A 63,622-nucleotide genomic window follows, 5' to 3' on the forward strand; every position below is an offset into this window, starting at 1 on the left:
AATCTGACAGTCACTTATGTAAATTTGGTAAGAATTACCTACAGTAATGCTACTGGATCATATTTATATAACTATTTTGACTGAAAGATATGACAGAGAAATTAATACTTGGTTTTTAAACTGTGTACAATTATAAAATGGTTATTTAAAACATGTAGATCTATGTATATGTTTGAACAATTATATGTATGTTTACACAATAATAGGTACATGTTTTATACAATATAAATGTTTATAATTTTGATATGCTTTTCGTATGCATAGTTCAATTAGTCACAGCTTTAGTAACCATACACCTCTAATAATTAAACGACTATTTGTGCTTTTTTTTTCTTTTCTCATATTCATGAACAATTTGTGAATATGGTATATATGTACTCCATAGAACTTATCTCAAAAAGGTACCTTACCAAAATGAAAAATTTATTTGTCTATTTAAAAATACTTGTTACAATAATAACATGTTAATTTAACGTTACACATTTATTTTTAAGTTAACATGAATAGTTTGTTAACACAACAGTGTCTACTCCTATGTCATATATGTATACTGTACTTGTTTTAAACAGGACAACAGTTATTTAGAAATCTGAAGGAAGTACAGTAGATTCCAACTCTAAATTTTAGTATTTAGCTAAAAGTTATTTCCCAAAAAGACCTCTTTCCCTATTTATTCATTGACTACTATGTATTGCTACTGTTGATACTGATTGTCAGTTTACAACTATAAATATTTATTTGAATTCTTCTTAGAACAGAAGAATTTTCATAACATCTGGTAATTCTACCGACAAATCAAGTCAGATTTGCCCTTGTGGTTTCGTTTTCGGTCAAGGGTAGATCATCTGTACTTGACATCAGAATAGATAGATTTTCTATATTTTTTTACTAGCATGCAACTGCCAACTTAGATAAAGTACGTCACTTACCCCTTCTTGATAGTTAAATCGCAAGCTGACGGCAAAATTCCAACTGCGAAATTGAGACTGCTGTCCTTTTCAAGATTTTAAATTTAAACTCCACAAAATGACACAATTGCTGAGAATTCTATTTATTGATATCTCTATCCACATTAACACCATTTTGTGACACTGAATTTGGCCCCTCTTAATCACGGAACACTGTTTTACTGGTAGACCACGTGTGAGGGACTTTAAAAGTAAATAAAGCATGCTTTTCTCAAAAATCACACGGTCAATGATTACGACACATTAATTTATATGTCTGACCTAGTAACATATTTACGGTCATTATAATTCTACACAGAAGCGCGTGCAAATATCCTAACCAATCAAAAACTTAGATACTGAGTGAGGTAATAAAATTTTCTAATTATAGACTAGGTTACGATGAATAGATTCTGAACCAGATGAAACTTAAACGCCGATTCCTTCACCTATTTAAATAAAAGTTGTCCTCTACTGATCACGTGTTTTTATTATTATTATTATTATTATTGAAATGTGAATCTCATGTTTATGTTACATTATGTACATACTGAGAATTTAATAATAAACTAAACTAGAAAACTAGACTTTATTATAAACATAGGAGATAGAGTTTGACAAAGAAATTCACAATTCGCATATGTTTATTAAATGTAATTTTTGCAGCTTTACTTAATACATTGATAAAACAAGTGAACATATTGCATCGCATATTGTGTTATATATGGAGCTATATAATTTGTATTGAATGTTCATTTGTAATTGTTCTTCTTGTATGTGATATACCAAACTCACGAGATTTGCTAAGCAATGAACAGATTAACTCTGAATTATTTATTCAACTTATATACTCGTCTATTATGGTCAAAGTAACTCTTCTGCTGTCTAGTGATATAGAAGAAAATCCTGGACCAGATACTATAGAATGCCTCACAATCTTCCATTTAAATATACGCAGTATTCGAAATAAAATGAACTACGTTAAGGATACTTTTTCAGACTTTAGCAACAGTATTTTATGTTTTACAGAAACCCATTTATCTTTTGATGTAGATGACGATACCTTAAACATTGATGGTTTCGATACGGTTTTTCGAAAAGACGAAAGTGCGCACTCCGGAGGCCTTTTAATGTACACTTCGTCTTCACTGCGTCCAAAACGTTTATTAGAATTGGAAAGTTTCTTACCGGAATCAATGTGGATAAATGTCAAAGACCACAAGAAATCCTTTTTAATTTGCACGCTATACAGACCACCGAACTCACTTATTGATTTTTGGGATAGAATTAATACTTGTCTTGAAAAAGCGGCCGAAATAAATAATAACATTATAATGGTCGGAGATGTAAATGAAGACCAACTCAATGCAGCAAACCATAAATTTCGTGACATTCTTACATTGAATAACATGAAAAACATTATAAATGAACCAACAAGAGTAACAAGCCATTCTAGCACACTTATCGATCCGATTGCAATAACGAAAGATATTCATTACTTTGACGCAGGAACTTTTGAAACAGACAGAGATATAAGTGATCATTTTGGTATCTATGTTCACATTAAGATTGATCTACAATTAAATTCATCTTACAAAAGACAAGTATGGAATTACAAAAATGCAAATTTTGAGCTATTTAATACTCTTATAAGTAATACTGACTGGTCATTTTTAAATCATAGTAGTTTAGATAGTGCGGCTGATTCTTTTGTTGAAAGATACATAGATCTTGCAAAACTTTGTATTCCAACAAGTCTAGTAACAGTCCGTCCCTATGACAAACCTTGGTATTCTTCTGAAATACGAAAAACTTCACGACAGCGTGATCGACAAAAACGTATAGCAATAAATTCTAACAAAGTATCTGACTGGAAAATTTCTAAAAATCTCAGGAACAATTCAATAATATGAAAAAATATGCAAAAGAACAATTTTATAACTCTGTAGAATTTTCACTGAATGATTTAAGTTCTTCAAATCCTCGCCAGTATTGGAAACTTGTTAAAACCCTAATGAAAGAAAATTCGGTAAAAAGTGAAATCATTCCACCGTTATTAAACAACGATAATACTTATTCAACGTCAGAATTTGATAAGGCGAATACGCTTAATGACTTTTTTGTCGCTGTTTATAATGTTGATGATTCTAATACAGATCTTCCAGACTTCAGATTAAAAACTGACTCTACATTAGATAATCTTGTTATTACAGAACAAGATGTGATAGACGTACTATCAAACTTAATGGTTAATAAAGCAAGTGGCCCAGATCAAATTAGCCATCGCATGTTAAAAGGAACAGCGTCAACTATTTGCAAACCTCTGTGTATCCTCTTTAATAGATCAGCTAGAGAACACTCTTATCCAACTTCTTGGAAAAAAGCTCATGTTATGCCTCTGTTTAAAAAAGGTTCAAAGGATATGGCTTCCAATTACAGACCTATCTCATTAATAAGTTGCGTAGGAAAGGTCATGGAACGTATAGTGTTTAAATATTTATATAACTACCTTAATTGTGAAAACCAGTTCATATACAAAAACCAGTCAGGATTTTTATCAGGACATTCTACAATATACCAACTTATCGATATATATAACCAAATATTAAATCTTTCGACGATAAACAATCTATGTGTATGGTTTTCTGTGACATTTCGAAAGCTTTCGACAGGTTGGCACAAAGGACTTTTATTCAAACTTCGCCAATACGGTATTTCTGGAAATATCATTAAATGGATCTCAAGCTATCTTAGTAACCGCACTCAAAAAGAATTTGTCGGCTCTACTTTTTCTAATGAAAAAGTTTTAGAATCAGGCGTTCCACAGGGATCGGTGCTCGGGCCGTTACTTTTTCTCATCTACGTTAATGATATTGCAGAGCCCCCTTACTAGTGTTACACGTCTTTTCGCAGACGATAGTTCTCTCGCGGTTTCATCTTCAAATACACAATACATGGAATCAATTTTGAATGCAGACCTAGAAACAATTAATAAATGGTCCAAACAATGGTTAGTCAACTTCAATCCTTCGAAAACGGAAGTCTTATTTTTCTCCCTTTCAGATACGGCTAGACCTAAATTAACTTTCCAAAACTCACAGTTAAACTTTGTTGAAAATCATAAACACTTAGGTCTAACTTTTAGCCAGGACGGCTCTTGGCATACCCATATTTCTAACATCGTAGCATCAGCTTCTAAAGTACTTGGTTCTATGAGAAATAAAGCGAAAATCACTCAATCAAATTTATATTACATACTTAAGACCGTATTTGGAATATGCGTCTATAGTTTGGGATAATTGTACTTCTTACGAAAAGATTATTATTGAAAAATTACAATATGAGGCAGCGAGAATAGTAAGCGGTCTTACTAGGTCAGTCTCAATAGAAAATCTCTTACGCGAAATAGGTTGGGTATCACTTGCAGACAGAAGAAAAATGCAAAAATTGATTCTAATTCATAAATATAAATATGGTCAACTTCCCGACTACTTAAATATACTATTTCCGCCAACTGTTTTAGACTCTAACTCGTACTTCTTAAGAAATAACTCGGACTTTGTAACGCTACCTAGACGCATAGAAATATATTCAAAATCTGTAATACCATCAGCGATAAAACTGTGGGACGAACAAGATCAAAATATCCGCGAAATAGATACACTCGCAAAATTCAAACAAAAATTGAAAGAAGTATACAAACCCCCTATTGTACCAACGTTCTTCCTTAGTGGAAATCGAGCTGAACAGGTCCATCACGCCCGTATTAGAAATAATTGTAGTAACTTACATGCAGACTTATTCAATAATCATCTAAAAGACACTCCAAAATGTAACTGTGGTCATAATTTCGAAAATGCTGAACATTATTTTTTCCGATGTCGCTTATTTGCTGACCAAAGAATAATATTATTTCGTAATACACGACCGTTTCATCCGATAAGTACGAACAAACTATTATTTGGAATAAGTAGTCGTACTGATGAAGAAAATGTTAGACTATTTGCAGAAGTTCAAAAATTTATAAAGAATACAAAACGTTTTTACTAATGTTTTACTATTGCAGCCCCTATGTTATTTCCGATGTGGATGATGGGCCCACGGGGTGGTTGGGTTGGTGCGGGTGCAGGCTGTCGAACAATTCAGAGGAATCGTCCCTCCTTTTTTCTCTAATTTGATTTCTGATTATTTTTCAATTATTAAAATATTTTTTTCTTTGTGAAACAATGATGTTAGATCTATCTAATCTCAGTTCAAAGTTATTTTTTCATCTTCTTTACAGTCATTTTCTCCTCCGTTTTTCTCACTTCTTTGATCAGAAATTAATAAGTTTTAAGCATTTTCTTCTTTTTTCATTCATAATTAGAAAGTTATTATAGACATATAATCTATCACTTTGTTTACAGAGCTGTTAATTTGACTTCATGTGGAACGGGCCGTTTGCTGATGTTGATATAACTCGTGGCCCAATCCATTTGTATATGTTACTTTTGTGTTCATTCTTTTGTACATATGCCAAATAACAAATACAATAAAATATTATTAAACTAAACTAGAAATTGTCGCGACTTTGCTGTATAAAAATCATTACTTTTTGATAGGTATCTATAGCAGTGTGCCCATACCACGTGACTTTGACGTCATTTTATAGCTAAGACGGCAAGCCGAATTCCGTCGATTCGATTCTTCAAAGTAGCGTAAGTTCTTTATTTCTTGATCAAATATGACCAAATAAAGCGCAGGCTAAGGAAAAAAGTGAGTACTTCACTCACAAGTAAACGGTTTTATCAACAGATGAACAGTTTTGGCCTGAAAACGGGAAAACTGTTTTGTTTAGAGAAAATGAGCATGGTAAGACGGCAAGCAAGAGCCCTTTTTGACAGAAAAACGGATGATTGTACACATCAGAGGTGTCGCACGTATTACCGATTCACAGGAATTTAATGCCGGCTCTGTGGGAGGCCTGTATTGACAAAACTGTAGCAGAATTATTTAAAAACTTTTTAAAAATCCAAAATATGCTAAGACGGCAAGTCCGCTAAGACGGCAAGTCATTTTTTATAGTAATATCGTCTATGGAGTCGCACTTCTCTACAAGCGGCCATTGGATGTTTACCAATAGTAGATCATTTTACTTCTTGTCAAAACTTTAGGAAAACATCAAAGAACCGTTATATAAGTGAAGTCATATGATGTTTTAAACTACGTTATATGCTTTTTTTTTGGTACAGTTGCTAAATTGTGAGGCTTAATAGATAAATTAAACGAGAATTATGATTTGTTCTAGCAGGATTGGCATATAAGTGAGAACTGTTCTAGAAAGGTTAAGAATTCAAAAGCTACACATGTATACCATCTTGGATGTACCTCTGCGTGTCGGTCTTTGGATTAAAGTATGTTATAGCGTTTCGAAAACTAAAGAACAAATATACAGTTGGCAGCAGGCAACAACAAATAATACACATTTTTGACCTAATCAATACTACTTTATATGTTCACAAGTCTGTTGTACATGTAATGTTTGAGTGAATGTTTCCTTGACAAATCGTTATGTATTAAAAATAAGGCTACTAATTAAGAAGAGCCATTTTGTCGACTTCCACAAATCAAAAACACGATTTTCAGATATATAAAATAATGTTTTGACAAATAAGAATCTTATTCTTAACTCAGTCTATAAGCTAGAAGACATGCTTTAAAAAGTATTTCTATGAAGCTGTGTTCAAAGTATTGAGTAGAATAGAAAAACCTTATTCAACCCCCTACCCCCCCCCCCCCCCCCCCCCCCCCCCCAAAAAAAAAAAAAAAAAAAAAAAACAGAAAAAAAACACGATATCACATATTAAAATAGAAATAGTGGAAACTCCACAGGTCGCTCAACACAACAAAAACGAAAATGATGCGTGTAATTCCAAGAAGAGCGGCGTTTGGTCCCCAGATAAAATAAAGGGTTTGCCCCAAACGAGAAAACAATGGGCAGAACTAAACAAACTGGAATTTAGGAAGGGGATCTGAGGTTATGGAGCCTGCATCTCACAGGAACAGTCAAAAGCAGGCACCATATCCAAGGGGTGATTAAACAATACCCAAGGCTATGAAAGCGGGAGTATTGGAACCACCCACAAATACACCAACTTTCACAATTCTTGGAGAAAGGGTTGTATAATTCTACATATTTCTGCAAAATCAACTTCTTGTTTAGCCGAGCCTAGAAATAAAATGTACTGATGTCACGACTTAAGTAATCGTGACACCAAAACATTAAAGATGTTGCAACCCTACTCTTTAATTCATGGGTTGTTGTCTTTAAACTCCACTACCTTGTTAAAAATGTTTGTACAAACGACCGACCCTGCTACAACAACAGTAGAAGTCAGTGGGGTCCGCCAAACTGGAAACTAGACCTGTATCTACCCCAAGATCCTGCTGTTTCGACTTCCGTGCAGTTTTGAGATAAGAAAAAGAACCATACACATGAAAATCATCGGGGGAAGACGCAAATGCCCCGTTGATATGCTTTGATTCAATTTTGCTTAAAAGAAATCAAACAGTTTCATTTATCGGGCACACATACTTAGAAACTTCACATCAGGCAAACACCAACATTTGATATACTAAGATAAGATTTATTAATTGAGTCGGAAAGTCAAATTACAAGAAACATTAGCTCTGATGAGATTTTTAACCGACTATAAATTCTCGTTATGTACTGTTTTGATTCTATTTTGCTTCATAATCTATTTTAAAAACTCTGTAGCTTTTACTCTGTTTTATTAACGTTTATCAAAATGACAACTTTCATGTAAATTTTTCAATTCAATAACAATTATAATAATCCGGAACTGATGTAATGTTGTTAAAAGTCGTAGTAAAGTACCCCTAACACCTAAATGTATTCAGGATTTGCAAGGAATGTCAATTATTTATCTTGTAAGTATTAATATAGGTTATTATATTAAATATCGAGACAAATAGGTAAGTTAACCAGACGTGTACTTGCAGCACGACCATTTTCCTTAAAGCCCTGCTCGCGTCCTACCCTTTAACCTTGAATTGTCACTGAAAAAGCATGAAAATCCTGACTATGAACAGTGCCGTCTGTCAAAATAGAAATTCTATATGAAATACATGTGGTTTTGCGTGCTAAAGGTTGGCACGTGGCCGTTAACTATTACCTATTGTAATCTTTGGTTGCATACACACAAAAGAATTTGAATAGCCGCGGAGCAGGGCTTTAACCTGTAACGTGTAGCTTTCTATGTTACTGTGGAGCACTGTAGCAATTCATATACTACAGATATAATTATTTATAAAAAGGAAATCTTAAACAAATATTTTGACTCAGTTTTGCATCAGCCTTACAGAGATATTAAAACGATAAAGTAAAATGTTAAATAATAAATAATATGAATCGGTCGTTATAAAAGCTGTACAAAAATAAGGATAAAATAAGAATAAAGGGAAGTAATTCAGAAAGAAAATCTATTTTCAAATGAAATAAAGCAGTTTATCATTTAGCTTACTCCTACACAGTGATCTCCCTTGTCATTCGAATCAGGACAGGTAGAAAGAATCTCATGCAGATCTATATCCTATACAACTAGAAAAAATGATTCAGATCATATGCTGTTTTATTACTGACGAGTGCATTATGTATTAAGGCTAAACTAGAGAAATCTTTCTTATACGTTTTGAACTATTTTTTCACGGCATATTTTCATGCGCTTCGGTCACGTCTGCGGTTTTTCTGAATTGTTTTAAAGGAATACACCTTCGCTTTTCAACTTAGTCATGCTCGATGGATCAACAGACTTAAAAACATAATTTTAATACGAAATGACGCATTCTTTAACCTTGTTGTATTTACATATGTATGAAAATATCAACCGACTGTAGAACAATGTTCAGAAAACATCAATAAGAATATCTGTCGATTAGCCCGAAAAAAAAAACGGGCAAAAACCTTACAGCGGATTAATCTGTCGTTCAGTGAAAATGGTTAGTCTGATATTTTTGCAAGTTCTGGAATACGGTAATTATAGGTCTCAACCACTTCGTGGTTTCAACCTAAAAATCAATTTAGCAACATCCGATGATGTATTCATTCGGCGATGCATATGGTAGCTTTAATGATAGTGTGTAATTCCACCAAAAACGGTGTATGGTCCAAAGTTAAAATAATTGTTTTGCCTTAATGAGAAAACAGTGAGGATAAACCGTTCATATCTCTTTTGCCCAGCACTTGTGATTCAAGGAGAAGATGAAAGATGATCAATGAATGTCACTGAACTTTTATGTAAGTGTTCATTGAAGGTTCCATGTTCACCGCCGTTTGAATTGCTTATTGTACTTTTAGCATGTGTAAATGTTGAGTTCTGCTCAACCCGGGGCTAGAGGTAGCATGTATTTCCACTACCGTCCATGAACAGGCTCAATCAAACCGAGCCTGCAACATTTTCGTTTTTGTCGTGTTGGGCGACGATCTGTAAAGTTTCCACATTTTTCTATTTTATTTCACAAGCATTGATGAAACATAGTAAAAATGTTACTGACGGACGGATTGATAGAAGGATGGACGGCCTGTAACCACAGAAGTGTTGAATTACGTAAGTTGGTGCAACCAGGTATATCTAATAAAAATGACTTGCCGTCTTAGCGGACTTGCCGTCTTAGCATATTTTGGATTTTTTAAAAGTTTTTAAATAATTCTGCTACATTTTTGTCAATTAAGGCCTCCCACAGAGCCGGCATTAAATTCCTGTGAATCGGTAATACGTGCGACACCTCTGATGTGTACAATCATCCGTTTTTCTGTCAAAAAGGGCTCTTGCTTGCCGTCTTACCATGCTCATTTTCTCTAAACAAAACAGTTTTCCCGTTTTCAGGCCGAAACTGTTCATCTGTTGATAAAACCGTTTACTTGTGAGTGAAGTACTCACTTTTTTCCTTAGCCTGCGCTTTATTTGGTCATATTTGATCAAGAAATAAAGAACTTACGCTACTTTGAAGAATCGAATCGACGGAATTCGGCTTGCCGTCTTAGCTATAAAATGACGTCAAAGTCACGTGGTATGGGCACACTGTATAGTCTTGAGGTTACATAACGCTGTATTTATGGGCATACTTCAACAAAATCAGCAGCAGTAACATTCGAAAAGCGGCGATAACTACGGAACATATAATGAGAGCACTCATTTTCTTAGTAGTTAGTAGTTAGTTAATTTCCAATCTGATGGTGATAGTTTCAGTTTGATATTTGATGAAAAATTGTTTTCAAAATGTTGCATGTAGAACAAATCATTCAAAAGCAGAAAAGAAAAAATAGGCCGGGTTCACACATGTATGAACACAAGATAAAGTAATTTAATTCTATGTATAAATAAGCGCATCGTCTTTTAATCAGTACGAAAGTATCGATCTCTCATAGGGAGACATGAAAATGTAATATCACATGCGCAGAAAAACAAAATAGCGTTGTTGCGCATGTGATATGAAATTATTGTTTTTATCATTAAATCTATATTTATAGTCCTTTCCATTGTTCTAGATGTAGTCACATGTTCAACGATAAAAAATTGTATTTTCTCGAAGGCGGAGCCAAACACACATATTGACCTCCAGCTGTGACGTCCACGCGTTATTACGTTAAAACAATGCGACGTCGTATACAATTAACCACGAAAGATGACCTAAGGCTGCAGACATTTGTATCTAATGTTTATACTTTTGAGTAGGCTGGATTTGATAATAAAACAATTGTCGTTTTTATGTGTGGTCGATATGTGGATTTATCGACCTGTTAAAGCGATATCAAGTCGATAAATTCGCTCGAGGTTGATATTGCTTTTATCAGACCGATAAATCCACATATGAGCCAAGCCATGAGAAAACCAACATTGTCTATTGCGATTAGTTTTTAGTTTATACAAGTTTGTTTTAGCTCGATTGTGATGAAAGCTTCAAGCTTATTGTAACCACTCTCGAGTCCGCTTCCTGGAAAAACCAGTACTGGTGTCATATGAGAAGTCATGGTCGTGACCCCAGTGGGGCTCGAACCCACGACCTCTGGATTGAGCGGCCAACACCTTATCCACTAGACCACCGCTCCCTATTGCGATTAGAGAAACCGTTAGCAAACAGCATGGATCCTGACCAGACTGGGCGGATGTTGGTTTTCTCATGGCGCGGCTCATATCGACCTCACCAAAAGGCAATTATTGTATAATATCACATGCGCAGAAATTGAAAATAACGATTTTGCGCACGAGATATAAAAACGCTTACGGCATACAGACACTAAATAGCCTGAGCACCTATGAAAAAATGGTAGTCGCATAATAGCGGATTCAAATAGTTTTCAGTGTTTTTTTTTTGCTGTAAGAAGGGTTTTTCCTTGAAATCATTGCTATATATTGGTTGAAATCATATTGCATGCCTATACTTGGCATACTGGTAGCATTTGCATGTTGAAAAAAGACTCCAAACTGGTTTAACATGTGAAATATATTCATACACCCCTACCCTAAATTGTGATTGTCATTTCAGTGTAAAAATTACGGTGTGTCCGTTTGACCAGAAATATTTTTCTTGCATCAAACATGACCCCTACTTTTCTTTGGATATTTTTACAGTATTAATGTTGCTCTACAAGAAAATGTAAGTTAAAGAAATTTAAAATGGGTCTAAATGGGTCTATTGCAGCATTGTGAAAACTTGTCATTTTATATAGAATATATAGTGGTGGCTATTTAGTGTGTTATAACCTATAAGAATTGTCACCCGGTAGAATTACTAAAATTTTCTGTCGTCTGCAAATAAAAAATAATTTGTAAACATGGCACATCAACCCAGACAACTGATTTTTGAAAGAATTAAGCAAAAAATAAATGATAATTCTATACCGGTGGGGGAGAAAGGGTGTCGGAAATGGCTTGGTTGTACGACAGTAAATAAAAATCCTAGCTATGGAAAAGTAACCACAAAACTGCCTGGAGAAACTGTCAGAAAACAATATTATGTGCACAGACTTATGTGTCAGGCCACTAGAAATATTTTAAAAATACCCGAAGGCCTACACGTGTCGCATATATGCCACTTTTCTCTGTGTGTGAACCCGGAACATTTGAGCATTGAACCCCAGTTCATAAATAATGAAAGGCAGAAATGTGGGGACCAATGCTCAGGCCATAAGTTTAGGGAGTTTTCTTTCAAGGACTGTATTCTATGGTATACAGTAGTTTACTATTTTTGTATAATATTTTTGATAAATATAGCACTATTATATACATAACTTATACAAGGCTTATTTACATTTGTGCGGTTAATATAACTTGTTATATGTGTGCATTGCCGGTGTAATGAAGTATTTCGACCCCCATAGAATAACGACCCCCCGGTCATTATTCTATAGAAAATGTGACTCCTTTCCTATAAAATATTGACTCCCCTTATAAAAAACCGACTCCCTTTGAAAACTCTATAGAATAACGACCCCCGGTCATTATTCTATAGAAAAACTGACCCCTCCAAGTAAAATACTGACTCTCTAAAGATGACTCCCTTCGAATCTCATAGAATAACGACCCCGGTTATTATTCTATAGAAAAAGTGACTCCTTCCATGTAAAATACTCACTGCCGAAATTACTACATTCGAACTCTCATACAATATCGATTCCCGGACATTATTCTATTTAAAAAAGTTACCCTTTCCGTGTAAAACACCGGCTCCTAAAAAGATTTTCGACGATAATATCTATTAAAAAGTGATCCCCACCAAACCTAACGGACAATTTTACTAGATCTACAACTCTAATACCCTCCATTGCCAATAGGTAACATTTTGATTATACTACTACTACTGGTGCCGCTACTTCTACTGCCGTTACTGCATGTACTTCTTCTTCTTCTACTACAACTGCTACTACTGATACTACTGTACCTGCTTCCACTAATACGTCTTGTACATCTACCTCTTCTTCTCCTGCTGCTGTTGTTGCTGTCACTTATTCCTCTGCTGCTGCTGCTGCTGTTGCTGCTGCTGCTGCTGCTGCTGCTACTGCAACTGCCAATACCACTGCCACTACTACTACTACTACTACTTTCTATTGTTGCCGCTACCGTACTTTACTACCACTGCTAAGTATTGCAACTTTATTAATACTAAGTTCTATGCTAGCAGTTTCTTGTGCAGATTTCTCCTGAAGAATTACATCATACCGAAGTTTGCAGGGATTATTGACACTGGTGTGTTTTGTGAACGTATTGTGAATTGTTATTTTCCTGAAAAAAATGTATACACCAAGATACAGCGTCTAGAAATAGAATCCCTTTTCCCGTTGCGGAATGCTCTGATTTCTGTGTCAAGTGATGGTATCTGGGGCTAATGGTCAAACGGAAGGACGGACGGACGGACAAGGGCAAATCTATATGCCCCCCTCCCCCGTGTGGGGGCATAAAATGCAGCAATTAGGCCTTAGATACATGAGTTATCACTAAATTTGACCAAATGACCGGGGGTCGTTTTTTTATGGGAGTCAATATTCTTCGTGAGGTTCAGTTTACTTCACGTGGGGGAGTCATAGTACTATGATCTGGAGGTCATAATACTATGACCGGGGGGTCACTTTTTCTATAGAATAATGACCGGGGGGTCATTATTCTATGGGGGTCGAAATACTTCATTACACCGGCTCAGCTGGCCACAAGGCAGCACAATAATTTTACTTATAACCATCTTTATTTCATCCTAATATCACACTCTATGCATAAGCATGATCTTTTAGGTGTGGGGTGCTAGAAAAGTCAGGCTTGGGGTCAGTGAGACCCTTTGAATAGTGTAAATCTGTATGTAATTTGTACCTATACTGGCGTGATGCAAAACGACTGCGTCCTGCTCGCGATATGTACCTAGTAGTTTTACGCAACTTGTCGTAGTACTCTGTTCTTAAAAGATGTCTGATAACAGAAGAGCCAGGTGACAGTTTTACACCATTTACCCTAGCTTTAAGGATAACAGTGTCAGCAAGCCCATGATTTAGTCTTAGAATCTGGCCATGGATACGGCCATGGCAGTTGCGGAGAAATGTAACATTTTTGGGCAAGCATGCATTATAGGATCTGTTCACTGCTTCACATTTCTGTGTAGATGTTAAAAATTTAGTTTTTACTATGCTTTCTGGACCAAGGAGAATTTCAATACATTTCCTGAGTAAAGTCTCATCATCATCAGTCATTTTAAGCCTGACATTGTCTGGCATATATTTTTTTGCTTTTCTGTAGTTGCCAGAACAAATCAAGCTGTATTTAGAACATGAGGTACCACAGTAACCTTTGAAACATAGTACTATTGCTGAAATTATATTAGGCATTTTGTGTTTTATTACTTTCAAATTGCTTTTGTACTTCTTATGTGCACTTGATAGCTCTGAAACACACCTAGATTTAATAGATAGAGCAAATCTGTTTTTTAGATTAGACTTCTGTTTACCACGGAACATTTTGTCACTAAATGGTGCCCGGTTAATATTTGCCTTTTTAGAGAATTTGCTAGGTGCCTCACATCTTTCAAGTGCACAGTTTTAGTTCCTTGACCTTTGTCTACACCAGAATGACCTTTAGAATCTCCATCACCTGTGTGGTGTGAAATCTGAAGATCTTTAGTAATATCCTTAGATACCATTTCATTCCATTTGAGCAGAGACCAGGTGTGCAGTATCAACACCTTTTTAGTTACATTTTGACATGAATAGTTGGAGATAACTTGAATACCATGGCCATGAGATATGACTTTTAGCTATAGAATGCAAAAATATGCAGTATTGTTGCATTTGAGATGAAAAAAAAACAAACAATTTTCCCATTTTTTACTGAAAAATAAGCTTTTTTTTAACAAAATAAAATTCACTAAACACTAATTTTGTTCTATATTTTATCACAATTATAAGTTTTTTTCAGTGTGGTTGTCTATTCCGCACTTGCTGGTGGTATATTTGATGTAATATCTTACGGTTTTTTTTTTGAAAAAACAGCGTTTAATGACTATACATGATTCAGCCAAATTTAACGGCTTAAACCGCAGTCTTTGGACAAAATGATGGCTGTACAAAAATAGTGATTTTGAGAAAACTACTGGTTTGTTTGGTCTGAAACTTGTTTTATAAGCTGAATATAGATGAAACTTCACATAGAGAGCAAAAAAGCTGAAAAAAAAATTCATATTTCCTTTTAGGCATATAGACACTAAATAGCCTGAGCATCTATGAAACAAGAGCACCGCCTTGCGGGTGCCGACGCTCATCTGATTTTTTTTGTGTAATAGAAATATTGTCCTACCCATGATTTTCTAAGTCTAAAAAGGGTCATCATTCTTGCAAAAAGCAGGATAGAGTTATGTTTCTTGATGTACAGTGTCCACTTATGATGGTGAAAAACTGTTGCAAGTTTTAAAGCAATAGCTTTGATAGTTTATGAGAAAAGTTGACTTAAACATAATACTCAACCAAGAAAATGATTTTCTAAGTCCAAAAGGGGCAATAATTATTGCAAAAAGCAGGATGGAGTTATGTTGCTTGCTGTACAGGGTCAGCTTATGATGGTGAACAAGTGTTGCAAGTTTCAAATCAATAAGCTTTGATAGTTTAAGAGAAAAAGTTGACCTAAACATAAAACTTAACCAAGAAATCTGATATTTTCTAAGTCCAAAAGGGGCCATAAATCTTGCAAAAAGCGGGACGGAGTTATGTTTCTTGCTGTACAGGGTCAACTTATGATGGTGAACAAGTGTTGCAAGTTTTAAAGCAATAGCTTTGATAGTTTAGGATAAAAGCTGACCTAAACATAAAACTTAACCAAGAAAACTGATTTTCTAAGTCCAAAAGGGGCAATAAATCTTGCAAAAAGCAAGATGGAGTTATGTTTCTTGATGTACAGGGTCTGCTTATGATGGTGAACAAGTATTCCAAGTTTCAAAGCAATAGCTTTGATAGTTTAGGAGAAAAGTTGACCTAAACATAAAACTTAACCAAGAAATCTGATATTTTCTAAGTACAAAAGGGGCCATAAATCTTGCAAAAAGCAAGATGGAGTTATGTTTCTTGCTATACCGGGTCAGCTTATGATGGTGAACAAGTATTCCAAGTTTCAAAGCAATAGCTTTGATAGTTTAGGAGAAAAGCTGACCTAAACATAAAACTTAACCAGGCAACGCCGACGCCGACGCCGACGCCGACAACCGCTCAAGTGATGACAATAACTCATCATTTTTTTTTCAAAAAATCAGATGAGCTAAAAATGGTAGTCGCATAATGGCGGATTCAAATAGTTCTCAGTTTTTTTTGCTTTAAGAAGGATTTTTCCTTGAAATCATTGCTATATATTGGTTGAAATCATATTGCATGCCTATAATTGACATACTGGTAGCATTTGCATGTTGAAAAAAGACTCCAAACTGATTTAACGTGTGAAATATATTCATACACCCCTACCCTAAATTGTGATTGTCATTTCTGTGTAAAAATTACGGTGTGTCCGTTTGACCAGAAATATTTTTCTTGCATCAAACATGACCCCTACTTTTCTTTGGATATTTTTACAGTATTAATGTTGCTCTACAAGAAAATGTAAGTTAAAGAAATTTAAAATTTAAAATAGGTGTGTATTGCAGCATTGTGAAAACTTGTCATTTTATATAGAATATATAGTGGTGGCTATTTAGTGTGTTATAACCTTATGATATATTATTCAAGTTAAACTAATGGGAAAAGTGCATTGGACATTGTGTGGGGTATAATAATTTAACATCTGAATTGCACACATTTGTAATCGATGCTTTAAAATGTTCATTTTAAAAACAGAAAAGTTAACATTGTGTGAATAGTTGTATAAGCATATAGCAAAAGCATAGTTCGTAGTCCGACCGGACCGGTTTTTTTTTAAATTCTGTGTTAAAAAGATATGCTAGTATTATTTCAAATATAAAAGAAAGAGAAATCAAAAATTAAATAATCTAAAAACAAAAATAACGTTAGCAGTAAATTGTTAAAACATGAAAGTTCATTGCTACCACTATCCTCCCATTTATCCGTATTAGATATTTACCGGTTTTTATTGTTTTGTTTTAAACAGACTGAGCGGACATGTTTCGGTGTGTGTGTGTGTGTGTGGTGGTGGTGGTGGGGGGGGGGGGGGTCTAAACTTTGCGACCGATCTTTCATATTTTATACTCCAGTTCATTCATTTCTACAACTTACCGTAACTCCGGGTATCATCTCCATACAAAATCACCCGGTTTTGTTTAAAGCTAAATCATATGATTTATCATTTGAGCAACATTTTATGATTTTTTTTTTCAGTTTACTTGTATTTCAGGAACAAAGACCTATTACATAGAGTTATACCTCTTCTGGAAATGTTTACTTTGATGTTTTTTATGAAATTTTGTAATTGCCTCCCTTTAATATGAAAAAAATGTAAAAAGTGGACTATGTTTTTAGATTTTGATATAATTTATTAGTTTATTTAGTTTTATATTTAAATTTGAATACTTCAACAACCTGAAACAAATGGCAAGTATGAAAACAGCGCATAGCTTCGTAGTTCATCTATTTTCGATCTATCTTGGTTACGCAACCGAGATAGGCAGAAGGAGTATAATAACAATTTCATAAACTTACATTTCTAGTTAATTTTCGCAAAATGTGTACTTATCAATGCAAATCTTTGACAACCTTAATATAAGAGTGTTTACATTCATATGTTCCCTAAGACAAGATATTTTCATTAAATTAATACTTAATATGCTAAAACGCTATCTTGGTCGGGCAACCAAATTTTATAAATACTTCCAGTGCACGGTATAGACCCCTCCGCCTTACTACACAACCTAGTGTCACATCGTTAGGTGTGAAATAACGACGTACATTTAATTAGCCTGTCCAGTTTTGTTGAAAGTATCCTGCAAACTGCTATCTCGTGTCTGTCCGGTACACAAAATGACACATCGACTGCCGAACGTATTACTTCTTTGATTGAGTGTGATTCAAATATCTTGTTATTTTAGGTCTTTGCTTATGTCAAGTGCAATACTTCATCAAACATACGTATCGTCAATATTAAATACTTTGCTTCTACTTTTGTAATAATGAAATAAAATACACATAATTGCCTTGATAAAGATGACGGTATCACCATTCGTAATTATATTAGCCTTCCGTCCGTAAGTTTCCGGTGGTTTCCGTACAATCGGAATCGGCTATTTCCGTGGTTTGGGCCGGGCCGGGTTTTATTAATAACCCGTGCGTTCTATGAATGATAAAATTGCACCCGTGTATCCGTCGAAGTTTATAGCAGAGTAATGGGTTTATGGAAAGATATATTGCATGAAATCAACAGAAGAGGTATTATCTTATTTATTTTTCATGGAGAAAGATACGATCTTTTCATAAAATTTACATAAATAATTTTGGGTTTGAATAGCAAATAGCACGAATTAGGAAATTAATTGCAGCCGTAACGGAGGGGGCGAAATATTCATACCTGTTTCCCGAAAATACGAACATATGCACTTCAATTTGATTTAATTTTACATTCTAGCTGGTGTCTGTGATTGACATATCATTAAAGGATATAATTAATTTGAAAGAAACATTATTTTTTACAAGTTCGCCTTTTAATCACCGGTAGATTCGCGGTGTTTTCATCCCCAAGTATTCACGTACTGGCGTACGATTTCTTCTCGGATAATTATACAAGAGCGGGATTTGGAAGACTGCAATGAAATCATTTGAGCCAATTCAAACTAAGTTTGAAAAAGTCAATATTTGCATTTTTAACAATAAAATTCGTAAAATGATCCTTTGGAACAGGGTCACTTTTTTTGAAAGACCCTGTTTGGAATCATAGAATGCAACCAAGAAGAATAAAAACAGAATCGGTTTGATCGAGTCTGTTCATGAGAGTAAATGAAATGTGCAACAACTCATACGCCCCCTAGCGCCGGCTAAAACGGAACTATATTACACATGTGTTGAATGGACTCCGTGATCCCAAAGGACCAGAAAATATAACAACACTAAAACATGCATGTTGTCATGATTATGAGGCATGTTACATTAACCTACAGCTGAAAAATGACTGAATGCAACCTGAAGATCTGTGCTGATATTGGAGACAGTAGTAGTTGTTTTGGTTGTTTTAAAATTGAATGAAACATTTAATTTCATTGTAAATAAAAGACCTTTGACCTACTGATTTCAAAATCAATAGGGATCATCTGCTGGTCATGACCAAACTTTCTAACAACTTTCATGATCCTAGGCCCAAGCGTTCTTGACTTATCATCCGGAAACCGTTTAACTGTTCTGGGTCACCGTGACCTTGACCTTTGACCTACTGATCTCAATATCGATAGGAGTCATCTGCTTGTCATGACCAACCATCCTATCAACTTTTATGATCCTAGGCCCAGGTGGTTTTTAGTTTTCATCCGGAAACTGATTGTTCTACATACCGACCGACCGAGCGACATCTGCAAAACAATATACTCTTCGAAGAGGGGCATAAAAATTTGAAAGCTCAATTGGGACCTGAACATGGAAACCCGTTTCTGATCAATAACTTGAGAACCACTTGACCAAGAATGTTGAAACTTCATATGATGATTGGGCATGTAGAGTAAATGACCCCTATTGATTTCTGAATCATTTGTTCAAAAGTTAAGGTCACAGGAACCAGAACTTTGAAAACAGTTTCCAACCAATAACTTTAGATTCATTTGTCCCAGAACCTTCAATCACGATGATAGGAATTAGAAAGTCGATGACCCTTAATGTTTCTGGGGTCACTTGACTTAAGGGAAAGGTCACAGAGGCCTGAAGATGGAAAATTTCTTTCTGGATCAGTAACTTTAGAATCACTTGACCCAGAATATTGAAACTTCATAAGATGATTGGATATGCAGAGTAGATGATCCCTGTTGATTTTGGGCTCACTCGATCAAAGATCAAGGTCACAGGGGCCTGAACATGGAAAACGGTTTACTTGAGAACCACTTGACCCAGAGTTTTGAAACTAGGGTGATTGGCAAGTAGATGATCTCTATTGCAGCCAACCATTATTGTCTCTTTGTCTTTCGCTCCTATCCTCTATTGACTTCTTGCCTATTGTAAATATAATTGTTTGATGATCTGTAGACCAATCGGTTTCCGGATGATAACTGGAGAACGCTTGGGCCTAGGATCATGAGATTAGGAGATTTGTCATGACCAGCAAATGACCTCTTGATTTTGAGTTCAGTAGGTCAAAAGTCAAGAACACATTGACAATAGAACTTTTTGCCAGAAAACTAGATTATACTTTGATGTAAGATCACATTAGATACGGAGGTCATTTAAGACTGGTAAATGACCCATGATCATTGATTTAAGGTCAATACGTTAAATGTCTAGTGGGCAGTGACCAAATAATGTTTGTTCCTTATCTGTTACTTCATGCAAGTGTTCTACAAGCTCTTGTTATAACTAGAATCTCCAAACATCACATAATTATCAATTAGTCCAAGGCCTTTGCTCATATTTACTGTTATTCCCATTGTTCCAGTAAAAGCAGAGTGTTTCCCATTGATTTGTTAAAAATGCTTATAATTCAAAAAGGATTTTGAGCAAAATTAACCAAACAAAATTTTCAATAAGCACATGAGCTTTGTTCATATATTATTTTATCCCTTTTGACAGAGTAAAAGCCGAATTTTACCCGTTGATTTGGTAAAAAAAAGGTTAAAAATACTTATTAATCAAAAGTAGTGTAACGAGAATCACCAAACTTAGCTAACTGTTCATGCCCATCACCAGAAGCTGTCAACCGCTGCCCACATCAGTCGTCTCAGTGCTTTGATTTTGAAACAGAATAAATATTTTGTTCAAACACATAGTTTTGAGAACATTGGCTTTTCTTGCCATATTTTGATCACAAAGAAATGTTTTAGTAGTGAGCACAGTCAAGGACCATAAGAATATTTTGACAAAAGGTCCAGCTTCTTTCTCAGAATTTATGGCCATTTTTAGCCAATATTGAAAATTTCAGATTGTTTAAAATTTGGTCAAAACTGAACGTTTCCATACCCGTTACGTTAAAGTGTTTTCATTTACATCAGATATTTTCTTCAATAATGCAAAATATTGCACGCAATTGTGATGAAACAGGTATGCATCATTTATTCAGTTAGCTATGTAGGTAATTTTTAACAGCACCAAGCATAAGATATCATAACGTTATATCTCCAGTTAAAATGCATTCTCCTCGATGAAGCCGACCTTTACTAATGTAAAAAAAATTAAAAAGAACCGCAAATATTGTGGTAGTTTAGTTAACCACCTGGGTATAAAAAGCAGTTGGCATTTGTGCGAGGCCAAAGCTCCAAAGCTGCAGATTTTTCAAGACCGTACGGGATAAATGGTACTATGTTGCCTGTAAAGCAAAGATGAATACTAAAAATACTTCATGCTTTTATTTTCAGTTATACTGAAATAACAATATCAACAACCAGTTTAGACCAAAAGGCACAAAGCATAAACGATACGTAATACAAACAATATGAAACTAGTGTAGACCTCGGTCTATGTAAAGTTATAATAATAATATAATATGTCATTGTTATGAAGACACTGAAACACCATCGTATAATAATGAATTTCCCACTATTTGATGATTCTCAAATTTCACGCTGAACATCAAAGCCCATCTTCCAGTAAAATAATGTAACTGGTGCGTTATAAACGGAAAATAAACAAAAGACCAAAACACCGGAACACATGGGACATAAACATTTTTTTCTCAAACCAGTCATAGCTTACATGGATTTTTAGTAGATACGTTTAACTTTGACAAGTAATCTTCAAATTCAGAGCAAAGATTATCTAATATTTTCCGTCATTCAGCCATTTCAGTTAACAATTTGTTGTCACCAAGTATCTTCAGATAAATGATGTAACGTTGCACTGTAAGTTAAATTAGACATTTTCGGCAACTTTTCTATAGTCTCATTTCTCGTTTACCGAATTATTATTGACATAAAATAAAATGTTTCAGTTTTAAAAACAAAAATACAGTGTTATAATTTTTGCTACTACTTGAACCGTTAAAGAAGAAATTTGATTGGTCTAAAGAGATCACATGACAATACTTGCAAAACTCCACTTATTGTTAAAAGTGCCTTCTTCTTATGAAAAGTGACCATATTTCACATTCCGATACTAATCGGTTAAAGTGTTACTGGAAACAGAAACAAATGACGTTATCAAAATAACGGTTGAAAACATTTGACATTATGGAACAGACATCAGTAAAATTTGAAGAAAAAAAATGACACTTACTTCCTTGCTTGAGATAAAGCATTCAGTTTGGACGTATACTTGCATAAACCTCAGAAAAAAGCAACAGAAATGCACCTTTTAATATAAATTTGCATGGGCTAAGAAACATGAAATATGCCTGGACTAAGGGCAAGAAGAGACGCTATATATTCTTTTTCCCCTCAGAAATTGAAGTAATCATTAAAATCATTTTAGAAAACTAAACCAAGACTATGCAATTAACGACCTAAACGATGTTAAAATTCAGGTCATCTTCTTACTGGAACTGACCTGGAGAACGACAAATTTAGAAGCTTAACTGCTACAGAAAATAAAAAATGCTATATTGAAAAGTTTGTGTTTCTCCACTAGCAAGCTCACCCCATACAGTGCTGCGTAAATGTCACATAAGACTTTTGGAAGATGATTTATCAAAATCACCTTTTCTGTGTAAACGCGCAGAATTTAATCAGGAAAAGACTGTCTCACAACTATTTCGTATCTATCCGCTATACAATGTAGTTCAATGCGGAATAATTTACTACCTCTGACGTCATTATCGGTACTGAAAGGAAAATTTGGCCTACTGTATCACCACCTTGAGGCAGCCGTGGCCTTCATCACAAACTTATAAGTACTCATGCCCAATTAAGATAGTTCAACATCCTTTGAATATATACCAGTGCCGCAGTAATTTACTACGAATAACTATCGACTGCATGCCTTTACTTAACATCTTTTCACTTTACAGGGGGTTTGAATGCATAACTGTATATATCAACAAACCAGAGTATCATACTGATGGTTTGCCGAAATAAATCCTGTATGTATTGGGTTTCTAACTATCAAAGCGCTGTTAGCGCTTGTGCCATTTTTGAAATGGATTTTTTTCATACACGTACATTGTACTAACATACATCACCTTTCTTCGGTACTGTACTACTTTGATTACATTTTATTACTGAGCCGATTTAGCGTAAACTGTATTGCAACGCAAGTAATGAATCTTATTTTTAATTTTCTGAGCGGGCAAGTGGTGCTAAAAAGACGCCCAGCAGAACATTTTCATGAAACAAGTTTGTCTTTTTGGTCTGTCACGCAGCCAAGTGAAAAATGCCAAGAAAAGCATTTCGAGTTTTCGTCTTTGCTCTATTCTGTCCATGCCGACCAACAAAATAACTGTCACCTTAAGTTCCGCGTGGCAAAATTTCATTGTTATATGCGAAGCTTTGTCTTCCTGGTCTTCAGCGTGCGCTAGAACGGAAGACGTCATCTTTTCAATCTTTGAAAGTGACCGACTGAAATCGTCTGAACAATAGTGAAGAATGCTACCAGATCCTCCTTTTTGGTGTATGTAGAAAACAACTAAGAAAACGTGTATGTGTCCTAATCAACAGTTTCTTCTCTTTGACAATAAAGAGGTTAGCTTAAATGTGTTTATTTGTGTAAAGTTATATTAAGAATACAAATTTTCACACGACTTCGAAATATTGTGTTTCTTGAAAATTTTCGTGAGCAACGATTTACTTGAGGAAGCACATCCCGTACTCTTGTCGTCATCATCATAATTGGCTGATCTAATATGCAGTTGTTTTACAATGCCGACGAGCAGTTCATCAACGTTCACATTTAAAACTACCGACGTCTCCACAAATTTGCAATCGTAAGTCATAGCAACAGCTTTTGCTTCTGAAAGGGACAGAACACTTTAGTAAGACACATTTTGACACCACCATGTTGTATGAATTATTTCTTTCTTTAAACTATTCATCTGATTTTGTTTTCATTTCAAAATCTTATTTTTTGATTTAATAGGACGGTTAAAATGTTAACAATGCACATGGCCGTATTTACAGAAAGTACACATCACATATGGTTTGTTTGCAAAATGATACGTGTCCTCGTTTCCGCGCCAACGACTAAAGATTAATAACAGGGTAGCTTTCTAAAGAAGTATAACTGTGCAACCTTCAACATTAAAAAGTACTTGTCACGAAGTTCATAAAATGCGTTCATAGATTTTAAACTTTAATTTATAATAAAAATATATATAAACTACAAAAATGATTTTAAAAATGTTTCTCCTTGTTTCTAATAGACATTTGCGAATTAAGCCGATACCGAATCCGATATTCATACTGTATTTCAAGGGATTGTCTGTTTTGATATTCACACCAATCGGCAGTATTCGCAATGTATTGGGCTTTTTAATTCACTGTTTCAGCTTGAATCCCTCGATTCTTTAAACTGGATCATAATAGTTTAGTCACTGCTGTTTTATACAACAATGAAATCAGTTAATATCATTCAGTTAAAGGCCTAGATCCACTACTATATAAGTGTCCCCTCCCCCAAATCCAATAAACAACTCCCATCTTATCTGCTGCTTATCTGCGATTATGTAACAGCAGATGAATAGAGGGCAATTAGCACAACAGGGTACCTAACTAGACCATGAAGATCTGTGCAGTGGAGTTGAAAGAAATTGAGTTTCCTTCAGTTAATGTTTATCATCATTATTATTATTATTATTATTATTATTATTATATAATATTACAAATAAAATAATAGTAATAATTGCGTGTAATAAAAGATATAGTAATAATATTAAAAATAACAATGATAATAAAACACAGGTATAGTGAAAACTCAGTTAGTTCTTTCTGTTGACAAACAATATTTTCCAGTATCATAATTATACTGAAAAAGGTCATGTTGATGAAGGTGATCCTTACATTATATTAAATTATATAGAATACTGAAAAAAAGAATGGGAATATGATTTTCTCATATACATGCAATCACCATTATTGGAATTTTATTTTATTATTATATTACTGGGTAAAAATCAAATTATTGTGTTCCATCTATACTGAATTTTCAATTTCAATTATAAGTTGCATTAAGTGTACTTTTTTCATACACTGAAATGCAAATTCGGTTTTCAGTCTTTGACAAATGTTATTTACAATATTCTGCAAGCATTAAAACAAAACTTTTAGATGAATGAAAGTCACGTTTTTCTAAAATACCACACATCTCCAGACAGAACTTGAAAAAATAAAAACTTGTTATTTCCCTAAATAAGTTTTTATTATTTTATTATTATGTTTGATCAAATAATTTTCTTTACATAAAAATGCCAAAAATAGGTATAACTTTTAATGTTATCACATATTTATTAAATAAAGTACACTGCTTCCCCTTCTCTATTATTTACTGGAACCATACTGTGATAGTCATTTGCCCCCAACTGTGCTAATGAAGACAGAAATCCCTTGGCCCACTGCCAAGAAATAGGCCTTTAAGAATTTACCCGAACAAATAAAGCCACACAAGGCAGGTTTCTGTTTGAGACGCTATGGCATATTGTCCGAGGAAACACAAAGGGAGGACAGTAGACATAATCCTTCCTATTTCTGGCATTATGTTGTACTTAGTCCTGATAGTCCTTTGTGGAGCTTGAACTTGTTGCTGCATATTATCCGACTACCTTAGTCGTTCTGAGTTGCAAAATAAGAACTGTTTCTTTTTAGCTTATCAGAGCACGAAGTGCTCAAGGTGAGCTATTGGGATCGGTCATTGTCCGGCGTAGTGCGGGTCATGTGGGTCATGTGGGGTCAAAAACTAGGTCTCCCGGTCAAATCAGAGGAAAAGCTTGTTAACACTCTAGAGGCCACATTTATGATCCCATCTCCATTAAACTTGGTCAGAATGTTTATCTTGATGATCTTTTGGCCAAGTTTGAAACTGGGTTATGTGTGATAAAAAAGAAGGTCACTAGGCCAGATCAAAGGAAAATCTTGTTAACACTCTAGAGACCACATTTTAAGTTTGAAACTCATGAGAATTGGTCAGAATGTTTGACTTGATGACTTCTAGTTCATGTTTGAATCTGGATTATTTGGAGTCAAAACCTAGGTCACCCGGTAAAATCAAAGGAAAAGCTTATTAACACTCTAGAGGCCATATTTATGACTCTATCTTCATGAAACTTAGTCAGAATGTTTATCTTGATGATCTTTAGGCCATGTTTGAATCTGATAATGAGGCGTTAAAAACTAGGTCACTAGGCCAGATCAAAGGAAAATCTTGTTAACACTCTAGAGACCCCATTTTAAGTTTGAAACTCATGGGAATTGGTCAGAATGTTTGTTTTGATAAAATACAGGTCAAGTTTGAATATGGGTCATTTTGGGTCAAAAACTAGTTCACCTGGTCAAATCAAAGATAAACCTTGTGTATGCAATAGGGGCTGCACTTTTCATCTGGTATGCATGAATATGTCAGAATTTTTGTCTCTATAAAATCTCGGAAGAATTTTTATCTGGGTCACAAGGGGTCAAAAACTAGGTCACCACGTCAAATCAAATTAATAGCTTGTTTACACTTTAGGGGCCACATTTTTTATTCAATCTTCATTAAACTTGGTCAGAATGTTTTGTATCATGAAATCTTGAGTTCGAATCTGGGTCATGTAGGGTCAAAAACTAAGTCAGTTGGTAAAATTTGGTAAAATCAAAGGAAAAGCTTGTTTACACTCAATTTTTTGGTCCAATCTTAATGAAAATTGGTCAGAATATTGGTCTCCCTGAAATCTTGGATGGGTTAAAAATTGGGTCCAGTTGGGTAAATAACTAGGTCACTAGGCCAAATCGAAGAAAAATTTTGTTTACACTCTAGAGGCCACATTTTTGCTCCAAACGTCATGAAACTAAGTCAGAATGTTTATCTCCTTGAAAACTCGGAAGAGTTTGAAACTGGGTCATGTGGTGTCAAAAACTAGGTCACTAAGTCAAACATGATTACACTGTAATGGTGTGTTACTCTGGTGAGCGACCTAGGGCCATCTTTGCCCTCTTGTTTAATTCTTATAGACTTTTACGTAATTGATCAGTTAGATTTAAGAATAATTTTCTTTAAAGGTTGAGTGAAGACTTTTGACGTGTTGTATTAATTTTCTAATTTCTTGTATAAATAATCCTGACTCACTGAATGAGTTCATCACATTAATCTTATCATACAGAAACATCAAAATTATTAATGGAATTTGTATACTTTATTTTATTTAACGTCGGATTATTTCTTCAGTGGAAAGGAATTCTTCTTTTTATATTGCAGATAGTTCTAACCAAAATCACAGCATTGCTTGTTATCATGGCAATTAAAGTGTATTTACCTCGTATTATGCATTTCAGCTTGTCTTCCATATGCAATGAACAACACCATTAAAGAATAGATATAAATAATACCATATGTCGAGCTACGGAACCATTAACTTAAAGAAACTAAAACTTGTTAAGTTTTGATTTATTTTGATGACAACTTAGAAATATGGTCAGCAATATTCTAAAGAAACAAAACATGGAGGCGATGTGTTTAATGTTATTAGTAGATCTGTAAAAGTTTGCATTTATTCGGACGACAACTTGGTAAGTATGGTAGTCAATTTAGTAGAATATGTAGTCATCGACAAAAACTCAATGTTAAAATGCTAGCCAACAATCTTATTTGAACCACTAAATATTTACTGAAAGTCCCTAGAATACACCCGAAGTCAGATTCGGATCCGGTGTAACATTAAATAGTGACCCCGTTGAAAACTGACCACCTGGGTCCTTTTTCAACGGATGACTGATCAATTTCCAACGTTGAAAATTGACCCCGCCCGTTATTAATGATCCATCCACGCGTGAAAAATTGACCCACATTAAAAACTGATCAACTATAGCCAGGTCATAATTTAACTTTGAAAACTGATTCCCAATAATCTTACGTAATTTGCCTATTACCATAAAGATCGAAGATTAACATTTCTGATTTTTTTAGGACTCTTAGTAATAAAAACGTTTAGTTGTACACTCGAGCGCGCCACAAGCTAAGCTAATAATAACGTCTAATTATCTGCCAATTCATCGGCCATAACTCAGCAGAAACTGGTGAGGTATAGAAATTAAAACCCAGCTACATATTAACGTCTAAATACAAAACTGGTGACTATATGTGTAATGTATGGACGGGATGTCTGAAAACTGAACAACTACAGTCGGGTCATATTTCAACGTTAAATTAAAAAGCTCTCATCGATTTATGGCCGTTGGTTCGAGTCGCAGTACTGACCTGGTTGTTTATGTATGATGGGTCTGTCATGCAATGGTTGTGTAACATTGAAATGACGCAGGAGGTCAATTTTCAACGTTGTAATATACAATGTAAATTACGGACGTGATCTAAATATAACGTTAAACCATATTTTTGGATCAAGTCAAACCTTTCGCAGGTTAAGACTCGATGAAATGAGATAGTATAATTATATACTGTGGAAATCGTACAGCCAAAACTTCTACATGTTACCGACTTGTAATCACAAAACTTATCACCGCTTAAAGACATAAAGTGTCCTACTTTCCGGGGTCACTGCATGGGAAAAGCATGGGGATTAAAGGTGCCCAATTTGATGATGATTACATTAATCAGTATAATATGACCTGAAACATTGTTGCTGTTTTATCATTTTGATAACAGGCAAAATTAATTGTTAGAAGCAGACACGAAAACCCCAAGCTGAGAGGGGATGGGTCATGGGATCCGCCCTCCCGACACACTCTGGATTTTACTGATATATATAAGACTCTTAAATCACATTGAAAATGACACATCACCAGACACTTTGAAGATAATGGACCCCATCTTCTGGAAAAAAACAACCTTTCGCTACAACATTCTAAATTTACTTTAATGAAACATGACACATTTCACATCATTACTTACACTGGCTGATTTCTGCCATGTCTTGCTGTCGTTTTGGCGCATTTAAGGAGAACACGTTAGAGCGAAAAGTAAGGGCGTCGATACGACAAATAAGGCAGAGCGTAAGAGTGCCATTACACATTACCAACTTTTAGTAACATCGATCTATTGGAAAATCGATAATTTTGCCTATATAAACAAAGAAGGAAAAAAATACTTAAACTTAAATAGAAAAAGTTCTATTTGGAAATCAAAAATTCGATACCCCACAAATTAAAGTTTAATTTATTCCGGATATTATGAATATTTAAAAAAAAAATATTTTAATATTTGGTTGGTCCTTTTTGACTTTAAATAGACCCACCTCAGTTCATATAGACTCTGTAGGAAACGGGTAAAAAGAAGCTGACTTTTTCAAATATAACAGATAAAATGAGATATTTTCCGCAAAAAATCAAAAATTCGATACCCCTAAAAATGTAGAAAAATTATTCAGTTTTCGTTATGTGTAATTTGTTTTAAATTTTATAATGGTTTGTTTGGTCCTTTTTGCATTTTAGTGTGTACAGTGAGCATTTCTTAAAATATTCCGGCTTTTTCCGCCGTCATCCGTAAGTACTCGGAAGCTGTTACGGAAAATATTGTCGTCTGCTAGTCTGACTTTGTCGGTACAAATTGTTATAGGTCAAAGCCTATAAATTGTAGGCAACTTCACATTGACAAAAAAAAAAGAAGAAAAAAAGAAATTGTAATTACACAATTTAAAACAAATTGATTGCTGAACTCAGTAACGCCGAAACCTAGATCCGCTGTCGTTTAAAATAACGCTAGGGAGGATTTAGTGTTCAATTCGCATTAAATATACAAATGCTTTTAATTTTCATCGCAAAATATACTTAAAGCAATTAATTCTCATGTCTTTCCGTAAAATTTAGTCTGACAGTAACTGAGTTTCAAAGCATTCTTAAGAAATATAACGACGATTAATTTATTAATTTCCAGTTACCTTTATTATTTTTTGCCGAAGGATCTGGAGACATTTTTATTGCCGCGGCGGTCCGGGTCCGATCTCCGACGCGGTCATCATTTTTTCTTCATATAGAATTTTTTTAATAAGTTTTTTTTTTAAATAATCATTTTCTATTATTCATAATATGACCAAACGTTAATTTGAAAGATAGCCATGATGAACAGATAATTCTGCTTCTTTCCGAACCTCCTTTATATATATTATTCTGTATTCTTAAATTAATGCATGTTTTTGGTGAGTGTATATCAAAATCCCCTTGATCAAAATCCCCTCCACTGAAAAATGACTGGGTGTTACAAAATCCCCTTCATACTTTTGCAGGGGGTATCATAATCCCCTCTGTGATTTTCATTATAGATATATAGATATCAGTGCTCCAAATTAAATTATGTTTGCTAAAGGCATTGTATTTACGTGCTTTATGCAACAGACTTTTAAATTGTGTATAGTTGGATTTGAACTTGATGAAATAAGTGAAAATCACAGAGGGGATTATGATACCCCCTGCAAAAGTATGAAGGGGATTTTGTAACACCCTGTCATTTTTCAGTGTAGGGGATTTTGATCAAGGGGATTTTGATTGTCTCCCGTTTTTGGTACATTCTTTAATCATTCGTTTTAAAAAAATTGCGATATCTATTATTTGATTTAATTGTAACAAATAACTTAAAATAACCCATTGACTTTTATTGTGTATTACAATATTGCCTAGGGGTAAACAATATCCGGTCAGTGTTGTTTCAAGGCGGGTCATAAAAGATATGTTACCCCACTTACTATAAGTGATAGGTATTTTTATGGTTTTAGGGTTTTTACGTTGTAATATATGTCTTTCACTTTCTTCTGTCTTTATATAGTATTTTCCCTTTCTTTCATGAAATTTGTTTTTACGATTTTTACCCTTATTTCATGAATCGTATGACAGTAGAAAGAATCAGTACAAATTTAGAATTCACATCGTTAATTAACAGAGTTGATCCGTAAATAGTTACTGAGTAAAGATCCTTGCCCAAAGTTCACGAAAAATATTAAGTTATTACTTAGTTAAGTCTGCTATTCTAAAATTGAGATATTGATGAAGTTATTTAATGTTGTAGTAGTATTTGTCAGCAGTACCTATTCAAGTCACGCAAATATGATATTTCTATTTAGACACGATATAAGAAACTTAATCCTTACCATGCTAAATTACAATAACGAACTTGTCTATCTTTCAATTTGGACAGTGCTATTAATTATGAAAAGGGTGCATACCAAAAACCTTACTGGCTGAATGGCAGACAGTGCAGATCATGATCAGTCTGCATCCGTCATATATGGCCCAAGTTTTTAGGACATATCTACACGGATGTGCAGGCTGATTATGATCTACACTGATTACAAAGGAAGAACCAGTCGTGTCCAGCATGGTAAGGGTTAAGCATTTCCTTTTAAAAGTATAAGTCTTATTTCTATACTTCTTTTTCTTTACAGCAACCGGCCTCCAGATCGTTCGACAACAAAAATACTTTTTAGATATCTTGAAAAAAAGCTATATTTTTTATGAAGGCTTCAAAACTTAATTACTGACAAACTTTATGTTATGGTAATACATGAGAATTTGCCGATTTTACTACCTTTTACGATGAAAATCGAAAAACGTTAGTGGTTTAGAATTTTAAAAATATTTTAGAATCAAAAGCTCACATTCTAATGTTCATAATATGTGAAAGAAAGCGCGTATAGAGGATGTATATACGCTTTCAAATATTTTAGATAACATTTTCATATTCTTGAATATTTATTTTATTTACAGACAGTTTCTGGTGCGTAAATATTTCTTTTCTGTACATAGATATACGTTAGCATGATGTTTCATGTATTAAAAAGAAAGTAAATCTATGTGTTCGATGTATAAAATGTAACGATTTCTAAATATTTTAGATAACATATTCATAAATATTACTTTTATTTGACAATTAATAAAGTATTATATAAATTTTCGACTTGTTCCGATTTTCACTTTAATAATTATCAAAACTTCATTCAATTCAAATATATCGTTTAGCAAACCGCCCGCCTGTAAATGCATCAGATAATGACCAAGGATGTTAATTATCGATTTTTTCCCCCGTGTTACTACAACAACAACAATTAGTACGGAAATCAACGAATCGGCTCGGTAGCGATGATATTGGATTATTGGTTTTATTGATTTTTATGATAGGTAGATCTGTCCCGCTTTATCGGTTTCGAGATGTTACTAAAAGTTGGTAATGAAAACCTTTATATGAAAATCATTATGATCGCACTTTCGTTATATTTATGCCTAAGTGAGCGCCATGCGGCTGGTTGTGTGTGCTTCCCAATGCCTTGTCCAAGTCCGAATCGTTCAACACCCTCTTGCCGTGTTGTAACGCCTGACTTGTCAATGGTATAACCTACACACTGCCTTCTAAAGTTTACATTGTTTAATCGGCTTGGATATTCTTTCTTCATTATAAAACTATTTGACCATACAGTTTTACCTATACTGACATACGGACAAGAAATATTTGGTTTTGAAAATATTGATTTGCTTGAGAGAGTTCATAATGACTTCCTCCAAAGAGTAACAAATGCATGCAAAAGTACCCCAATGTATATGCTCCGGCGAATTGGGTAGATATCCAATATCAATAATAGTTAAAACAAAAATGATTTCTTATTGGGCTCAACTGTTACTAGACAAAGATACTAAATTGTCTTCTATAATGTACAAATGGTATCCAAGGTCCAATTCGACAATTAATAGATAAGTAAAATCAAGGAAATTCTAAATAGTGTTGGAAGACCTGACCTATGGTTATACCAGAATACTGCTGTTACTAAAAATTTGCATAAGCAAATTACTAGTAAACAATCTCTCATTGACCAGTTCAAACAAGAATGGCACACCCAGATGCAACAGTCTAATAAAGGAATGATAAATAATAGTTTTAAAGATCATTTAGAGTATGAAAATTATTTCCGAATTCTTCCGAAGAATGATTACCTTACTTTTCTTCAAATTTTGCACATGTAATCACAGACTACAGGTATGATGGCACACATTTTCTGGATCGAACATGTTCAAAATGCAATAGCGGAGCTGTAGGTAGTGAGCAGCACTATTTACTCAAATGTAACTTTTCTGAGCAACAAAGAAACCATTTTTAGCGAATATTACTGTTACAGATACTGAACGTTGCTTTCGAAATTTACTTAACTCAAATTCACCATGTATTCTGTCATAAACTTGAAAAATGATTAGAGCAATACTAACTCTAAGTGAATTATAATTGACCTACCTTTACCATAGTTAATAATCCGCCCACACACGTTTACTCCATAATTCATGAATGATATGTCTGAGTAATTATTTTAACCGCACTAATGTTATAGTAATAATCAAAGCACTGAAAGTACTGGAGGATCGATTGTCTCTGAACAACACAGATTGTACACATTATGTGTAAATATCAGGGGAACCTTTAGTGTACAAATGCACACAAAGTTTGACATTAAACCATATTTGTGAACTTCACTTTTGATATAGGAACGGACGGCTTGCCTTTTGCATTCAGTAATCATATTTCACCATCCTATGACCTATCACAGCAGTATCTTGAATGGTAATCGAGAAGTAGATTTTAACAAAACTGAACTGAAAATTCAAAGCTTGCACAACAGGTAATATTAAGTTAAACGTACTTTTTGTGAAATCAATTCAATATTTATTTATTGTCTGTAAACAATATTATTGTTGAATATAACAATACAAACATATTAAAGCTATGTATATTGTATAGCTTTTGACTTTGGTATATTATGGGTGGGTGTTACACTATAATTTTTACATTTCCTTTTTAGTCACTTTTTATGCAGAGCAGGACTGGTATGTTTTTATCCAGTCTACATTTTTTTTATACCAGTAGTAAAATACTCTCCACTGGGACTTGAACCCAGACCTCTTCCTACATGGTGTAAGAAGCATTCTTACATTGAAATATGAAGAGGATTTAGCAAAATGTTGTAATACTTGAAATACAATATCAGAAGAATTCAAAACAAATGTATACACATTAGAATGTATAGTTATGCCTGCATGTATTTTCCTCCATCTATTTTATTTCAAGAAATTGAAAATCATGAGATTAATCCAAAATTAAATTCTTCAACCAAATGCAAGTTTAAGAAATTACCTATGTAATTATTTTGAAATAGGATGAGAATTCTTCATAAATACTTTTAGGTCTGTTGTGCAGCATTTTTTAAACCTACAGTTCTCTTGTAAAACTAGAAATACTTCAGTCACACTGGTAAAATTCACTAAAATTGAGTTGTAAGAACATACAAATTGGACACTGTCTGTTTTTGGCAATCAGGAGCATAAAGCAAAAGCACTTAACTGCAGTGCCACCTGCAAAATCAAAGGTGAACATTCATTCCAAGTTACATCAAAATCCAGCCATGCATGAAGAAGAACTTCAATTTGAAATTTGACCCCAAACTGTGACCTTGACCTTTGAGATAGGAACATGGGGTTTATGCATGTCACATCTTCTCACTTGGATAAACATTCATGCTAAATATAAACAAGATGCATGTAGAAGTTATGATCCGGACAAAATCGGACGGACGCACAGACGCACACACAAACACCTACTCCCCAAAATGATGACTAAGTCCAGCTAGTCGAGCTCATCGCAGGCAACTCATTTCTGTTGTTCAGAAGCTTATTGTTTTTTTATATTTTTGCTTAATCTGGAATATACACATGTTCAGTTAAAGTTTACTCAGGAACCAATGCTTTTCTAAAATCTTTTTTCAAATCAAAATTTTGTTTGCACATAAGTATCAATATCTTTAGTAAATAACAGGTATCAGTAAGTTTATTCATTAAGAGAGCCGCGTCATGAGAAAACCAACATAGCGGCTTTCCGACCAGCATGAACCCTGACCAGACTCAGGGCGGATATTAGCAGGCTGGTCTGGATAAGTGGTGGTTGTAAATGAACTATGTTGGTTTTCTCATGTTGTGGCTCAAGAAATCTTTTACTGGGCGGCTACAAAATCCCCTGGCTAGGCATCAAGTTACCGGACAGCTAGACACTTCCTTTAATATTTGCCGAATTTGCCACTGTATTTTCACCATTATGTTTCCTTAACTTTCCACATAAATGGACAAGAAAAAAAGTAGGAGAGCAAACTTTTGAAATCATCGCCCAATTTTATATAGGAATGGGACGATTCCTTGGTTAATTGGATCCGATTTGATTATTAGGTGAAATCGGTTTCAATTTTGCAAAACCGCTAATCGCTCTCAAACAAATTAAAAATCAAGAATAGTACCTTATACAATCATTTCCTTGACAAGCAAATAGACCCGCAATATATTTCTGCTAAAACACAGTGAACATAGTCAATAGTCAATTGCAATAATTTGCTTGTCATGATATATTTAAAATAAAATACACCGAAATATGACTTATTAATTATCACATTGCTTGCAAATGATAAAGTCCGGAAGTTCCTAATGTAATCAGCTGCTGGAATATTGTACCTTTACACAGTCATCAGGAAAGAGAACAGCATTTTAAATATGCCATGGCGGCCGATTAAACAAATCGGTTTGATTTCATACAAATAATTAATCGGTTTCAATATTTTGAAATCCTCCCAGCCCTAATTTTAAAGATAAAATATATGTCTCTCAGTATTCATATTGTCCTGTACGTGCTGTCTAGAAGTTCGGTTTTTAGCCCCCTAATAAGTCACTGCTAATTTTAATATTTTCGTACCGATGACAATTCATCTTTGTTACTTTTTTCTCTTACTGTGATAATGTCTGAATACTGAATATGACACATTACATGTATACATTTCTTTCAGATTTTTAGATTTTAACAATTTTTTCAATGGATTTTCAAAGGTAAAACAGTTTTGAAATATTTACAGTTTTCATATTTTAGTATTCAAAATTTGTTTAAATTACATGTAACACCAATAGCGGCAATGTGATGTTCAAAATTTTAGAAAACCAGTCGTTATGTGTTTATAAATAATCCATTTTATTCGAAATACATGTGTAAAGTAAAAATTGATGAATGAATTGCTTGGTTTATATTTAGCTTTCAATTCATCAAAAAGATATTTCTAAATTTGTGTTTTATGGATGAAAGTTTATGCCGTTAGAAAAACATAACACGGACGTTCGGCAATCAATGTTTTATCATTTCTAAAAGAAAATAACAATGGATTTGTATACAAACACGATCTTATTCGTTTTATCGGCTGATAAGCTGGTAATCTATCCGAGACGTTGAAAGATGTACATTGGTATGTATTCTGTGACAGTGTGAATTTCATACGATATTTTGTTTACAGATAAGTACTGATATTTTAAATAAATAACAGTTAAAACTATATAAAATCATTACTTATTCATTAAGAAATCAATGACATGACATCTAGAAAATCATCTGAGAATTTGCTAACTTTCCGGTCACCGGAGGGCGCGTCAAAATAATTTGACATTCATACTGTTTTATATTTGTGACAGACATCAAAACTTTGTTGGACCAAAATAATGGAAGATATAAAGCAAAATACACAGTCACGTAAAGTTATTAGTTTTATCACTAAGGCGTAAAAAAAACAACATTGTTTGTTTCTGTTATCCTGACCTACCCTAAATTTTTCACCCGGCCCTAAATTAATGTTTTTTGATGGCCTTTGAGAATATTTTTTTTAACTTTTTAACAAAAAGATGCAAAACTGCACTTTTTAAGCTTTAAATATGGCCAGTGATGTTGGTAATCAACTTACTGATGCTCTTAAGGCATAACCCCCTTATTTGTTTTCATTTTTTGAACAAAAATGATTTCCGAAAAGTCTCTCTGATAAATAAAAATAAATAAAAAAAATTTCCGAATTCCCTACCCTATTTTTTTTTTAGCATGTTACCGGAAACAAAGAATTTTTTTTAGGCCTAATTCACTTGGAAGTAACAGTAGATGTTAATCGTGTACAGTACATACATAGGTTAAATCACCAGAACATTTGTAATTTTGGATATTATTTGATAACTTTTACATAAATCAATCAGGAATTGAATCCCCTTTTGATAAATGTAATTTGACACCGCTTGTGTCAATTAATTTTGTTTCTATAATTTGTCCGTATAAATGGTATATTTGAACTGAATGTACTATTTTCCTTGGTTGTCCGCCTGGTAATAGTGGATACACTGTAAAAGTCGAGAAATTGTTTACTTCAATATATATTTATTGTACAGCAGAATGTTCAAGTAAATTCTGCTGTGAATTTCTGCTTTTTATATTGAAGCAAGTGTTGCTCTTAGAGACAACAACAAACATAAATTTTTCTCGCTTCTACATGCAGAGATTAGCCCTGGTGACAATTACAAAATCTTTTGTTAAAAATCACAGCATTATGTATTATGAAAGCTTTGCTGTAGTAATTATAATTTAATATTATGGTAGTTGTATGGTGTTAGATTTAATCTGCATTTAAGAGAATAAAGAGGATAAAATCAGTATAATCAATATTTACAACAGTAAACATTGAAAAGCATAATCTTAAATACAACAATAAAAATTAAGTACATTCATTGAAAATTAAGTCAATTTATGGCAAAGAAATTTTCCTTGTGAAAAATTCCCCCCTCCTGAAAAAATCAATGCTCCTGCATTGGAATTTAATGAAAAATGGAAAATATATACACATACATAACATGAAAAAGAATGAGAAACAAACAAGCATATATACAAGGATCCTTTTTGATGAAGAGTTGTTGATGAGACAATGTCCGGTTATAATAATGCATGTATAAATAGATATATTAGGTATACCATTTAGTATAAAATCTCAGAGACTGACAATTGTCAGCATTTGTTGTGACACAAGTGTTGAAATCGATGTTCTCATTAAGTTAATTACACATTGTCTTTTCATTGTATAACATGCATTCAAAATGCTACAGGTAAGGCCCCACATAATGACTGTATATGGGATATTTGACTCCATAATTGTGATGTTCCAGAAACACACACAAATTTAACAAAACACAAGCAAATGCCTAATGGCAGACAAATTCCATTCGTATTTTCAAGGAAACTGGCTATATGAATGGTGCAAATTATATGAAAGCATAAATTGAAATCAGCAAAGTCAATGATTGATGATAAAGCTTGGACACAATTAGCAAATGCATCATATGAAATAGAGCTGCGAATGGAAATAAGTACAAAAAAAACTGTTGTTCTATTACTGTCCCTAGCATTTTGGAAGAACGAGTGGTCACCAGCAACAGCAAGAACAGGAAGTATCCTGTAAGTAGAATTAGCTTTAACCCTAGGAATGACATCTTGAGCATAGAAAAGGCATTTTGGCCTAGCACTATTTCGTGGCTTTCAACCACTACTTAAAGTTGCCCCTCTAAGACAAGATATTAAACCTATTGAATATAAACTCACTACAATATTGCTGCAATAATGGCGAAACAAATGTCTTCTCGAAGCTTTATATGGGAAGAACAAGGTTGTAAGACTTTGGAATGTACTAATAGAAAACATTTTCTTTTAAAGGTAAATGGCATTTGTGCTAAAATATGATATTTATTGTCTCTTAAATATCGGAGACCTTTTTCTTGCCTTTCCCTGTAGAGTATATTTGGCATGGTATTCCTTTCTCATCTGTTCAGGAATAGTTTGAGCCCTTTCCCAGGTGCTCTGTCTCCTACCATAACCAACCCATTTAACCTTGTACAGGAGTTCACCACGATAATATTGGCAACCTAGTATTTTCTCTACCCAATATGTATGGGGTGGATCAGGATTGCCAGTTTGACCAGTTCCTAAATCTGTGTTGTTGTCACTGGTGTTTTGGGCTTCATCATCAACAGTATCAGATGCCTTAGGATCATTGTTCCTATCATTTACAACATCTGTATTGGTAGTATCAGGTTGAGCATTTGGAATAGGGTTACTATCATTATTGACCTGATGTGGAGCAGCTGAATAAAAAGGTTTTAACCTATTGGCATGAATTGGAGTCTTAAGAACCTTGCTATTGGAGATCTGTTTCACCTTGTATGTTGTGGTTTGGACCTAAACGAATAATCTCAAAGGGACCTTCATATTTGGGTGACAACTTTTTTGAAAGACCAACTGTGAAGTTTTGCTTTCGTAGCATGACATGTTGACCAACATAAAAGGTTCTTTTGCACTCTTATCATGAAGGGTCTTTTGTCTTTCTTGCTGACAAGCACGGTTAAGTCTGACCACAGTATTGGTTAACTTGAGCTTACGACAAAGCTGCTGCACATGCTCTTTAACAGAAATTGGAAGATCATCCCTAGGTATTAAAGAGGTGTCAATTGGCATCCGCATATGTCTTCCAAACAAGACCTGATAAGGGGTAAAACCTGTAGTAGCAGACTGAGCATTTCTGAAAGCCATCATAATGGAAGGAAGGTATTCAGCCCAATTGTCTTGGTTATCATTGCAAAGAGACCTAAGGGATTGACCTAATGTCCCATTAACTCGCTCTACTGCACTGTTAGTTTTTGGGTGAAATGCAGATGTGTGATGCCTTTTGACCTTGAAACTTTCACAAATAGCAGTGATAAGTTTTGACAGAAAGTTAGTCCCACGATCAGTGACAATGATGTCAGGAGCACCATACCTACAAAATATCTCTTCATACAGGATTTTGGCAATTTCACTGGCTTCTTGAGTACATAATGGGAAAGATTCACACCAACCCGAGAATGAATCAACTATTACTAGTATGTACCTGTATTTGTTTTGAGTAATTGGCAGAGGGCCCAAAATATCCATGTGAATGGGTGAAAATGGATGAGGTGCAATTGGTAATGGATGTAATGGTGCTTTATTATTTGCGTAACTGCGTTTTGACCGCTGACATGTTACACACCCTGTAACATGAGCATCAACATCGGAGTACATTCTAGGCCAATAATACCTAGCTTTAGTGGCAGCGTATGTTTTATCAAAACCTAAGTGTGCGTGTCCATCATGGTAAGATTCAATAACATCTGCTCTTAAGGAAGTTGGAACGACAACTTGAGAATAAGCTCCGGCTTGCTTTGACCTTTTCTTATTCTTCGGCTCACAGAAATGATAAAGAACACCATCCCTTATGACATACTGTTCTGCAAGTGACCATAATTTCCTCTGTTGAACCTCATTATCAGGCAATTCACCCTTGACCATAAATGCTAACAAAGGTTGAAGATCTGGACATTCCCATTGTAATACTGAGAGTTCAGTTGACCTTTCATGACTAACTTTGGGGGTTCTGATCATTTCAGACTCATCAAATTCTTCAACCTCATCAACCACATCCATTGAACATAAAAAATTATCTTCAGGAAAAGGAGGAACAACATTTTCATCATATTCAAAATTGACCTGTAAACTACCACCATCAAAGTCAGTACTTTGAACACAGTTTATACCATCAACCGGAGTGGAATCATCAACATAACTGCGCCTACTCAATGCATCAGCATTTAGATTTTTACTGCCAGGTTTGTGAATAATGTCAAAGTCATAGTTTTGCAGCTTCATAGACCAACGACCCCTTCTACCAGAAAGATCCTTCAGACTTTGAATATATTTCATGCCAACATTGTCCGTAAACGCTGTAAACTTAGAATGTGACAAATATGGGTGAAATTGCTTGACAGCTTCAACCAAAGCCAGACATTCTTTTCATGTATGTGCCACTTGACTTCGTTTCCACGTAAAGCTCTACCACCATAATGCGATAACCTTTTCACGATTTTCCTCATCAAGTTGACCTAAGACAAACCCAACTGCGGATGATGATGAATCCGTTGACAAGATGAAAGGTTTAGACATGTCTGGGAAAACTAGTATAGGAGCTGATGTGAGACGACCTTTCAAAGTTTTGAAAGCAGTATCACACTCGTCAGTCGATACAAACTGTGAATCTTTCTTAAGCAAATTATTCAGAGGCCGTGCAATCTCAGAAAATCCCAAGATAAATTTTCTGTAATAATTACATAAACCTAAGTATTCCCTAACATTTTTCTGGGTTTTAGGTACAGGAAATGACCTAACAACTTCGATTTTGCCAGGATTAACCTCAGTACCATTGCTTGAAAAGAAATGACCCAAGTACTCTACACGCTGAGCAGCAAACTTGCATTTCTTAGGTTGTAACCTTAAGTTGGCATCTCTGAGCCTATCAAAAACTGCTTGTAAATGACCTAGATATTCTTCAAAATTAGAGGAATGCACTAGAATATCATCGACATACACAAGGGCAAACTTGAAGTTAATACCTCTTAATACATTTGCCATGACGCACTGAAAGGCTATTGGCCCGTTTCGTACCCCATAGGGGAGACGCTTAAAGTTATAGCTTCCTTCATGTGTGATGAATGTGGTTTTGTGCTTCGTTTCTGGGTCAAGTGGAATCTGGTGGAAACCTGCTTTAAGGTCAAGGACAGTAAAAATCTTTGAACTGTTTTCAGCTACAGAATCTATGACATCTTCAAACCTAGGCAAAGGGAAATTAATCGGCTTTGTGATGGAATTTAAACGACGAAAATCGACAGCCAGTCTAAAAGTATTATCTTTCTTTCGGCACATCACCACAGGTGCGGCCCACATAGCATCCGAGGGTTCAATGATGTTATTTTCCAACATATCATTTACTTGTTTTTCAATTTCTTTTTTAACCTGTGGAGACACCCTATAAGGAAATTGCATTTGGGGTGGGGCATCACCAGTTTCGATTCTGTGAGAATGCAAATGCGTACAACCCAGTTCAGATGTGTTTCCTGCAAACATATCCTTATTTTGAATCAAGAATCTTTTAATTTGTCTTTTTGCGTGTTGCTAAGTGCAGAATCTTCCAAAGTGATTCCGAGGTCCTTTGAAATAGCAGCAGGGTCTACAGGAGAAGTGGAATTGATACTGTTATAACCTTGATCTAAGTCACCTTGTAAGTTTGCATCATTTGAACAATCATACGCAGCATTATCAGAATCAGAAGGCCTAACTGAGGTTTCATCAATTGGTAATAACTTGCCAATGACATGGTTTCTAGGAAGAGTAATCTTAACAGGTAATGGGTTAAGTAACCTACAAGCTGCATTACCATTGTCGGACCTAATGATGACCCTTGCACAAGCAATGTTGTCCTTAACAAGAGAGTGTACAGGTTCAATTAATGCAGTCTCATTATGGTGTAACCTAGAAAGTTTGACTGGCATTAAAGTTTCTGACAAGGGTTCCAATGTCACAGAACTTTTTAATCTAGCTAAGCCGGTTTTATAAGATGAAACAAAACCGACAAAAGGTTGACCTGCGTCACTTTCAAACATAGAAGTTGCGAAATTGAGCCTGCACTTATGATTTTTCAGGAAATCCATACCAAGAATAAGTGAATGATGAATGTCATCAAAAACATGAAACTTCTGACAGAACTGTGAATTTCCAATCTTTAATGTTAGTGTGATTGTTCCTTTAACCTCAATCAATTTGCCACTAACACCAATGACATGAGAATGGTCACTTGTGCCTAAGGTTCCCACAGATGAATCAATTTTATTTAAGAGGGATTTGCGAATGCAACACAAACTACTGCCGGAATCAACAAGTGAACGAATGTTGTGGTTACCAATACAGACATTTATAAAATTACTTTTTAAAGATGTTGTAACAGATGTTGCTGAAACAGAAGGAAGTTTTATGTTAAAATTTGTTTGTTTCGATGAAAGAGACGTTTTTGTAATTTTATCAGAATTTTGTTTATACGGTTTCTGTACTTTGTGAAATTGTGACAGCCTTTCCAAATGGTTCCCTCTTTTACCATTGGCAGGCGACCATCCCTATTGGTTTTGTTGCTGCTGTTGTTCTTTCAAATAATTCTGTTTCTTAAAACAAGCAGCTTGAATGTGCCCAGTAATACTACAAAAATGACATTTTTTTGATTTTGCTGAACATTGTGAAAAATTGTGTGGTGTCGATTTACCACAAGATCGGCATTTTTGAAGTCCTGTTGACTTAGTATAATGGCGTTTGCTTGAGTAATCATTTCTAGTCTTATTGAATGTTGTTTGCCGAAATGTTGAGAAAAATTATTGTTTTGATTTTGATAAGTTTTTGGATTTTGTGCTTGTTGTGTTTGACTTACTGAGTGAACAATTTTCTCATTCTCTGAAGTTTGAATTTCAGCCATATGTACCCCAACAAATTGTTTGACCACTTCAGACATTGATTCTTTTGATAAATCATGCTGAGGAGGGTAAATAGAAAAAGCACTTTCAGACAATTCAGCCTTATCGATCAAATCGTCCAATGAGGTTGGCGGATTCCTCCGCAAATCAGCCCTTATATGTGCCAACAGTCCCCCATTTACAGCACTTAAAACATTCTCACTAGAAATATTTGCTAATTGTGCCTTTTGTTGTACTTCAGATACAAATTCTCTAACAGATTGCTTTTGTTTTTGTTTCATTTGAAAAAGCTCTGAATTTATTTGGATAGGATCAATTTTTCTTGCAAATCTCTGTAAAAATTTAGTTTTTAGCACTTCGAAATTTGTTTTAACCTCATCAGATAAGTTTATGAACCATTCAAATGCAGTTCCCATTAGTAAATACATGCCAAAAAATGTAGCAAGGTCTGTTGCTTGTGTGTTTGTTATAGTACCAAAGTACTTGTACCTATTAAGCCAGCTTCTGGCATCACATTTAGCAGGGTCAAATTTCCCTAACAAATCAATATTGAAAGGGGGCCTACCTCTGTTTCCTGAAGCAGCAGCAGCATCCATCCCAATGGCCTCAGGTTCTCTTGATTCATCTTCTCCAGCCATTTGGTTTGCACTCAGTGAATCTTGTGAACTAGTTGTAAGTATTGGTCCCCGGGAACGTAGAGCCCGCTGGAATTCTGGATTAGGTTGTCGATGAACCTTGCTCATATAATAGGATCGTTTGTTATACTCCACCACTTTTGACACCGCTTGTGTCAATTAATTTTGTTTCTATAATTTGTCCGTATAAATGGTATATTTGAACTGAATGTACTATTTTCCTTGGTTGTCCGCCTGGTAATAGTGGATACACTGTAAAAGTCGAGAAATTGTTTACTTCAATATATATTTACTGTACAGCAGAATGTGCAAGTAAATTCTTACAAATTAACAACAAGTTCATTCAATAACTAGAATACAGTATTTAGGGACTTAGTTAAATATCTCGCTTGGCTGTGGAGGTACCATGAGCAAGCATAAAGTGACATATAACTTTAACTAAAGTAATATAACTAGTAAATTAATAATTGTAAAAGAGCATTGCTGAAATAACACTTTAAGCAAATTTTAACATTAATATTTTCAGTAATGCATAATGCTTAAATACAAAATTAATGTAGAACAAATTCTTAAAAAATACACATAAGACTCTTACCTGTAAAAGTCGAGAAATTGTTTACTTCAATATATATTTATTGTACAGCAGAATGTTCAAGTAAATTCTGCTGTGAATTTCTGCTTTTTATATTGAAGCAAGTGTTGCTCTTAGAGACAACAACAAACATAAATTTTTCTCGCTTCTACATGCAGAGATTAGCCCTGGTGACAATTACAAAATCTTTTGTTAAAAATCACAGCATTATGTATTATGAAAGCTTTGCTGTAGTAATTATAATTTAATATAATGGTAGTTGTATGGTGTTAGATTTAATCTGCATTTAAGAGAATAAAGAGGATAAAATCAGTATAATCAATATTTACAACAGTAAACATTGAAAAGCATAATCTTAAATACAACAATAAAAATTAAGTACATTCATTGAAAATTAAGTCAATTTATGGGAAAGAAATTTTCCTTGTGAAAGTAAGTTGCATTTGAATTTATTGCCAGTTCCGTGAAATAACTGGCATTTAAACCTATAGCATGTGAAGCGTCAGCAGCGATGAAAGTTTCAGTGGAAACCGCTTCAACTATTTTGGTCTTTCGAGTGTTTGACGCGAGTGGGGATATATTGCCCATATGAAAAAAATATCTCAATATTTCTGAGGACAACGTCAAATTAGTTTGACTACTGAACGCCTAGAACTCAGGCTCAGTGAGTAGTAGACATCCAGTTACCAGATGACAAGACACTTCCATTGATAAAATATATATTAGCAATTTGTACACCATAATCAGAAGCTAAAATTTCTTAAATTCATATTTGTCTCGGAACTGATTGATGAAAATAATTAACGTTTCTTTCAGTCAAAGAACTATAAAATACAAAGAATGGCAACTGGAGACACTTCCGCATCATCGCATGTTAGCGCGTTATCTTATTTCAAAGCGTTTGCCAACTTGATCAATTGTGATCAAATCAACAGACGCTTACCTTCATGAAGTATAAAACAGACGGTACGCCTGGCCCTAATAAACCGAATCGAGTCCATTTTTCAAACAACAACTGTTGATTTGCCAGACAGTTCCAGTCATAAGTTCATTCCTTCCCCATATAGAAAATACTAATAACAATAAAAAAACACCATTATCATTGTAAACAAACATCCGAAATTAATCTAATTTCAAAGCGTTTGCCCACTTAATTAATAGCAAAGAGCTATAAAAATAAATAGATCTGCAACCTGAAAGGCATATAGAGCAAATCTCGCCAACATTCCGTGACAAATGAATGAGATCTTGTTGACCGGAAGTGACGCATTCTCTACACGCCATTTTGTATGCGAACACAATTATTCATCGGTAAATTAATTATCACCGTATGACCACGCTTTTTTGATGGTAAGAAATGTGTACTCTGTGTCTTAAGACTATTTCACATTAAACTGATGTTGTTTTAGAAGCTAATATGTACTTCAAATGTAGTTTTAAAGGTACAAATTGTAACTCCATGCTTGCCGATGTTTGTTTTTACTAAGATAACGCCGATTCACACTCTGACACGAGATCACGCGAGATTACAGCCAGTTGCCATTCTGTGTATTTTATACTTCTTTCTTAATAGCGATCAACAGACGCTTACAACGAGATCTCATTCAGTAGTCACGGGATGTTGGCAAGATTTTTCTATATGCCTTTCAAGTTGCCGATCTATTTATTTTTATAGCTCTTTGCTTTAGTAAATAAGGCATGGAGTGTGCTCATGACTTGTGGTAATTATCAGATACATTTACAAAAATTGTGATAACAACTAATCATCAATTTTACCAGCAATTACTTTATATACTTGTTACTAATTGTATATTAAGTAACGGATCTCTAACCAAATTAGAACATTAAAATTGGAACGAACTGACTGGGGCGAAATTACGCCTTCATCCTGCATAAACAGATATTAACCTAACGAACTACTGTACAGCAGAGTCTAGAGCATTTTACAGATTAAATCAGCATGTCTGTTGTGCAATAAAATTATGACTGAAAAGTTGGAATGAGATATTAACCTCTTTTTGTTCGTGAAAAATGTATTTCTGACATGTATGCAAAGGACGTAAATGAAACAAAGGGATGTAACTTTTTAAAGACGAATCGAACTACAGCTGTTTTCCTTGCTATCTCGGACTGGTTTTTTCTTCAGTTCAATAAAATCTTATCGATCAAAATCGCTACAGAAAAGACTCTTCTAGGTTAGTTGTAACCTTTAAACAACGTCTAAGGATCAGTCTGTGCTGTAAACAAAACTGGCATCGTAGGTTTTTCGCGCATTAATATGTCACTGCAGTCAGAAATACACATCAGAAATGTATGTAATAAAACTTGGAAAATACGTTAAGAATTTCTTGTTTTGGACGTTCGACAGCTGAAAATACAGTCGTGTCAGAATAATTACATTTTGATGGTTGACCTATTCCATGGCATGGAACTACTTTCCGCACTATTTTGTTCGGTTTGCAGTAAGGAAATTTCTGCACTGTTAACTTTGGATCGATTGCGAGACAATCGATCCAAAAATAGTGTGATGTTACTACACACGATCAATTGCTGCAACTGCTGGTAGTTAACTGCGACACGCAATTAACTGTTGTAACTGCTGGCAGTAGCAGCAGTTAACTGCTCCTACAGGTGCTACTGCTGTACTGCCAACTTCACGCCGATCAATGAAACACAGCATCAAAGCCGCCGGTATATTTTCAAACGCGCCTTTTATACACGCTGAAAATTATTTTGGTATCAGGCGTCTTTCCATTGGTCACATGTCCCCCATATGCTCCTCGAGTTTAAGTTTACCACTTCTGACAGTTACACATTTTTCTATGGCAAACCATCTTTAGATAGATACCTATTGCAAAAGAGAGCTATCGCTTTAATATTGATGCGTCCTAGTGCCAGGTGGATTTAAAGTTCATTAAAGTTTTATCCGCATTTACAATTTATACACACCATATAAACCAATTAAATCATGTGGTCATTCTAAACAGAATTATAGGAGACTATATTTAAAAGCCATATCTGTACATTCTATAAACGAGTTTAAAACAGTAGATTATGCACATTCATAAATTGATATATAATAAGTATTTACAAGAATATGTGGTGCATTTTATGCAAAAAATAAAACTGATAAAAGGTTAGAAAAATGGTGATATTATAATATTTTTATCTCATAATTAGAAGTTATTAAGTCCTAATTCTACTACCTCGTAATTACGACTTAGTAACTCTTAATTACGAGATAAATATATTTCAAACCTGGCACTAGGACGCTTCCATTTACAAAGATATTCCTTATAAATACCTTGTTATGATCGGAAAAGATACTTCCTGTGTGGAAGTCCCTATGTGCCTGTCGAAGTCCGACCACACGCCGCCCACCTGTCGAAAACCATTGTGGTAAACTTTCGTTAACAGTTCTCTGTCCAACATATAGATGATCTCGCCTACCTCGGGGAAGTTGTCGGTCTGAGCCCGGGCACGGCCTTGTGAAGCTTTTTTTTAAAGAAGCTATCCAGCAAGCCTGCGATAGTTTCTGGTTCTTTTTAGTGTGTTTCTCTTCTACAAACAGACATTCTCCGACTTTTAACCTAAATTTAACTAACCGTTAAAAGATGACCCCATGGCTGACAAAATTTTAACGACTGATAAGTTTTCAACGACCTTTTGATCTAATCATACGGATAAATCTAATCAGGGAATAATTATTCCAAATACACTTGAAACAGAAAACAATGAATGAAGTAGTAGACGGAGAACTTGATATAATAAATGCCCTAAACGAACATTTTATAAATATTTCAAATATAATTGAAAAAACAAAATTTGTCAGTGACAATTTTTCAAATTTAAAACATTATCTAGATGAAAAATTATTATTTCACAAGTTTGAGATTGATTTCATTACTCCTTTGGAAGTAAAAAATATCATATCTAAAATTGATCTTAAAAAGGCTGCTGGGATAGATGGAATAAGCCCAAAGATTCTACATGACTGCGGAGATTTCATAACTCCAGCCATCACATCTATAATAAATAAAAGCATACACAGTGGTGTTTTTCCCGATAAATTAAAAGATGCTTACGTTATTCCAATTTTTAAAAAAGGGAATAAGCAGAATCCAAGTAATTATAAACCTATCTCAATTATACCTACCATATCTAAGATATTTGAAAGGCATATTGCTTCACAGTTGCAATTGTATTTCAAAAAGACAAATATATTACACAAAAAAACAATCAGGTTTTCGTCCTACAAATTCATGCCACACTGCTTTAACACTTTTAATTGATACTTGGTTGAAAGATGTTGACAGTGGTAAATATGTAGGGTCCGTATTTCTTGATATTCGAAAAGCATTCGATCTTGTCGACCATGAAATATTACTGCATAAACTAAAGCTTTATCACTTTACAGATAACTCACTGAAATTATTTGAATCATATCTGTCGAAAAGAACTCGGCTAGTTAAAATTAGAAATATATATTCTAAAAAACTGTTTGTAAAGTCTGGAGTTCCACAAGGCTCGATTTTAGGACCTTTACTATTTATATTATATATAAATGATATGACACTTATTTCACTTTGTTTGTTTGTTTGTTTTGGGTTTAACGCCGTTTTTCAAAAGTATTTCAGTCATGTAACGGCGGGCAGTTAACCTAACCGGTGTTCCTGGATTCCGTACCAGTACAAACCTGTTCTCATTAACACATGGTGCAAAATTAATAATATGTCATTACATCCGGAAAAAACAAAATATATGCTTCTAAGTACAAATTATAAAACGAAACAAGCAAGGAATCTTGAACTGTTTATCAATGGAACGATAATTGAAAATGTAACAAGTCAAAATATTCTTGGAATCTGTATAGATAATAATATAACGTGGCATGCACAAGTTTGCAATGTTGTGAATAAACTTAACTCAAAGGTTGCACTTTTAAAACGAATTTCGTACTTTTTGACCGATGAAATGAAGATGTTATATTATAATGCATATATTATATCAACCATGGACTGTTGCAGTACTGTATGGGGGCTTGCCTGTAAATCAGATACTGATAAAATATATAATATACAAAAGAGGGCAATTCGTGTAATAACAAAAAATCGTATCGCAGGTAGCGTGTTTAAAAATCTGAATCTGCTCACTTTTGAAAACAGATGCAATTACCACATGGCTGTACAGGTTTTTAAATGTGACCATAACCTTGTACCAAAATATATGTCTGAATTATTATCTTTTGCTCATAACGATAGATATAATCTTCGTTCCTCGACTCGTAGAGATCTTTCTTTGTTTAAGCCCCGAACATACTACTTGAAACAAACATTCTCATACAAAGCCACACATTTATGGAATTCCATTCCATCAAACATCAAACTTCAAGGTAATCTGTTAACGTTTAAACGAAAAATTAAGGATTATTTATTACAAGAACAACGTTACTAATACTGAGATTTTTTTTGATTGATTTATTTATTCTTTTTTTTTTCTCAAATCTTCATCAATTATCATGCATTTTATGTCGTATAGGGTAGCTTTTAAACTTTATGATATTGATGGATGAATGTACATGTATGCAAAATTAATAACACTGATTTATTCTCCTGGTAAAATCATTTCAAATCGAGTTTGTTTTTAAAGTGTGTTTGTCGTTAAAATTGTGCTACTGATACTCTTTTTGTTGTAGATACTGTGTTTTAACATTTATGTAGAAGGCCATATTGGAAATAAGTTGTATGTATACTATGAACTCTTAATATGTCACCTTCTTAAAATAAAGTTATTATTATTATTATTTATTATTATTATTTATAAATTTTGGCGGGGTCAATTCTCAACGTTGGAAAAGGACCCATGGGGTCAATTTTCAACGGGGTCAATATTTAATGTTACACCGGCAACGGATTAATTCGCAAATGTCTACTATTATATACTGCATTATTTAACTATCACAAAAGCAATTTTTAAGTTCCGTGTGATAGCCGTAAAATGTCTCCCCGTATTTGGACTCAGTTTTATTATATTTTCTTGTCCTTTGGGATCACGGAGTCCACTCAATATCTGTGTAGTAGAACTCCGCCAAATCGAGTCTGCTATTATATTGCATGGTTGAATTATTCCACATAATTTAACAAGACGATCGTTAGCACCGGTGGATGCTCCCCGAAATTACTGTTGCATAAGGAGCTTTTCAGCCAAGGAGAAATGTACCTGTGTGGTGGGAATATAACAAATTAAGAACATGCGTTTTATTTGGAAACGATTTTATTTATTGCAGAATAAAGACTTTATGAAGTTAGGTGACAAGAAGTTGTGGGTAATGTAATATACAAATATCTGAAAGTAGCATAACAATATTCTTGTCGGACTTTGACTGGGGTCACCAAATATATAAATTATCAAGAAAGAAATGTTTTGTGGCAGTGTGCCGTTGAATCTAAATAAATAAATCACGTGCATCTGTTGTGAATTTGAAGTATATGAGCAGAAAAAATAAATGGCTTTTTTTTTTCTTTCTCATGCTAATTATGACTAAGATCCTACACAAAAAGACTGAACTCTGTTACAACAATGGAACAAAGGAAACACTAGGATTACAGCATGTCTATGGTTATCAGTTGTGGTTCTTTAACCCTGCATTCCCTCTCACTGATCTCTATGAATATGTAAAGAAACAAGTCAATACCTTACATAATATTCGAATTAGGGCCCCGATAAGGTTTTCAGAAAGGGAGATAATTCAAAAATGGGACAACCTAGAGTTATAGTTTCTTGTCACTGCACCCACTCTTACTGATCTTGATTAATATGTAAAGTATGAATCTCAATACTTCACAAAGTATTCAAGTAATGCACCGGGCAAGGTTTTCAAAAAAGGGAGATAATGAAAAAATGGGACCACCTAGAGTTATGGTTCCTTGTCACTACACTCTCTCTCACTGACCTCTATCAATATGTACAGTATCAAGTCAATATATAGTATTCAAGTTATGCCCTGGATAAGGTTTTCAAAAGAAGGGAGATAATTCAAATGGGACCACCTAGAGTTATGATTTCTTGTCACTGCACTCCCTCTCACTGACCTCTATCAATATGTTAAGTATCAAGTCAATACCTTACATAGTATTCGAGTTATGCCGTAGACAAGGTTTTCAGAAAAAGGAGATAATTAAAAAATGGAACCACCTAGAGTTATAGTTCCTTGTCATTGCAGCTCTACCATTGTAAAAACTTACAACTTGTACCTTCAATACTTTTTGAGTTATACTCTGGACAACAAGTGTGACGAATGGACAGATGGACAAGGTGGCGACTATATGCTCCTCCTTTCGGGGAGTGCTCGAGAAACTTTGAAAAGTTTTTTTTATATATATAAATGATATAAACAAATCGTACAAGATTTTTCATTTCTATCACCACTAAAACACCAGGACAGAGTGTTCCTATAAGCTAATATCAGGCGAATATTTGTTTTTTACTTACCTTCTGTCGTGATGCACCTAGAACGAACAAGGTCAGATTTATTACCAACTAAGAATATAACGTTTTTTCTCATTTCTTTTTGCCTTAGATTATACAGCATATCTACAGCCCTGTCAAAAGATGTCCTGTCGTCACAAGCATAAACTATCATACATGCAGCAACAGTATCGCTGGCGTCGTCCTGAAAACAATGTAATAACATGCTGTGAGTAGTACCAATGTTTTAATCTTTATATATTGCTTCAGGAGTGTCATTTGAGGTGTACCCTCAATATTTTAAATACCCATAAACAAAAAATGTATGTCAGAAATCCTCGTTTGATTTTTGAAGAACGTATCGAATGTATCTAAAGGTAAAAACTTTTACTGGTATGAACATATATTTTGCTGACTGTTTTGTAAATTGTATATTAGTAATTAGGGTAAGGTTAGTGAATATCTTCGTAAATGGGTTTAGTCTGGTAAAGAAAGGTTCAAAATTTATAGTTGTAAAGTTGTACAGGTCAAGACAAACCGGAAACCCTGCAAACGGATTAAGGAAAGAAGTATTAAAACACTCATCAGATAAATGTTGTTGTACACTTTCATATGGAATTTTAAAATATATATATTGTAAAAAGAACATGATTATTTTTTAAGTTGATTCTTATTAATCTTTTACTTCACCTCGTGTTCGGTTCCTTCCACGAAGGCCAGGGCTGTTTCTTCTCCGTTCAGAAGCACATTTACAGTTTTTTCTGTCTCCCCATCTGTAACGTACATTCCATTCATTAATATAAAAATTAAAATGAAATAGAAATGACTTATCTAATGATAAAGCATAGAACCAATATGATCAGTATATTATATAAAAAGATATTCTTCCAACATACATACTAGAAAATCTGTCAGATTTGAAGAATGGGAAAATGTTGCATTTTTTTTCGTTTGTCGTCCATATGCACAAAGACATTTTAATAGCAAAGTAACAGAAAAAAAGTATATTTCTATATTGCCCTCTGTTCACGCATGTATTAGATTATTATTCCTTTTATGAAAGTTTATGAAATAAAGTTTTATAAGATCTAACATGTACAGAAACAATCTTTCTCTATTATTCGACGCCGCCCTGAAGGCGGTGTCGAGTATATGGGATACACTTTTATTTCGGACCCTGTAAAGATGGTAATGAATAGTTTCGGAGTGATAAACTGAACACAGTGAATAGTTTGTAAAAGGATCAACGATATTGCACAATACATTTTAGTGAATAAACAAAAAATGGCAAAAAGAAAACATAAAAAATGTATGTAATGCAACTTATTATGCGATTTAAAACAATGCTATCTGTCTTTCCTCTCCTTATTTGTAGAGCAGAACATATTTTTTTTTATTTACAATTTCGTCAAAAATGTTGATCCGATTTATTATAAGGGAGGTTACTCTGTAAGTCAAGTTTTCTATTTCTATTCTTAGCATGACCTACTTACCTATCTCATTTTCTATAAATAGGACACACCGCAGCGCGTGAATCGCCTGGACAAGGGAGCGTTCGTGTATTTGACAACTTCGAAGAGAATATTAAAAAAAAAAAATTATGGAAAATTACAATTTGCCTGCATAAAAATTCCTTGAAGAAAAACGTATTTACAAAGTAAATAAAGGAATCAGTAAGCATAGATATGTTGAAATGAACGAAGGAAGTGCCGCTGTTAACTTATTTTTAACCTTTTTGTCTTATTTTCTTTGTTGATAGGTACAGTGATGTAATTTCACACTTTTGCAAATTCCTATTTCTATTTTTTTTTTTTTTTTTTTGCTTATATGTCATATAGATCTACTCATTGTTTACAGATATACACTGTCAACTAAGGTGTGCAATAGGCTAAAGAGCACTTGGCTGAATTTGTCAGTGACAAGTTAATACTTCTTTAAATGTAGTTAGATCGAAATATCAAAAGCCATGGGACCATAACTTATCAAAGCATCAGTGACTTTAAAGTAGAATTCTTTGTTGAATTTATATGTTCATTGATCTTATATGACTAGTCAGTTGCTCTGGTTTTATTATATCTTGTTACTTGCTTCTTTTTTTTTTTTCTTTTTTTTTTTTAATTTAATAGATAGTTTTTGTATTTGTCCATTCCTGACAAAAAATAAAATAAAAAAAAACAAAACATTTTCATTGAAATATTTTCTACACTTTGGCAGTGGGTTATTATGCTTTCTAAATTTCTTGTAATATTAGATTTGAACTAGACACTGACATACTCCTAGTAACCTAGTTACAGTTCAACGAGGACTTCAAGTTTATCGTTCGTCCGAAAAAAAAGAATTCTATGATATTCAAAAGTATATAAGAAAGATTCATGCTTTGTGAATAGGGGCAATATAGAGATTATTTATGTTATATCATTCTTTTCTTGGACAAAATTTTTGATTGTTTTTGTCAAGGGAAACAGTAAATTGCTGTGTATAATCTGCATTCTGAAATCTATAATGTAGGTGACTAAGGTCCATAAAACTTCATCAGTAAATAGAAAACACTCATTACATTACATGATAATAAAAATAATGGTTTCTGTGAACCACAACTTTGAAATAATTTCAACATTTCCCCATTTCCCAACAAACTGCATTTCTGTGAAACTTCATACACACGTTCCTGCATATAAGAACTTTTCACAGGAGATGACCTTAGTTAGTGAAATAATTACTTTAATTTTGTATGTAAAGGGACTACCTACTCGCAATGTTAATGTCATTGCAGGTAGAGGATTTGTATTGCATGGTAAAACTTTTCTATCATGTTTATTCTTCTTGTTTTAAACAGTTTATAACATATATTGTTTTATGTGCTAATGTTGATAACTTGTAGCCAGTCAGACTAATAAAGTAATGATTAGGTGATTTCTCATATTGCAATAAATGTACTTCAGACACAACACTTGGCGGCGTCTTTGATGCTTTCATCAATGAATTTCCTTGTTAAAACTTGTAATAGCATTGCATTGCATTAAAGAGACTTCCGAGTAGCTGCAAAACCAGATATTTCCATTCGCAATTTCAGCTAGTGATGGATTCTTTTTCGGCGTAGCTGTCCAACGTTTGACCTACTTAAAATTTTACCAACTTTCCATTTTCTTGTAATTTAAATGATAAACATTTGTGCCAGACACGGTCGAATGCCTTAGAAATATCACAGAAAACTATGCAAGTATTCGTTTTCGAATCTAGTGACTGAGTAATTTGATGATATATGTCGATTATTTGATAAATTGTTGAATGATCGAATAAAGAAGTTTACTTTCATGGAGATGGTTGTGTAAGTATTTATACTCCATTAATTTACCTTCACATCTTAAAAGAGAGATATGTACAGTGGAATCCCGCTGTTAAAACACCAGTGGTTCTTATACAAAATAGTTCTACCACAATTATATAAGAGGGTGTGACAAAATATATTTAAAGTCTGGATTGTTCTTGTTTCCAGAATGTTCTTTTTACATCACGGCTACTAAACCTTAGCGCCACCAAAAGATGGTGATAAGGAAAAGAGCTATCGACATTTCCGTGTTGCAGCTATCACCAGTTTCAAACTGTAAATGTTTACATTCTGTCCTGTATTTTAATTGATGAAATTTATTTTAAAAATCGGAGAATGTAGTTCCATGTAAGAACACTTTTACTACAGGATGACTGTAATTTCATTAAAATATTTTAAAAATTGTGGTGTCAAGAGCTTTTCTTCTGATTCGCGAAACTGTACTTTTTGATATCTGTCTGTGTTCGAGCTGTAATTTAATGAATAGACACACTATAAGAACATTACTGCGCATGCAATTTGTCTAAATATGTACGATATTTACACAGGCAAACATTAGCAGTAATGAAATCTTCCTTAAAAGAAATATACAGTATTTTTTAAAGTGGTGGCGCTGTCGCATCAGTGATGGCACTATACAGTAGTGGTGGCGCTGTGACTATGGTATGCGTTTTCAGTTCAATTGCGGCAACCAACGTACACCGTCTCTACCTTGTTTAATATCTGAACAAATTGAACAGTTTTATTTCTCATATAACCAAACATCTCCAATCAATAAAATAAATCACACACAGAAAAGACAACAGTTCGTAGCTAAGCATTTCTGAAATAAAAGAGTCTACCACATAATATTTCCTATGGTCATTTCTACATCTACATCTACATGATACTTCCAACAATCATTAGCGATTATGACTGGAAGGCGCTTGTCTGGGCAGCGTTAAAAAATGAGAAAACTCATTAGGTGCAAAGAATAAAAATTACTACAGGTGCTAAGTTAAAAACATAGTGAAGGAAGTTACTGCAGATGTACAGTAGCCAGCCGCTCAGCAAATATGTTGAGGCTGGGGCTGGACTGTACATAGTGAGGAAGGCCATTCCATAGTCTGATTGTATGGGGGAAGAAGGAGTTATTTCCCCCCGAGAAATGTATCGTTATACATATCTAATCAGCTGAACTCCATCTGCATTGAATCATTTCATTACATCCAGAAACAACATACATGTAACATCAGCATGCGGAATTTTACTGGCCGCGACTCCGAAATGACAGAAACTCAATTTTAACATTTTCTTTTTCAAATATGTCCAGAACATCTATTAATACTTCTGAAATGGTTTTCTCTTTGTTAAAAAGAAAGGAATCAATCGACTTATCTGCCTAACTAATGACAATCTTCATATGCCCCAAATTAATACAATTAAGTGTCGCATTCCTCCATTTCGCTAATATTTTCAAGTACTTCTCCATATTCATTATAATGGTTGGAATGGTCTCATTTCTCGAAGTGTTTCTTGATTTGAAAGTGACTGACTTGTCAAAAGTTTTATCTTATTTGGAATGTGATTTCAGTTTTATGACCTATATCTTAATCGGTGAACAAATCAAGCCCTTTTAGAGTGACTGTATTTTGGAGGAGAATGTGTTCTTATTGTAAAACTTGCCTTCAGTGGGATGATTATGTTCATTTGAATTAATCCCTTTGGAGAAAAGGGCTTCTTCTTTCAACTTGTTAGGAGAGGTCTACTTTTCCCCTTGAGACTTTCCATCTGCAACGGATAAACAGTGTCTGTATGATACTTGAATGTATAAAAGTTTTATAAAGTGATTGAAAAATTAGTCGTTCAATTGTTATTCAAACACATGTTTCTCTTAATTCTGAAATAACTTTAAGACATTAAATCCAAAAAGGTAAATGGCAATCCCTGTAGTCATACCTTATTTCTCATGAATAAAACTACTTATTTGTAGTCAGACCTTCTAACGCTAACCGTCTGCCACAGCGCCACCACTACAATATAGCGCCATCACTAGTGCGAACATGCCACCACTTTTAAAAATGCTGGTGTATTTTATACGAGGGATCTTTCAAAATATATGCCACACTCAGTTTACCCATCATATAAAACTTTTTTTACTACGATAAAACAATTAAGTAAAATAAGAACTGACTTTTAAGATCGGTCGTAGAAATCTTGCGGTGTGCCGTAACCATGGAAACGTCTACTGAAGCTGGTAATCGAGCAAACTCTAAAAACTTCCTGGTGTCATATTTCAAAAGGTAGTAGCATTAGAAACTTGATTTTTTCATATTTTCAGTAAGTTGTGAATACCTATTGTTTGCAGTGGTTATATTCTAAATATCTTATTAAATTTCTTAACTGTCGTCAGCTCGTGCAATTTTAGTAATTAGCATGTGCATTCAATTGTAAATCAGCAAGGTGCCTTTTTTTACTCAGAAAATGTTCTTTGGACTTAATTACAACTATTGCTGATTTTTAGCTTGAACATGTTGGATAATACGCATGCAATTAAAATTCTAAAAAAAAATGATACGTCAGTTTAACATCATTTTAAATTAAAATGCAGCGGATTACATGCCATATAAGCTATTAATTCGCTTCCTTTTTCAATACACATGGACAATGAAGTTAGGAATAACTTGTTAGATATCGGCTTGAAATATTTAATGTATATTATATGAAAAAAAAACAATGTTTATTAAATTAATTGTTGGAAAACATGTGGATAAATTATGTTTTTGTGACACTGCCTTTTGTTAGCTTTTAGTATTGTATAAATAAGCTTAACATATAAATCATGCATAAAATTGTTCTCTTTTTCGTTGATATTTTTACTATTACTGTTACGAAATCAAGTATTTTAGATTGTTTAATAATTCATCATATTACCGGACTTCTCTCCATAATTCAGCGGTACCATAATAGGAGTAAACTAGGCTTAGAGTGAAGGCTTCCAGTGTGTGTAGAGCGGTTCTACCAAAGTGATACTAATGTTCATGTGGAATGAATGTACGATAAAATTTGCTAAGAATAATAATGCTTTGCGTATTTCTTATTTTGGGTTGGGCCACTTATTGTTACTCTGTTGAAATCTCGTGTTATGCAATCAATATTCAGGAGATATCATCACCCTTGGTATGTTACCAAGTACACTTCGTATTTTGTATATAGAGTTTGCAAAAAGATGGTCAGTAAATGTTATCTTTATGTTTTCATTCCAATAAATCGCATATTTCTAGTTATTTTATATACAAAAACACTTTACAGTTTATTGACAAAATGAAAAACAAGAGCACCGCCTTGCGGGTGCAGACGCTCATCTGATTTTTTTGTCTCTGTATAATTTAAATATTGTCCTACCCATGATTTTCTAAGTCCAGAAGGGGCCATAATTCTTGCAAAAAGCAATGTAGCGTTACGGTACTTGATATGCAGAGTCAACTTTTAATGGCGAATAACTGCTCCAAGTTTTAAAGCAATAGCTTTGACCGTTAAGGAGAAAAAATGACCTAAACGCAAAACTTAACCAAGAATTCTGATATTTTCTAATTTTAAGTTCGAAAGGGGCCATAATTCTTGCAAAAAGCAGGATAGAGTTATGTTTATTCCTGTACAGAGTCAGCTTTTGATGGTGAACAAGTGTTGCAAGTCTTAAAGCAATAGCTTTGATAGTTTAGGAGAGAAGCTGACCTAAACATAAAACTTAACCAAGAAATCAGATTTTCTAAGTCCAAAAGGGGCCATAATTATTGCAAAAAGCATGATGGAGGTATGCGTGTTGCTATACAGAGTCAGCTATTGATGGTGAATTAGTGTTGCAAGTTTTAAAGCAAAAGCTTTGACAGATTAAGAGAAAAGTTGACCCAAACATAAAACTTAACCAAGAAATCTGATATTTTCTAAGTCCAAAAGGGGCTATAATTCTTGCAAAAAGCAGGATGGAGTTAAGTTTCTTGCTGTACAGAGTCAGCTGTTGTTGGTGAATAAGTGTTTCAAGTTTTAAAGCAAAAGCTTTGATAGTTTAAGAGAAAAGTTGACCCAAACATAAAACTTAACCAAAAAATCTGATATTTTCTAAGTCCAAAAGGGGCCATAATTCTTGCAAAAAGCAGAATGGAGTAAAGTTTCTTGCTGTACAGAGTCAGCTATTGTTGGCGAATAAGTGTTGCAAGTTTTAAAGCAATAGCTTTAATAGTTTAGGAGAAAAGCTGACCTAAACATAAAACTTAACCATGCAACGCCAAAGCCAACGCCAACGCCGACGCCGATCAAGTGATGACAATACCTCATCTTTTTTTTTTCTCAGAAAATAAGATTAGCTAAAAATGAAATCCAAATGATTGTTTTACTATGATGACTTACATTCTAAACATTGAAAACATACATATACCACAATCTCTTTTAAGAAGCAAACAGAAAGTTAGTATAGGACTATGTGTAAAGACGAATTCCGAGTGTTAATGAATAACTCCGGGTGGCCAAACCCCAGGCACCCCACCCCACGCACTACCCCTTACTCAGTTTGAGCAACATGAATAAATCCTAGACGTCTCAGTGCTAGGATTAATACTTAATTGCAACTTAGTACGACTGTTCCGGCACTTATCAATATGCACACTATATTAGAATGATCAATTTGCTTTATGTGAAAATACCGAAATGGTTCAAGGTTACATTCTTCCTTTGTTTCATATAAACAGTTAAATCTTGAGACCTCATTTTCAGTGCTTACAGCATTTCAATGATATAAAAACACATATATAGCCATTAAATATAACATGTCCTCTTACATAATGAAACAAAAATATATTGAGATGTTAGGTTACATATATTGAAGAAACATTATCTGTCTGAAAAACATCACCCTCTGAAAATACTCCCATAAAATGTTTCATTTAGCGATAACCCGTATACATGTAGACATGGAAATTCACAGTGAAAGTGATCTAGATCTTTTCTCAATACAATAAGCAATACAATTAAGCGAAAACTATAACTGTCACATCCCTATCTGACTCATATACCAGATCTCATCAATAACATGGAACTTCATTTTGGACTACTTAACATGTAACACTGAGTTGTCACTTCCTATTTGGTGTAAACAGTCCTACAAGATACGAACTACGAGAAGTTGAGTAAACCCCTAGCTTCCTTAGCTCTGTGACTATGTCTAATGATTAAATTGCGAAAACAGATGGCGGTCAAAATATTTTGATCATCTAACATCATCTAAAATGCTTGGCGAGCTCTTTTTGTAACAATTGGGCTCATTGTCCCTGCGCAGTTAGTGGAGACCTACGCGCTATGCTAACTGCCAAATGCTAAATAAGAAATAGTTAATGCTAAATTCCAATAGCCTAATGTTAAATGTCACATACTTAATGCTAAGTGCTACATACAAAATACTATATGCCATATACAAAATGCTAAAAGCCATAAAAACAAACTCTTATTCGTTTCGTTTCGTTTATACTAATTTGTTTTAGCTCGATTGTGATGAAAGCTTCAATCTTATTGTAACCACTCTCGAGTCCGCTTCCTGGACTGGTGTCAAATGAGAAGTCATGGTCGAGACCCCAGTGGGACTCGAACCCACGACCCCTGGATTGATAAATGATAAACGGTAATTCTCAAATTATAAATCTTTATGATCTTTATCCCAACTAATGAAACTTTTACTCATTTGAAAAAAAAAATTGTTCTGCCAGTCTAATTTAAAACAATAACGTTGCGGATGTTACGGGGACATGGAACCTAAACATTTTGCTGTAAAATGTTTAGATTAAAATATATAACAGAGACAAAGTTATGTAACGAAGGGCAATGATCATATAACTGCTGTATTCAGTTCTTTATTTCGATGAAAACTTAGCAATGAGCATTGTGACATTTTTTGTTTTAACAATAAAGCATTTATCATTGACAATTACCGTTTGAAAGCCAACATTTGACATTAAGCAATTCGTAAATAGTTTTCATTTTGCATTAACAATTTTGCAGTTAGCATTGCGCATTGGCCTTCCGCAGGCATATAGCATTTGGTGTGTTGCATTTTATATTAAGTATTTTGCATTTTGCATTAAGTAATTGGTATTTTGCATTAAGTATTTGGCGTTTAGCATTTGGCTATATTCATGGAGCACCGGCCTTCCATACATGCCAAATGCCATATGCCATATCGTTTTTGCTATATCGTCAAATGCTTAAACGTTGTATCCCTTAAATTAATGACTGTTACTTTTAATCACGTGAAAACATATGACGTTCTATCAGCCTGATTTATAGCAATAACATGTTCTAAGGGTTATGAGACGACATGATCGAAACTTTTCACTCTAAAGTGTTAAAAATGTTTTATTAGAGATAAAGTTATGATACAAAGGCCAATGACTATTTAAAGGATGCATTTACACACTGATATATTCAGTTCTTTATCTGAATAAGTACTTAGTAACATGCATTTGGCATTTATTGTTTGGCATTTCGCAATTAACAGTTATCATATATTGTTTGACAATTACCATTTAACAGGCAATATTTGACATTAAGCATATAGCAAATAGCATTTTGCAATAACTATTTGTCATTTAGCATTTGGCATTTAGCATGGCGCACCGGCTTTCCATAGCCTTCCGTAGTACTTAATAAATGTCTTTTCGTTTTCAAAACATTTTGCATAAGGTGTTTGGCATTTAGCACTGATATCTGATATCAAGCAAATAACAATAAACATGGCGCACCAGGTTTTCATAGAAACATGTACATGAACATTAGCATCACTTTGGCAGAACCGCTCAACACACACTGGAAGTCTTTACTCTAGGCCTAGTTTACTCCCATTATTGTACCGCTGAATTATGGAGAGAAGTCCGGTAATATAATTAATTATTAAAGTGATAGAAGTATCACATCTTAAATACTTGATTTCATAACAGTAATAGTAAAAATATCAACGAAAATGAGAACAATTTTATGCATGCATTATATGTTAAACGTATATATACAATACTGACAGCTAACAATGTCACAAAAAACATAATTTATCCACATGTTTTCCAGCAATTAATTTAATAAACAATGCTTTTTTTTTTCATAAAATATGCGTTAAATATTTCAAGCCGAGATTTAACGAGTTATACCTTAACTTCATTGTCCATGTGTATTGAAAAAGGAAGCGAATTAATAGCATATATGACATGTAATCCGCTGCATTAATGTATAAAATGATGTTAAAATGACGTATCCAAATTTTTAGAATTTTAATTGCATGCGTATTATACAATAGTTTTAAGAACAGAACAGAACAGAACATTTTATTAAGGATTTAAACTGTACAGTTTCTCATCCATAAACATAATCACTAATACAAATACAAGGTCAAAATATATAGTAATATATAATAGAGGATGAGATATAAACAAATTGCATTCATGTTTCTATACAAATCAGTATTCTAAATAACTACATTTGTATGTTTCTTAAAACATTTTCACGAACTACTAACGCTTTTTCAATATATGTACATAAACTGCATAAAATCGTTTTCTTATTGCATGTTAACATTTCAACAAATTTAAACATACTGGGTCTTTTTATATAATATTTCGGTAAAAGAGTCTTTCTTATATCTTTATACTTATCACAAATACAAATAAAATGATACTCGTCTTCTATACTATCCTTTCCACATATCAGACAAACTCGTTCATTTCTTTCTAGCCTATTTCGGCCATCTCTCGCACTTTCTATTCTAAGACAATGTGCTGAAACCCGCAACCTAGTTAACAACGTTCTATGTTTATTATTATTTATTACATCTAAGTATTTTTCATACTCAAAGGTATGTTTAATAGTCTTGTAAACCGTCAGTACCGAGCTGTTATTTATACATTGGAACCATTCTTGTTAAAAACAATCAATTAACTTTTGTTTAAAAGCGATAACAAAACGTTTATGATCAACACAATAAGGGTTTTCCCATACGTACCCGTAGCCGCTTTTATACAGTAAGTTTTTTACATTTGTCAACCAATTTTTCTTATTTTTACAACAATCATCATATATACAGGCATAGACAGCTTTCAGAATACAGTTGTCTGTATCTAATACTTTAAACCAATACTTCAATATTCTTATAAACCTATTTATGTAAAATGGATACCTTCCAAGCTCCCCATACACAGCTACGTTGATTGTTGATAATTTGACGTTTAAAATCCTCTTACAAAATTTCAAGTGGATT

General features: G+C 34.0%; 1 protein-coding gene across 1 annotated transcript; it reads right to left on the reverse strand.

Annotated features, from left to right (window-relative positions):
• Positions 1-23,749: 23,749 nt before the first annotated feature.
• LOC128551352 (GTP-binding protein REM 1-like) lies at positions 23,750-52,820 on the reverse strand. The gene is made up of 3 exons (XM_053532202.1): positions 52,716-52,820; positions 52,050-52,230; positions 23,750-23,982 (listed from the first exon to the last, which is right to left on the reverse strand). Exons 1-3 carry the CDS (start codon positions 52,818-52,820, stop codon positions 23,750-23,752), a joined length of 519 nt encoding a protein of 172 aa, XP_053388177.1.
• Between the last annotated feature and the right edge of the window lie 10,802 nt (positions 52,821-63,622).

The sequence above is a fragment of the Mercenaria mercenaria genome, unplaced genomic scaffold (assembly GCF_021730395.1).
Source record: "Mercenaria mercenaria strain notata unplaced genomic scaffold, MADL_Memer_1 contig_101, whole genome shotgun sequence".
Taxonomy (NCBI): domain Eukaryota; kingdom Metazoa; phylum Mollusca; class Bivalvia; order Venerida; family Veneridae; genus Mercenaria; species Mercenaria mercenaria.

Coding starts and splice junctions, on each gene's coding strand:
- LOC128551352 (XM_053532202.1), bottom strand. CDS start 52,820: ATGAATGGAATGTACGTTACAGATGGGGAGACAGAAAAAACTGTAAAT. Junction 52,231..52,715: donor TGGAAGGAACCGAACACGAG/GTGAAGTAAAAG, acceptor CATTGTTTTCAG/GACGACGCCAGCGATACTGT. Junction 23,983..52,049: donor TAGGTGCATCACGACAGAAG/GTAAGTAAAAAA, acceptor TGTCCCTTTCAG/AAGCAAAAGCTGTTGCTATG.